Below are 72,089 nucleotides of genomic sequence, written 5' to 3'. Positions count from 1 at the left end.
CTATGTTTCCTAAAGTTCTTCCTGGCATAAGAGACACGACTCTGAAAGAGAAAGAAGGAGACACGTAACAGGTTTCACAACTATATAAGCAATTAAATGGATCTGTTCTGCATAAGGAACATGTTTTTACAACTACAATTTAAAACTGGTAGTTGTTGCAAACATCCAATCAGATGTAAACAGCAGTGGAGGAAATGATGCCTATCCAAATCTATACTAGAACAAAGTTTGAAGGCTTGAGAAGGATGAAATTACATTACATGTTAACACGGGTTGGACAAAGCCCTTCTCCATGTTGATGGAAGGATAATTCAATAAATTCCCCAAAGAAAATTCTTTATAAGTGTTGCCATTATTCTACATTTTGCAAAGTGTAAATATAGATCAAATAATATTGGAAGAAATAGAGGATAATGAAGCTCAGGTGCAGACTGATGATACATAATCAAATAGCAATTAATTAAGTACAGCGTTACAAGGCAAAAGGTACTGACAAGAGGAATGCAGACATCAACGTGTGCAGTGGCATTGGCTTTATTCAACATTTTGGTAAGAGTAAATGTAGATATGATAATTTGGAGAAAGTGGAGGGCAGGGCAGATAAGATGCAGAGTAATGCTAGATAATCAACTATCTCACGATGCATGTACAGTAATACCACCACCGTCCGTTATTACTTGTCGCTCAAATGGATGTATCTAGCACTATTAAGTTCTAAATACATCCAATTGATCAACAATTAATTCGATATAGAGGGAGTACATGACAACAGGTACTTACATGAGCAATCCAAAACTTCATAACCATTGTGTTAATTCTACATTTATCTAAGAGTAAATATAGATCTTATAATTTCAAGCAAAGGGAGGATAAAGAAGCGAACATTTACAGTGATACTACATAATCAAACAACAATGAGTGTAAGTATGCTGACAATGGGAAAGAGGTACTGGCAAGAGCAATGCAGAGCCCAGTATTCTCGTGAGATCCTATGATCCTTTGAGCAAGGAGATTCATCTGAAATTAGTTTTCATGCAAGAGAGAAGGTAAGGCACATGCAGAAATTTAGGAGTTCAAATATTGAATTGATATCATAGACAGTACTTGACGCTGGGCTCTCAGCAGTTCTAATATGGTTTTGGCCACTGGAGTAGGGGTAAAGTCTGGTACAGTTGGGCCTGTGTTTTCTGTGGCTGCTGATCTAACTGATTTAACAGGTATCACTACCTTTTCCAAATACCTAGTTTGTACTCCTTGAGGATCTGCATTCACCCTCTTCCTTTTGGACATCTATTATGAAAGAACAACATTTGACTCGAAAAACATAGTATGACGACACATGGAATAGGTACAGAAAATGGATAGGTATGGCATATACTCATATATGATGCTTAAACTAAGCAGATGGTGTAACAAAGTAGAAGTAATGCAAGAGGTCAGATGCAAAATATGTGTGACCAATACAACCTTGTCAAGTTAGAGCATGCACCTTGATGGGTGAATAAGATAGGCCATCCTCCACCATGCCAAGTTTGTTAGCTAGTGGATTGTTCCGCAATATTCCTCTCGTGCGCCCATTATCATATTCATTTTGATAATGTTCAATACCTGACATGCATGAAAACATAAAAACAAGTGACATTATCTTTGTAATGTAGAAGTGATTCTAATCCAATACTTCCTCCCTGTAAACCCCTTTGTGCTATCTCTGCAATTCTTCTAAGAGGTGCCATGCATGTTGTAATTTGGTGTGTGCATTAATATAATGTGGCCTACTACTCAAAATTGGAGAGCTCCAGAAATGATGATACTTCATAGATGACAGCTTCAACATACAGTAAAGACGAACAAGTCGACCTGGCCTGACAGGTTCAAAATATACTAAGGGAGAATAACTCGACCTGACCAGTCGACCGCAAGAGAAGAGGATCATCTTAAAGAAGAGCAGAAGAGCAAGCAGATTGAAGATATTACAAGTCTTTCTATACAATGTCAGTTGGCCACCCATGATGAACCAGAGCGCACAGAGAAATACTATTCCTTCTGGTCTCTCCATATGTGGCTCACATGCATTTCAAAACGAAAGTATGAACATTTAGCTGACCAATTAAACATCTCTCAGTTTTACTAATATCAACATAATATCATATTTGAATTTGTACAACTAAGCTTGTTTAGCTCGATGGGTGGAGCAGTGCTATTACGACACGAACCACGTAGGCTGATCGTGGTCATCACAAAATGGGGAAACCGTAAGCATAATGAGTATAGTGTTGACCGTGGAAGTGGGATGGCAGATCTGAAGCTGCAAACCGCGTAAAGGGTAGTTAGCAACCGATGTTTGCTTTGAAATAACAACTAAGATTTGGTATGGACAAGAAAGTACAGTCAACAAGTGACAAAGAAATGCAATTCTGTTGTCTCTCTATATGTCGCGACATGCATTTGGAAACTCAAGTGGTACCTTTAGTTAACCAATTAAATGCGTTTGTTAACTAATATCAGTATCATATCACAATCATATTTGAACAACTAAGCTTTGGAATTTTGGGTGTTGTGTTGTTTAACTTGAAGGGTGGAGTAATGCTAGTATGATAGAAAGGACCTATGCAGATCATAGTAGAGTAGATAAAAGGGGAAACCCCTAGGCATCAAGAGTAAAATCAGGAAAGTGGAGCTAGCTGGACCAGTGGGTGGCGCACATGCTTTTCGAAACGAATGTAGCAACATTAGGTGACCAATTAAACGTTCTCTATTTTAGTAATATGAGCATCATATCAGATTCGTATTTCAACACGTAAGCTTTGGAATTATGAGTGGCATGTTGTTTTGCTTGATGGGTTAAGGTCTTGAGGAGCAGTGCTAGCACGACACGGAGCAGTGAAGCACCTACGATGATGGTAGTGAATATAAAGGGGGAAACCATAAGCTTTACGAGTATAGTGACCGTGACATGGCGGATCTGAAGGTGCAAACCGGACAAAGCTACTTCGCAACCAATGTTTGCATTCAACTAGCCACTACGATTTGGTACGGACAAGAAATGTACAGTAAACAATTTAAGATGTATTTTTCGGGTGAGATCAATAACTTAAGCACATATGGAAGAGTACCACCTCTCTTGCGACACCATGTAGGCCCCTGCTAATACATTAAGGGTGTTGCGGGTGCGATGGCTGTCTGTGGCGGGGAAGAAGACTTTAGATGGTAGACGGCCGGGTGGGGGGATAAATCATGTTGCCGTGGACTAGGCGGTTGTAGGAGCGGCAATGGCAAGGTGGACGACGGCGTCGATGAAGCGAGACGACGCGATGAAAGGATCATGGTCCGGCACCGTGGATGAGAGACATCCATCTCTTGCAGTGGACGATGGGGTAGGGGTAGCGGCTCCGGCGAGGTGGAGGATGGGGTGGCGGGCGGAGGAGGATGGCCGCAGTGGGGAGGTTGTTGTGGCGCCAACGGTGTATGAATGGGGAAATGGAGGGGGAGGGGGGTCTCAAACTTTGGGACGCACTTGTCTGAAATGTGGGAAAGTTACGAACTTATCCCCCTTTTAAAATTTCGGACATCACGTCGGTCGGGGATAGGACGGTAATCTCGCATCTCCCAAATATTTGCCGGTAACGATTTCGGGTGAGCAGAGGGTGTTTTGCCGCCCACGGTTGGCCCCCACGGTGTATGACGGGGCTGACAGGTAGGGCAGTTGTGTCATGTCCGAGGGAAGTTACACATCTACCCCTATTTAAAATATTAGCCTACATCGATTTCGGACGAGGAGAGTTTGTTTTGCCGCCCATCATGGATGAATGGGGAAATGGAGGGAGAGACACATGTCTTTCGGACGAGCTTGAATCAAATGTGTTTGGCCGCACACGTTTGGTGCCCACCGTGTCTGAATGGGCTCAGATGCCGTCGTGTCATGCCTGATTAAAGTTACTAGTCTACCCCTATCGACAACAGTGTAAATCCGGTCGATAAGGATGCCAAGTGTCAGGGGTAGACAGTAATTTCCATCTCGCAAACACTTGCTTCGGGCAGCCCACAAATGATAGTGGGTGTTTAGCCGCTTCGTTCAAAACTTGGGAGAATTAGCATTCATGTTTGCCCTGGGCCCTAGCAACTAAATCCAAATGGATTACAAATATCCACAGATAAATCTACATTTTGCTATTTATTTCTTCCAAACCACAACAAAGATTTATTCTACCTTTATATATGATTATGATTTAGAAATACTATGATCTTCGAATTCAGTAGGTTGGATACACTTTGAGTCAAACAGTTATTTCATCCAATACAATATGCTCACACCAAAAACAATTCACCTTACGTCAATCATACAAGTACTGAGGATTACCTCGCCTAAAAAATTCGGATCATTACAACACATGGACAACATAGGCGGTCTTACAACATAATCCATTCAGAGACATGACACAACATGCAAGTGCAATAATCTAATGACAATTTCAACTGCTATCTAAAGAACTGGGATTACCCTAGGCTTCAGATAGCAGAAGCAGCAGGACCTCCTCTGTCTTCAAATGCAACATTCTTACTTCCTCCAAATCTTGGGTTGCTTGCATAATGCGTGCAGCTAATTGCATAATTTCCAGCTTCAGGATCGAGATTACCTCATTCATGGAAGCCACGCCATCTCTTTTTGCCTCTAGTAGAGCCTCAAGAACTATAATATCTGTGCTCAGACTGCTCTCCGGCGGTGTTGCCTCTGAACTGCTACCATCTGTTAACATGGATGGCGCACTGCTTCCACGAATAGATTATGGGGTTGTACATTGTGTCCTAGTGTGAACGGCATCTTGAAAGGTTTTTGTTGGACATAAGTAAGAGATAGTTATCGCATTATCCAGGCAGTAAGCTTACATGGTAAACAACATACGAATTATTGCCGAGCATGGTAAGCTATATTTAAATGGTTCGAAGCAGCATCAGCCGAAAAGAAATTAAAATGGTAAGGTGAAACTAGGGATGTAAATGGTAAATAAACGACATCCGCCAGTCCCATCTAGTTAGTTTTTGCTAGCTCCCTGGTTCATTTTCCTCAAAAAACAAAAACTCTTTTGAACTATCATACCACTAGTGGACTTTAATCAGGATTAAACGGGATCCAGTTGACATCCCTAGTTGAAAGGGAGTGTACCACCGCTATATTTAAGTTGCTAAGGCATCTAAGCAATTGAAATAATCTGAGAAAGCACTTAACAGTGTGGCCTCATATAAACTACGAAGACAGTCTTGTGATGAACTTCAGAGGAAAAGTTAAGGACTCAAATGAACTAGGCATGCATTTCTTTGCAATAGTACAACAGGCACTGCTGACATATTGGCCAACTCAGGTATAGCGTAACAAGTAACAAACAAGCATTCGAATCAAGCAATACAGCAAAGCGGACAACTGAACTATTTGTTATTCTGTAGGATTACAGGTTGAGGGCACAAGCCAAGAAAGCAGCCCACACGCATTACATTTCACATGTACTAAAACACACTGGCTTACCATATGTTGCTGTGAAGCCTTGCTGCTGTTGCAATGTTCTTTGAAGATATCGTCAGCATCCCGTGGTTGCAAATCTACTTGTTGTAGTTTATTCTGCACCCTCTATTTAGGTAAAATTAATTTTAATCGCATGCACTGGTTCGAATTGATCATCAATGGTTCATCTAAACTAATGAAATAAGGGTGTCTGCATACACGACAATATATCTGCTTCCCTCTATTTTTATGCTTGTTTGCGGTGCCAACCCCAAAAGAACAAATATTTTGCTTGATGGGGTTGGCAGCTCCATAATTAATAGAAGCATCAAATTAGTCATGTAACTTGGGAAGATCAAGAACACACAAAAAAGTAATGAACAGAGGCTCGGAGCAGTGATGTAATAGCTAGCATCAGAAAATGTAGGGTAAAACGAACAAAAACTAGCGGAACCACATGCTAGTTTGCTGATGTGTAATTAAGCATAGAGAACATGAAGCAGTCTGATGGAACCAACAGGTGGCATCAGAACAACACCATTATCATAAATATAGCATGCAAGAAGTAAAATAGTACGCAGTGATATCTAGGAAGTACGGTAATACTTAGGACAAAACTAAAGCATATTAACTATATGTGCACTGGTATGTAATTTAGCACATGTAACATGTTCACTGCCAGAAGTATGGCCCTACAGGTGCAAGCAGAATAACACGTCTCATGAAAAACTGAATGATGCCCTGAAGAAATTCAAAGGTGCGGTGCTTATGCTAAGAAAGTGAACGTAGGCACCGGCCGTTGGATAATAGTACCTGATTCTCGGCGGCGTATGGGTATCGTTAGCATACTTGATAGCTAAGGATTGTCGATGGTGCTCGTGTTGCAGTTGAGTTTGGGTCGGCTATCGCCGTTGCTGAAGCGGCTCCGGTGCTACGGTTGCGGCGCCTGTTGACATACAAGAAAGCTCATCTGTGGTAAGTGAATAGTTGCACGATAAAGAGAAAACCGAAGGAGTACAAATCGAAATAACCTGATGAGGCTGCGGCGTCGGTAAAGCAGGGCCGATGGAGTTGAATATGGCGTCCGTGGAGCGGGTCCGGTGAAGTGGATGAAGGCTTCGGCGGGCACGTTGTACAGTGCTTTTGGTGAGGCGGATCTATTGCGGCAGACGAGGGCTTGTATGAAGGGCCGGCGAAGGGACGGACGAGGGAGTCAGTGAAGGGCCTACACTGTGGTGGACGAGGGTGTCGGTTATGCAGATCCGGTGCGGTGGACCATGATGGCGGTCAAGGATATCTGGAGCGGTGGACAAGCCAGTCGCTGAAGCAGCTCCGGTGAAGTGGTGAGTTGGCAGTTGGGGGTTCCAAGGTGCGGAAGGTATATCCGTCAGGGTGTGAGGTCCACCGCTACGACAGAGGACTAGATTCGGCGGTTTGCTGTGGTTGGGGGGTCGGGGAGTGGAAGGGGAGGGTCTCTGGGGAAGAATGTTGGGGGCAAAGAGGGGAAAACAATGGAGTTACCAAAGCAGCCCTTTTCCGTTCATGTGGCAGGGGTAAAACAGGAATATCGCAGGGCTAAACTTTCAGGCGCAAGATATTTCGATGTGAGCGGGAAGTTTGAAAGCTTTTGGCGCCTGAAATTATATTCTTCTCTTGTACGGCCGACTATGATATCATGGCCGAGAACTTGTTTGTTTTGCACGCAAAAAAAGTGCAAGTTTTGAACTTGTATGGATCACTAGCAAAAGGCCCGTGCGTTGCAACGGGGGAGAAATTGGCGGGTTCATCAAAACAGTCACCGGCGTGGTATGATAGCATCAGATTGTGCCATGGCAGGGAGGCTCACGCCGAGGTGTAGACAAAATGTGTATCAACTGCTTCTTAATCACAAAATGATCCTTACTAACTCCGATGGTAAGGAAACTTCTCCAAAATATTGAAACCTGCACTTAATTAGCTTTATAGACACATAGCATTTGCAGCAACACTAATTGACCTCACAAGGACATGCGGTCGACTTTGGGTCAATGTCGGTCATCCTTGCAGCATTCATGTGGTCGGCTTTGCAACATCATCCTTCTGACTTGAAATACTACCGACCGTCCTTGTAGCGAATGCATAGTCGGCTTTGCAACACAGCAGTCCGGCTTTTCTAGTAAAAGAAGATAGTGGCAACTGACGTTGGATTGGCATGCTTCCACTAGATGCATAGGACATTCGGTCTTGGAGTGTTGCATCCCGCTTGCAGCAACATTTGCAGGGTCTTGAATTCGGGTTACAACAACGGCGCTTGATCAATCAGGCAGTTTTTTGAAAAAATATGTAATTTGGTCGCACAAAAAACATTCATGTATCTTCGTTCTTGGAGTGTCGTGTATTCCGTTTTGCACCATTGAACGTTCGATCAATCAGGTTATTTAAAAAAATGTAATTTGTTTGCACATAAACATTCATGTATTTTCAATTTTTATAATGCGCCAAATGCTATTTTCGTTTTTCTAACACTGCTATACGATTTTCTCCTTATTACCGTCGTCCAAAGCGAGCTTGATGCTTTTGTGTGTGCCTCATCAAATCCTTGTATTTAAATTTCCACTTAATTACCCGAAAAAAATTTCCACTTAATCACCCAAGGACATGGACCAGGCTTGCCTTCACCCGTCCTTTTGATACCATGCATCCATGCTCCGCACCGCATGTTAAGCATCCAACGCTTTCAATTCGTTGCTCTTTTTTTGCAGATAAAAAGAAATTAAAAATCCTCATATTTTCTCGTCAATCTTCCCTCAGGATCCCCCGCTTTCTTCTCTCATCTCTCATTAAACCAAGTCCCGCTTTAATTATAAGCCCAGTGTGCCAGCATGAGCCTCCCCCACTTTCTTCTCTCATTTAATCTCTAATAATTACCCACAGCCACGGAAAGTACGAGCCCGCATTCTTCTCATCAAATCTCTTTCTCTTTATTTCCCACAATCCGGCTTAATTATGGGTGCATGTTTTCTCCTTCTATCGAGTCGTCATCTTCTTTCCGTCTGTTTATTGATTCTCAACATGGCTTGCTGATATTTTAGACAACTTACAAGCATATTTAAATTGGTGAAACTTGATATAAAGAAGTGAGGTGGGACTATCTATAGCAAAAAAGGCAAGGTAGCTCGTTTGGCTGGGGACACCTCTGTGTCACGGGAGGTTGTGAGTTCGAACCTCACTTGATCGCTTGTTTTTCTAGCTGGCTACTATTTTTTTGCTGCTCCCGAAACGGCCCAGTTTGGCCCATGTAGGGGATGCACGGAAAAAGAAGAGCTACAAGGAAGCCCACGAACAGAATTCAGCACATACATATTTTTTAGTACCACCTCGGATATAAAAAGAATTGAATCTCAAAAAATCAAAAAAAAATAATATGGATGAACGAATGAAAATTTTAGAGAAACGCACCTTGCTTTATTACTTAGTATAGATTGAGCTACTAAAAGCAAATACCATCATATGGTCCAATTTAAATGAAATTTCAAATATGTTTATCCTAAATATGATGACAAAAACAAAAATGTGTATGTGTATGAATTGCTCCCGAAACGGCCCAGTTTGGCCCATGTAGGGGATGCACGGAAAAAGAAGAGCTACAAGAAAGCCCACGAACAGAATTCAGCACATACATATTTTTTAGTACCACCTCGGATATAAAAAGAATTGAATCTCAAAAAATCAAAAAAAGAAGAACTACAAGGAAGCCCACGAACAGAATTCAACACATACATAATTTTTAGTACCACCTCGGATATAAAAAGAATTGAATCTCACAAAATCAAAAAAAATAATATGGATGAACGGATGAAAATTTTGAAGAAACACACCTTGCTTTATTACTTAGTATAGATTGAGCTACTAAAAGCAAATACCATCATATGGTCCAATTCAAATGAAATTTCAAATATGTTTATCCTAAATATGATGACAAAAACAAAAATCTGTATGTGTATGAATAAAATGAATGATTATAAAGTTTGAACATGCCTGTATGTGTATATCTCTAGGTTTTATATATGAATTTGAAATCACGAAATCCCGGCTTAAAAATATACCTCCGTTTAATTGAACTACAAAAGCTAATGATAAAGTCGAATTCCAAAATTCCAATCTTAGATTTGTAATTCTGATACATTAAGGTATATCACGCATGTTCAAAAGTATCGTTATCTCATAGTCCAAACAGTGAAACAAATTTATCAACCATGAATGCACACACTATTGACCATGTATATCTCAATTACGCTAAAATCCCTCAAATATAGACACCTCACACTTTATCTGAAGCCAACCCCCCTCAGCGCCCCCCACACAGAGAAGTCATTCTCTCCCCAAACACCAACACACTAGCACATTAACACCCCTCTTTTTTAAAAAGTCTGGACCCCAATATAGGTCTCTATCACTTTGTCTCTTGGGCATGCACACATCTCTTCCCCCACTCTCTAGCTAGGTCTCCCGGCATCTCTCTTTCTCAAGCACACGCACTATGTAGAGTGTATCTTTCCCATACACACAAAACGTCACCCTCAAACGTCTATCTCCCTAGTTATGTGGTTCTCGCACACTCACCTCACACACCACCCCCACTGCAAACAAGCACACTTTGTCTCCTTGGGCACCACTCTCCTCTTTCTATCTATCCCACATGCGGACCCGCCCCGGCTCCTCCCTGTATACATATATGTCGTGACTCTTTCCATAGCTCCCTAATGTATTATCGTTCCCGATCTCGCACATTGTTCTCTACACCATCTATTCTAGATCTCTCATGAAGTCCCTATCACACACATGATGACTCGCTTCCTTTGTGTCTCCATACATAGGCCAATTTCAAACAACATCAACATTGTCTCCCTATCTATACGTCATTTATGGACACAAACGCCCCCTCTCTAGCCCCTCTCTTCCTCTCTCTCTCTCCCTCCCTCCCTCCCCCCTCTCTCTCTCTCTCTCTCTTCGTCGCTAGCTCTCTCTTCTCTCTCTATCTCTCGCTCGCTCGCTCTCACACCCCTCTCCCACACACACTCGATGTCTCTTCCAAATAGTCTGCTCCCTCAGCCCGCACCCATGCTATCCCACGACTACACATGTCACACCATTCCCCCTTCCCTTATACTAAGTCGACATCATTAGTGGTCTCTGTACTCCACATACACACACTCCCTCTCACACACAAACATGCGCACAAACACACACCGACATGCACAAACACCCATTAATCTGGATCCTCATCTCTCCCCATGTCTGCATGTGTATCTCACACACTCACTCTCTAATTATGTATATGTGTCTCCAGGTTACATAACACAAAGCCCCATGTACATGTCTCTCTCTATCCTCCACACACATAGACACGAAGAATCTGTTATCATTGCCTCAGACTCTAGACATATCACACACGCACTCTCTCTCTCTCGCAAACACGCTCAACAAGGGTTTCCCCGTGAATAACTTACGGTCTATTCATCAACAGTCATGGCAGTACGGTGAACACGAGACCTGAAAAAGGATGAATCTACACGTGCTTAGACCACCTAGTATGACTCTAGGACTAGAGCAAGCCAAAAAGCACGCCACCATCACCCCCTCCTTATCGGCGACGGGAAAACCTTTGTTTTACATAGTCGAGAAGTCATTGTGCTAAGGCCTCACATGTTGTGGCGTTAAATAGAATGTAGATGCTAGTTTACGGAAACAAGTATCGATAATACGTTTGTATCTCCATACTTATATTTCTTCTCTTATAAAAAAACGAGTTGGTGATGATGGTACGCGTGCCATCTTGCAATATAGACCGTCCGATCTATATCTGACGGATGGAAATTAAACTAAAAGATACCCGCACCCTTCTCCACATTTGCAGACAAGGTCTTCCCTCGTTCATCCTTATCTCCAACAATCTCATTGTTGAGCAATTAAGAAAGGAAGCCTCTGGAACAAACTGGCCTGGTGGCCGCTGTCGGCGTCGTCAATCCCCATGCCTCCGCTCAGCCCGACCACCAATCACCACCACGCCCCACTCCTCTTCACCTTATCAACTATTTCTCGAGATATCATTAATTTCTACACGTAGGATTACTCCTGCATGGGTCAATCACAACAACTGTTTTATAAAAAAAGCATCTTGATGTTCCGTGCAATGCACGAATCTTGCTAGTACTCTTATAGAAGACTAAGTTGGTGATGATGGTGTGTCTACCATCCGTCGTTTGTGACCATTAGATTTACATCAAACGACTGTGAGGTAAGTTGTTGCCTTTTCTCACCAACATCCCACTTGTCTACCAATTTGCAGAAAAACCCATAATTAGTATCTTAAAACCAACCACAACCCTCCCTGACCTCACCAAAACAGGCCAAGGAATATATTCTAATTGAAACATAATATATCTCTAGCGATATATGTATATCAAAATTAGAGTGTTTTGTATCAAGTTTGTCAATAAGTATTATTCTAATTATGATTCGTTGCAACACACATGAACATTGCTAGTATTTCCAACCATACAATTTTTTTCCTAGTATTCCATAGTTTCGAGTTTTCCATCAAGATATTAGTCACTCATTGTTGATATTTACTTTCAATCATGTACACATATGCACCATGTAACTAGCCTTGTTTATTGGGTTCCAAAGCTTAACTTTCACTCCTACTTACAATATGTAGAGTATTTAACAAAAAAATACCACTTTCAGCCAGCCCAAGGAAGAATCTATTGTACAAAAAATAGCAAAAACATACCCCAAATTTCTTAATCCACGCCAAAAACTACTACCTAGTACTCCCTCCGTCCCACAATGTAAGACTTTTTGCAAGCTAGTTTAGCTTGCAAACACATCTTATATTATGGGACAAAGGGAGTACCGATTAGGTTAGTTTAAACCCATTTATGACAGGGTTGGCCCACACGTCCGTGTTGACAATGCAGCTTAAACCAACAGATTTTGTTTGACCGTTGACACGAGGGACCCACATCTGACCTTCTATCCTTTTATTCCCCCTCAAATCATAATTTTTCCTAAACATTACTTCAAACAGTACTGATGCATGTTCGTCGGTGGCGCCGGTGATGAGCGAGTTGGCCGCTGCTCCGTCGGACGGGCTGGATGCCGCGCTAGCCTCCGCACGGGTTGGCAAGCTGGCCCAAGCGTGACTCACAAGCGATAAAGGCCACCGCGCTGGCCTTCGCTCGAGCCAGATGGTTGGCCTTAGCGTGGCGAGCGCGAGCAAGCTGCCGTGTCGTCGTGCCAATCTAGCTAGCAAACCTTGCAGACAAGCAGCTGTACGGAGCTATCTTGGCTAGCTAGCGGCCGCGAGCACCAGACGGAGCTGGCATCCGGGCTGCCGCAAGATGGGCTCCGCCCCGCCGGCGGTTTTGACCTCGCCTTCTGCCGGCGGCAGCAGCTGTGTCCCATGGCTGAGGATGACTAGGTGGACGGGCCGGAGGTAGGAGGTCACTCGGGGTTTTTTGTGTAGACTGACATGTAGGTCCCACAAGTCATAACGCCCGGTCGAATAGAAGGCGTTGACTTAATGGGCGACATGGGCCCTGTTTGGATACTCTAAGTCAGAGGTTAGAGTTAGATTCTAACCCTGAACTAACTTTAACCAAAGCAGTGTTTGGATGGCAGGGTTAGATTGACAACAAATGTATCCAAACAGGGCCATGGGTTGAAATGTGCCTATAACGACACTTTGTAGAGTAGTCGTTTCTTGGTAGAGTTGGTTGGTAAGAGCATGTACAATGGTTGATAAAGTAGTCTTATCTTAAGTCTGCCACGTATGCAAGTGGTAGTTGTTTTTTGGCATTATTAAGGGTTTCTTGTAAGGAACAATGTACTACTAGCAACAAAAGACGATTCTAGGTTGCATTGTACTACAACGAGTACTATTAGTGGTCGCGGGAATGTATACCTCGTTTTGTGGGTTCGATCCCGGCCGAACACTCGATGGCCATTTTTTTAAATAGTAACTTCGCTGCGAGCCAATATTTTACACAAGTAGTTTGAGTTTTGAAGTCAAACGGACGTGCGGCACCACAATCTGGGTGCACTGGATAGCCTAGCCACGTGAACGGGTGTTCCTTCCCAGCATCTCGTGGCTCACATGCTCGCCCTTGCCGCACCTTGCTTGCAGCTTCCTCATCAGCTAGTAGCATATTTAAACCAGCGCCTCCCAATTAAGCCTGAGGAGCCGGAAAAGCCTGGCGGGGCATTGGGAACTGTGCAATATGGCTCTGTACGTAAAGTGCTCTACTACTACTCTATAGCTTGTGGCGTTGCATGCATGGACTTCACTCCATTATTAGCTCTACTATAAAAGAAATTCCTCTTGGCGTGTTTTTTTTAAACGAAGGCAAAAGCTTTGCTTCATCTCATTCATAAAGAAGGAACTACTAACAAAGTTCGACAAGATCCATTGCACCTCCACAAATGGAAGCAAAAAGCCTAGTCTCGCTTTATCAAATAACTCAAATGTTCTGCCCCCGCAGTAACCGTCGCTGATAAACAGGCTGCTAGTGTGTGCGTGAGAGGAGCGGCTCAATAGAGCACCGAGAGTACCCACTAGGCCACTACATAGGTGTACTTTCCCTGCATTGATAGTACAACGATGGTTATAGAGAACAGTAGTACCCTCCAACTGTGGCTCCTTGTCCCTGAGATTCAAGAGTTCAAAATCGGTGCGCTATACTAGAAGTACAGTACATCGCAGTACTAGTTGAGAAAGTAGTACTAGTACTGCTACAGTACGAGTACATACTCCTCCGTCACATAATGTAAGACGTTTTTTGACACTAGTTGGCGTGTACAAAAAATAGCAAAAACATGCCCAAAATTTCTTAATCCATGCCAAAAACTACTAGCTAGTGCCAAAAATTTCTTACTAGTGCTATTATTTACAGTACTAGTTGACCCATTGCGCGAAATGGCGCAGAGACCTGCTAAAGACATGTTCTCAATGAAAATAGTTTCATGCTGTAAGAACCTTCAACTAAAGTCATGCTGGCGACGAAAATAGTTTCCTTTACTAAGGACAGGCCATGTATATACAATCGGTTTAGTTGTGGTCTGCTAAATCCATATGCGCCTTGAAAAAAAACATGGTTTAATTTGCAGAGCCTCACATGTTTCAAGTATGAATAAGAACTACAAACTCTTTTTGTGTGATTCAAACACATTTCCAGAGTATTTAGGCACTTGCTAACCAAACTGAATCATGAATGTGCCATTTTCTGCCAGATGAGCAAAACTGTTATAACTCAAACAGTCGCAGGAAATCAGTATATACATCACATAGCCAGTCAAGTAGGTGAGTGGAACTGAAACATTAGAATTGAAAAATACCATGCATATTTTCCTTGTGTCTCATCTCATGGGCTTCTACTCTTGCTTTCAGTTCAAGTTGTCCATATAAGTAAGCAGCTAGTCAGTCACAACAACAGAATAAAGAGATACTATCCAACTAATATATAAACGCTAAACCATGAAGAGATAGTAGAATTGCTCCTTGCATACACAAAAATAAATAAATAAGTCTAAAAAATATAGCCACAGATTATGCAGCCAGTAGGCCCTTAGATTCACTCAAATTTAACATCATGCCCATGTTAAATGTTGTACTCATTGTTGTATACAGTGGTGGAAATATATGGCAGCACATCCCAGAAAATTCACATCAAACAGGGCATCAACCTGGTCCCCTCAATCAGAAATTACGTTGTTTAAGGTACGATGTATCAAGAAGCCATCGACCAACCAGTCTATATGAGCAGAAAAACCCTTACTTTACATGATTTGCTAGTTCCCAATTAGACAAATCCGAATCACTCATTCATAAGCTCATGAGTTCTCCCCACATAAATCTAGAAAGGAAAGGAACTCAGAAATCATACAGTACATAAATCAAGTATTTTCTGCAGTTTGACAGTCATGTGTGTCATCATGAAATAATAATTCTTCATTTCATTCTTTATCTTGAAGCAGGTCTCAAACTAATAAACTATATGGTTCCTAATTTCATAGCTTAGAACCCACCAAAACAGAATAAAAGAAACCCACGAATAGTAGGCTATAAATTCGGTTATAACAAACCAAAAACAATAAACATGAAAGAAAGAAAGAAAAAATTGGACCACCTGGGGTTTTTGTCATAGAATTATACCAAGGTTGAACATAGATTTCAGTTCAGGGTGAGTCCCATGAGAACCTTTTCATACTCTGTTGGCTTTCTTGTAAATCCATGATCAAGGACCAACAAAGTTGTCTTTGGTTACCATTCTCTTCCACTGCTTGGCTGTAGAAGGAAAAATTATCAGCTAAATTATCCGGCTGGGTGCAGAAGAAATAGTATATATATTTAGTGCTAAAGTTGACTGAAAGTTAACAATCCTAACCATCATCTCGCTCCTTGCCTGTGTAATGTTGATCTGAATACATAGTGTTTCAGATCCCACAACCAAGACATCAAACAGACAAATGTGCAGCAATAATCTGCAGAAAACAAAGCACTTCGCATTACAAAATGAAAACTTTTTCAATAGCTTGGGACAAAAAAATTGACATATAACTGCTCATACATATCGTTGCAGTTTTTCATGTGCTTCATGCATGCCTTGCTGAACTACTGGTAGGTGGTAAGTAACAAGTTACTTGCATGATGAATGACATGAATTCACAAATGCAAATCCATACTTACAGGAAAACTAAACTGCCCTCCTACCTGTTACCTATTTTTTCACAAATTAGTTGCATCAAATCAAAGAATGGTAAAAGACAAAGCAGATCATAAAGGAAGCTACCTGGTTAGCACATTGCAATATCATCTCCTTTGTTTATCAGAGAGAAGCCCTGCATGGAAGGCCATAGATAATCAAGAACCTGTGAAAAACTGATAGTAAATTCGTAATATAGTGTTCCCACACAAACTTCAGACAACACAATTTACTTTTGAAATGAATAGATGAGGATTGAGATGGTTAACTTATACATAAAATAAGTCCATCAATAGTACTCCCTCCGTTCCGAATTACCCGTCGCATAAATGGATGTATCTAGATGTATTTTAGTTATAGATACATCCATTTCTGCGACGAGTAAGCACCATTGAGTAAAATCACAGAAAAAAATCAAAAATACATTACAGAACAACAGGACATCATTACAATAATACCTTTAATCTAAGAGAATAAATTAATAATACTGAAGAAATAATGGAAGGAGAACAGAACTATAAAGCTTTTATTAATCGATGAGTAGCCTGGTTCACTTCTCAAATATAAATATGCAGAAATTGAGGGAGATGGACACCGATCAATTTGACATGCTGCGCTTTCTGCCAAACTAAGAGACACAACCAGCCAATGTATTTTTAGCTCCACTACACCAATCTGATTGTTAGCTAATCAAGCAGAAAGAATAGACAATATAAACCATGCCAACATCAACATGAGCACACAAGCGCACAACCCATGGTATATGCAGACCAGGGCCGTCCAAGGGCCTGTGCGGGCTGTGCGACCGCACAGGGCCCCCAAATTCCAGGGGGCCCCGATTCTAGGCCTATGTCTCCTTAATTTTGGGCCATTCTTACAACTAATACAGGCCCATGGCTCTCCCGAACTGGGCCTTCTCCTCAATTTCCCGTATGACCTTTTCTGAGTCCGGATTGACGCAGCCTGCAGCCGATCGATATCCATCTTCCCGAGACGAACGAAGTGTGGCGCCGCCGCACGGTGGCGGAGGCTAGCGGCGTTGTCTAGTTTGATCGCTTTGTTTCCTCCCCGGAGGTGCAGCCTATATCCCTTCTCGCATGAAGAATGTTCATATGGTACAGCAACAGCAAGTCGTCTGTGCACTGCATCGCAGGAAGGTGCCTTCTCTGATGATCTGACTTACTATAGCTTGTGGTTTTTTAGTCTGTTGGCTAGCCATTCCTCATTGAAATTATGCAGCGTTTCAGTTTTGGGAACAATTGGATTCAATGTACGGCTTTGTTCCTCTCTGCTGCTACTACAACGGTCATGATGAATAGACGTTTGGGTGACCCAATCTGACAGGTTTCTTCAGGGGGTTGCTTAATGTCAAGTTTCATCCAGTTTTTCTTCGCTATAACTCTATCCTGTAAATACTCTTTTCTATTCTTAACATAATGTTTTGCGTATTCTAAAATAAAAATGCACTATTAGAAACAGCCGGTGGCCCATACCAAGGCGAGGGCACCACCGATCTGTCCACCAGGTGTGCTCAAACCGAAACACTATTTAATTTAGATTATTTTGTTCCGTTGAATGATTATATTAGTGAGTATATTGTGTGCATATGCACCAGTTCATCAAGATATGTAGTAGGTTAGTTGACCAAGTTGTCATACGCCATGATTTTCAAGATTGTTGCTACTTTAAAATTCAGGCTCAGTGTTTTTTTGTTATAGTATTTTCGTGAAGCAACCTGTATTCCAGAAATTTAGGGCCCCCATTCGCATTTCGCACCGGGCCCCAGAATTTTTGGAGACGGCCCTGATGCAGACACCTAAACCAGAGACAAAAGTAGGCCTAGCGCTAGAAAACACACACACACCAAAACTATACCAAGCAAAAGAAAGCACATACCATCACTTGTAGAGGCAGCAGCATACACAAAACTCATAAGAAATGCAAAGAAAGAAGCTAAGGAGCAGTGCATTACCAGAAGAAAGAAGAACAGCCAGGACGCCACTTGTACCGGCGCATGGCCGTGGACGCCAAGCGCGCGCAGGGCAGCTCGTCCCACTTCCGGCGCTCATGTAGACCTCGGGGAGCTCGAGCACCTTGCGGAGCGGTACCAGCACCTCGCGGTGGAGCCGGTTGCGGACGCGGTAGGCATACTGATTGTCGGGGATAGCGAGGTACTCGGGGCTCGAGTCGCGCGGGAAGACTCGGCGCGCGATGGCCTCGCAGAGCAGCGTCGCGCAGTCGTACGACAGGCGCAGCGACGGGCACCACTTGGCGGTGAACACGATCCGTGTCGCCCGCGTGCAGGTGCTCCTGGTCCGACTTGAGTAGCCCGGCGAAGATGTCGGCGACGCCGTCGTAGAGGTTGCAGAAGGCCTCGTCAGAGTCGTTGTGCGCGAGCACGGCCTGCGCGTGCTCCGCCTCCTTCTCGCGCCGGGCCTTGGTGGCCTCAGCCGCGGCGGCGGCAAGGCCGCCGACGCAGCGTCGCTTGCCTCTCTTGCACCCGGAGCCGCCGCAGCGACGTCGTCCTAGTCCTTGCGCTCATCGCGGGGGCCGTGGAGGAAACGATAGAGGATCTCGGGGAGGTTCTTGAGGCAGCCGAACCTGGCGAAGCCGGCGAGGTTGGCGGCGAGCGTGCGCGGGTGGATGGCGTGCATCCAGAGAGCGGCGACGTAGAAGCCCTCCCTCTCCCCTTTCCTCTCTCTCTCTCTCTCTCTCTCTCTCTCTCTCTCTCTCTCTCTCTCCCTCTCATCTTCTTCCTTATCTCCCCCTCTCATCCTCTCTCTCTCCCGCAGATCTAATCCAGCGCCGCCGCCGCCGTCACCCTTTGCCTGCAGGTCGCCGCCGCCGCCAGGGAAGCTCGCCTCCATGCCCGCACCTCGGTCCCACGGGATACGAGATGAGGAGGTTTGGGCACGATTGACGCGGGAGGATGCACGAGCGTGGAGGCGGCTAGGGCGATAGAGATGCGGGAAGTGGGCTCGCGAGATATTTTGCCAGTCCATCTCCTCTCTCCAACCGCAGACGGAGGTGAGGCACGCAGGACGCGCACACGATGCATCGGTCAGCCAGGGGTCCACGCGAACATGCCCCAGCCAACCCGGCGCAGTCCGCACAACCAACCAACATGACGAAGTCCGTGCAGTTGACGAGCGGGACCAGCAGCAGGACCGGCCCACCTGTCATCGCAATAGAAGAGATGCTGGTGCATAAACCAGGTACACATGCACCGGCCGAGCCCTGCGTAGCTGCTCCCATAACGCACGACGTGGGCACAGCGGACGAGGCAAGCAGCGTGCGTGCGAGCGGCAGCCCCAGGCACGTTTGACCCGAGAGAAACACTGTGGGACGTGCATCCAGTTCAACCGATGAGCGGGGGCAGCAGCAGTACAGGTCCACCCGTCATCAGTCCAGCGCAGGTGCGGGCGCAAAAACCAGGTATATATGTGTCGGCCGAGCAGCACCCACGACGCGGCCTTCGCGCACACGCGGCGCGGCAGGAGAGGCTGCCCCGCGCACCGAAGAAACCGACACCCAGCCAATCAAATCGAGCGTGAGCCCCACAGGTCATCCCCCGCCCAGGATCTACCGCAGGTCAAAACGCAGAGGTCAATTCCTAGCTAAGATCAAACGGTCAGGAACGAGAAAATGACTGCATTGACCAGGATCGAAGACTATCGAAGGAAGAAATCGGGGGAGCGCCCTGAGAGCGAGTTGCCCAGCCTCATTATTGTTTTAAATAATGCAATCCCATAACATCCCATAATGCTAGTAGTAATAGTAAATAATAGTCTCACCCCTTCGCTAAGGAACGATCTACAGTTGGAAGGGACGAGGCCCTGCGGTTACTACGCTCTTATCTCCTCCTCGCCAGTTCCCCTCCCCCCGAAGAGAAGGCAGTTCGCCGTTGCTCCCATGGATTCGCTAGGCGGTTCTCCTCCTCGTCGGGGCTGGGAGACCTTGGACGACGATCCTCTGGGAGAAATCGCACGCCGCTTCGACATCCTCACCGCCGCAAGACTCGGTGCTTCCTGCACCAACTTTTTCAAGACGATGCTTAAAAAGGCTTGGGAAAAGCCCATGCTTATTGGTCTTCCATGCGTTCTCGAGGAGAAGGTTTTTCTATGGGACAATCCTTCAAATAGTCCACCGCTCCTTGGCCATGGTTGCACGTTCACTCCACTAGAGTTGCCGGCATTGAGAGATAGTCGGATTTTGTCCGATGAGCAAGTCAGTAATGGAGTTTGATCATGTAGTACTTAGTTATTCCATTTCCATCCCATAATTTCTCCGCTGCCCACCGTCTTATATATAGGTCTGGGTTGGTGCCAACGAAGATTGGCTTGCATAGCTCTGGCCGGATACCACCATCATTTTGCACAACATCCACAACAGTGCGGCCGTTCCGATAGACCCCTTCTCCACCATTGGGATCGGCCTTCCGGATTGGCTGGGCTTGAATACATATGATGATGCCTACATGAGATTGAAGAAGATAGCAATTGCGGACCCGCTGACAAAGCGATGCGGCTACAACAATTACTATCTCATCGTGGTGTTCGACCTAAGGATTGCCATCAATGCAAGAGGCAGTAACGGCAGAGGCTGGCGCATGTTGGTGGCGGCAGATTTGTACCCCTACACGTTCGAAGACGTCGTGCGCCATCTAGGCCGCATCTTCGCGGTGACAAGCCTGGGGACTTGATTCATCTGGTTGCCATCCTATAGTATGGGAGATTACAAACGGAATGCACCAACCATTATTTGCATCCCTAACGGTACTCCATTATTTTGTAGGGACCAATCATCCCGCGATCAAAATAAGATCACCGATCCTGGATGTGCATTTGCATCCGCGATTCGGTCTAACCTAGAACCTTGTAGCTGACTTTGTCATATTGGGATCAACTATCTTAGCAATCGCTACCCATGGTACCACTCATGTGCAACATGGTCACACAATCTACCATGATCGGACCGTCACCATCTACCCAGATATTCCATTTTTTAACCCTCTCGCCTTGTCTTTCATTGTTGTACTAGTACTCTACTTACGTACTAGTAAGAGTACTTTTTACCTTGGAGGACGCGTATAGCTAGCTAGGCCCTTGAAAACTTGAACCCACTAGCTGCCACCATTTTTGTTTTTGCATGTCTTACTATCTCATCCATGTAGCCAAGAGTGGCTATATATAATAAGCCGGTTATTTTACTTCCTCTATACCGGAGTAGTGCTATTTATTGCACAGTATTACTGACCGCCATATTTGAGCACAACATTATTATGCATGGACCTTGACTATGTACGTCACCATGTGTCCAGATCTGAGATGCCGCGTGTACCAGATGAACGGCGCCGAGTTTGACCCCCGTGATGCTACATGGGTGCCGAGGAAAACTCTTGGAGAGTACTCGCTTTTCATTGGGGACAGCTACCCCATTGTGAAGCAGATGCCACCTTCCGTGCACGACACGGAAGGCCTGCCATTCATGAAGCATGGTTGTGTCTTCAGTGCGCACCACTGGATGAACGACATGCTGGGACACGCTATCCCTGATTTATGCCGCTTCAGCTTGGATGAGTCTCCATCATGTGGAACCGGACCAGAAAGCTGCGACAATGATTCCCGTTGCCCACCGCTATGGATCGTGCCATCCATGAAGAACACCTGGGATTGGAACCTGGAGGAGGACATGTAGCCCATCTATAATGTGTAAGTGGAGTACAGTAAATTATGCACGGTAGCGCTGTGAATATATGTAGACTAGTCATGCACAAATTTATCACATGAATTGGAGATGAACTTGTGTGGCATACTGACATTTTTCCTTTAGAATTTACTACTAGTAAATGTGTTGTGTGTACGTGCAACTTGTGTGGTTGTTGCACGGGCTCCAACACGCTCTTTGAGAAAAAAGGTGGCACAACTTTGGATATATGTGACGTGGCGGCATCATACAGTAGCATCGTTCGCTATAGTTGTAGTACACTCCTACAAGGACGACAACTCCTATAAAACCTTGCGCTTGGCTCTTTGCCTCTTCGGGAGGTTCAACAGTTCGTACTCGTGTGAACTTTGCACTTGGCTCTTCGCCTCTTCGAAAGGTCCAACAATGATCATACTACAGTACAATATGCTTCTGGCAATCTGACACCAATTGAACTGCTGCACGTCCACCACGAGGGCGAGGGTGATGGAGAGGGAGAGGGAGAGGGCGTTGTAGTCAGAACGCTCTCCTCGTCCCGCGAACCACCGCGTGCGTGGGCGAGGGAGAGGTGTAGTAAGCAAGCTTCTCCTTGTTCGGCGAGTTGACGGGACACATCAAAGCAGTACTAGTACTAGTCCATACTGCGTCCTTTCCGGTTAATATGGCTTAATTTCAAACAAGAAAAATACACTGGCGGTCAACGTATGTAACAATACGCTCTTTACGGTCACTATATATAGTTTTGCGGTGATTATATGATCACTAGCTCATCGTAGAGCACCGTATTGCACCCTACTGACCGGCCACATAGTCGATGTGGCACTTTGTTGACTGGTTAAATTGTCACCTGGTTTCTGGGTCCCACCTTTCAGTTGGCCGAGCAAAGAAATTAGTTAAACAAAACTTTAAGCAGGCGCGACAGGTGTCCAACCCTTGCGCGCGAACCACCTTGGTTGTGTATGTGAGCTCATGCACATGTACTCCCTCGGTCTTCCAATAAAGAGTGTACATCGGCTAAAAAACAAAGAGTGTAGTACATCTACACTTCCAATGCATTTAGCCTTTAATCTAAATCCATATTGATTGACTAATGCACCAACTTGTGCTCTAGGTATAGGCTACATGTCTATCCTTAATTACAGCATGCAACGACCTTCATTTAATCTTCTTCTCTCAATGGACGCATGCACACATAAGTCTGCTACTTTTGGTCGTTAATTCTGCCCTGGTCAATGTGTAAATCTCTAAATGTACAGTATTTCACGGACGTAGGGAGTAGGTTGAGAACTTGAGCGTGAGCATGTGTGTTGCGTCGTGTGCTGTGTGCCGCATGGGTGTGTTAGTGTTGCGTATGTCCATGTGTACGTGTGAGTGTTGCATGTTGCATGCATGCATGGGGCTCACTCCCTCCCATTGACATGTTCATATTTCAAGCTTCATCTGTTCCCTCCATATGGTGATACTCCCTCTGTTCCCAAATACGGAGTAAAACCCTCCCTCTGTTCCCAAACACGGAGTAAAATCCTCCCACTGTTCCCAAATATGGAGTATTTATCTTTATAGAGATTTCAACAAGTGACTATGTACAGAGCAAAATGAGTGAAGTGAGTGTAGAGGCATAGGGATAATGTAGAAAGAAAGTCTTCGTGATCCATTATTCCTCGTCTCGGTCAGAGAGAACTATTCAACTAGTCTTCGCAGTGAAGTGACAATACACGCTGCAACAGATGGGACACTTAATTAATAAGCTGAACCAGCGTGTTGGTGTTACTAAATCAGCCTTACCCAGTACTTCCATCATGTTTGCCAGTAGAGCACGCCTGTGTCCTCCATTAACTGACATATGGGCCCTCTTGTGGTGGACCCACATGTCATCGGTGTAACTATTTACACTCTGAAGGACGGTATATCCTCGTAGTAGTAGTAGTAGTAGAATTGAGATTTAATGCACTCTCTTCCCCGTCTTCCACTCTTCTTCTTCCTCTCTTCTTCTTCCTCTTCTCTTCCCCATCGTCGGCCGCACACCATTTCCCCCCGCTCACTGCTCGCCCGCCTGCGCTATCTTCCTTGGTAGCTTGCGCGTACCATATCCCCCTGCTCACTGCTCGGCCACACGAGGAGAAGCTTCTTCGCTCGCCCGCCCGAATTCACTTCCCCGCTGGCTCGCAGGCACCGAAAACCCCAATGGCAAAACTGACTAACACACAGCCGCGATTGGAATTCTCTCCCCGATGTTCTCTTGGAGCAGATATGTAATCGTATGGACCTACTCAGCACCGTACGTCTGGCCGCATGCTAGGTGTCTTTGTACCGTCTACTCGTCTGCAACCGGCTGGCTCTTTTGAAGACACCCTGCTTGCTAATGCCCGATCCTCGCAGGTGGCCCAGACACCGACTTGACGATCCTACGGAGGTTGACGTGGTGCCCCTCGACATGCTACCACTACCCGTCCACCTGTCCTTCATGTGCGGCCACTACTAGGCGGGCATGAAGGCCAACTGGATCGTCCTCATCCACTAATCCAGTAGTCCGTGGCGTCTCGTGGATATCTACTCCCAGCGGGAGATCACCCTTCCATCATTGGATACCGCTGCCATCGAGCCTTGCGGCCCACCGGACACTCCTGCCTACTACACACGAGACGCGTCAAGCTTTTGGCTCGACCTTTGTTTGCTGAAAGTTGTAATCTGCGAAGTTCCCACACCATCAGAAGACTACATGGATTACAAGCTCATTGCCTTGTTCAACATGGGATTAGTCTATCTAGAATCCGGTCGCCATACATGGTTATGGCTCATCGTCAATCCTGTTGAGGCAACATTTTTGTCTGATGCTATAGTGCATGATGGCATCGTTTACGTGGTCGACGCACATATTGGCTGCCTATACTTGTGGAATCTATCGTCGTGTAATTGTTCTATCTCATCTCATCTTTACCTTATGAATACGACTGTCTGTTCATTTTTACAAAATTAGAATAGATAGTACGTCTATAACCACATCATTACTATATGTTCTTCTCATTTCCTAGATTTTTATGACCACTCATGTTATTGTTAGAGTTGATATGAGAATAATTGGCATTGAATGATTGTTAGAATAGATATTATGAGCATAACATCATGATTGCTATATGTTACTCTCATTTCCAAGATTTTTATAACAATGCATGTTATTGCTTAGAGTTGATATGAGAACAGTAGTAGTAAGTGCTATGGTAGAATATGAGTAGGCTTTGTCATAGCTGTTTTCCTCTCATTGTTACATGATGTTTGAACCATGACATATTGCCAGAATATGAAAGCCATTGGCTTATTTTTTTAACTTGGGGTATGATTATGACCACGGCATTGCAATTCTCTGTCTATGATATGTGTCACTGTTATAATAATCTTAATTCCACACATACTCTGAACATGATTGTTTATTTTTGTCCTTTTGGTCTCCAATTTGAATTGTTGCAGCACACACAAATGCGCCAGCCTTCATGATTCCAGGACCTACAATCATACCAGCCGATGGTTGGTGGTTTATCACTCGTTCAGCTGACGGCGGTCATTTGATGCTCATTCGCACGTACCAAATTAACCAAACCATTACATCAAACCACATGCAGTACAATGCCTGGGGCGTTCGTGACATTGATGGCTATGGCTGCTTCGTGTTCGAGAAAGATCCCAGCTCCGTTGGGCCAGGCATATTCAACTGGAGGCGGGTTTACAACCTCGGCAACCACTCCATGTTCCTCGGGCTCAATTATTCGATCATCCAACCAATCATCGATCATATCACGGTGATGATTACCGTGCTATGCAACTTCCATTCGACAAGGGGGACTGTGTTTACACATCATACCATGGGTTTCATGGATCACCATATCCAGAGATTCGTTGACACAGCTTATTGCCAGATAATCTTCAGTGTGTGAAAGGCATCAAGCTTCCATGCGATGGATGGCTTTTGCAAACCCGACATGCATCGATGTGGTTCATGCCAATAACAAATATGCACAACTTGATTCATAATGATATCTAGACTGAGCCATGTATTCTGCTGCTGTAGCACGACCCTCTTTTGTTGGATATTATGTACTGTTGTTAGTTTGAAGCACTCCTCTGGTTTGAAGGATAGATACCTTTCTAGGATCAAGTGCATCCTAACTCACCTGCGCAGGATGTACTTATAATGATGATGGAGATGGTGTGTAGTATATATATATATATCAATTAGGCTTCAAGTGCGTACTTGTTAGTTAAACCTATGGTTAAAATGTGACACTAAATACGACTAGTAAGTTGTACAGTAGCAGTAGTAATATACGTCGGTCAAATTATTCATCATGTCCACACATTGAATTGACGTGACAACACGCTGCGCGTGAGGTGACACAAGAATCCCGGCGGCGTGTTCGGGTATTCTGGACTTCAGATTTGGAGTACCACTTATCTGTCGAAATCTTTCATCATTCACTTAGAACAGTCGATTGATCGGACATTGAGTACCATATAACTGGAATTAACCGATGCAAGTCGAAGAAGGATTGGCCGGTGCTGTCGGCTGGCATCAAGTTCGATTCCACGGATCAAGAGCTGATCGAGCACCTTGAGGCCAAAGTGAGTGCTGACAGCGCGAGATCTCACCCTCTCATCGATTTATTCATACCAACCATCAACAGCGAGCACGACATATGCTAGACCCATCCTGAGAAACTTCCAGGTAAGACACCGATCGGCCGTCTACTTGCACAAACATATTCCTTTGTTTATAGCTCTATTTTTATTTTTAGACACAGACCTGGTGAAGCAATTACAATTTGACAGTTAATAAAAAGTGAAATAAGTGACTACAACATGCCAAAGATGTTATGAAAATACCAACTACGTATACTAAAACCTGTATTCAACAATACTGCAGGTATCACACTGAGTGGCCTAAGCAAGCATTTCTTCCAGCGCAATTCCAAGTCGTTCAAAAGGGGCACGTGGACACGTCACGAGATACAGTCGGAGTGCGGCATGCACGTGATGTGGCACAACACCGGCAATATCTTGCCGGTGATGGTTAACGGCCAGCAAACGGGCAGCAAAAAGGTTTTGGTGCTGCACACCAACAAGAACTTCGACCAGCAGGGGACCAACTGGGTGATGCACCAATACCACCTCGGGGACTTGGAGCAAGAGAAGGAGTGGGAGCTGGTCCTCTGCAAGATTTTCTACCAGACGAACACTAGGGCCAGGAGTAAAAAGATTATAAGTTAGTTTGGTATTGGTACTTGTACTACCTTGTCGTCCGCAAGTTGGTATTGTTGTTAACGATCTTTTGGTATGAACTTGGCATTTTCTTCCAACCATCATGCCGAGGGTCGACGTGGATATAAAGCTGAATCATTTGTTTCGAAACGAATTTTCAGGCACCTGATTTTTATTTGATGGGTAGCATAAGCATCCGCCGTTCAAATTCCCAGTTCTCCAAATTTTTTGAAACAAGTGCATGCACTTATTATCATGATGAAAAAACAATATCCCTGCTACATCCCAGTTATCAGTCTGTACTTGCAGAATTCTCTCGTTTATTGAGCACGTATATTGTTTTTTCAGGTCGAGCAAGTTTCAACTAGGCTGTAGACTACCCAGGTTTGGTTTTGTTTTTAACAAGCCCAGCCCACGACGATAACGGGGCACAAAGATCCAGCAGGTATCTACTGGCCTTTGGCCCGCCAGAGTTAGTTATATTTTGTCTTACAACATCCGTAGGCAGTTTTTTTACTGAATCAAACACACAGCCCAGTTTTATTTTCCTCTTGAAACGCATGTCCTACATCCGTTTTCTAATCTCTACCTATAGTTTTACTAGTTCATATACATGTATAATTATATTAAAAATACATAAAATTCTCTTTTCATATTTACGTCCTTATTTTTGTTGTTGTTTTCCCTCCCAGCGCTGATTTTTTTACCACTGGTTTTCCCTTAAACCAACTCAATTGTCCCACATCTTATTTGCTTACAAAAACAAAATGATTTTTTGGCAAATCAATAAGTTCTTAAAAAATGTTTATCATTTCGGGATTACAAAAGTTCGGACTCCACCGAAATATGCAAAATAAGGTTGAACTTTTTGACCGTGGTCCTGGGCAGAAAATAGGCTGTAATAAATTACTTAAGAAGTAGCAAATGGGCTGCAAATTATTAAAAAAAATAGAAAATGGGCTCTATGTTGTCTGGCACAGATTTGGAGGCTGACTTGTGGGCCTACTAAGTTCACGCGTACACAAGGTTTCTCAAAAAAGAAACTTAGTCAACAATCGACTCTACCAGCGTCAGACCGTTAGATGTCAATCTAACAGCAATCGTGCTTCTTCGGTTTCTGATCTTCCTGCCCCAGCTGCCCAAACCAGCACCGTCAGAACCACCTGCTCCCGCCTCCCATGGCCGGCTGTGCTGCCGGGAAGGCCTCACGGCCCCATGATATACTCGCATCCCTGGCCTGTCCATCCCTCTAATCACCCACACCTCCTGTTATTTTCCAGCAACGACAGCCGAACCAGTCAACCCTCGTACTCTCCACCGCGTGGGCAGCCACTGTCGTGTCTTCCCCGGCTCCGTGCCGTTCCCTTTGTAGGCCTCGTCGTCGTCCACCACCTTGGTGCTCTCGGCTCGGCGTGGTCAACGAACGACACCCATTGGAAGTCGACTGTACATGGAGAGGCTGACAGCTGGGTCCACAGCCGCACACAAGGAAATGCCTCCTTATTACATGCAAAATAATGATTCCTCCACCTGACATCTGGGACCCGCCGGAAGGGCCTCTGTATTTCGTGAAAAAAACGTTCCCTTCGCTGAGAGGTCGGACCCACCAACTATATCTTCGCACACAAGGAAGTGCCTCCTTATTGCGCACAAAAAATTGAATACCCCCTGCCAGCTGGGACCCACCACAGTGGGAGGCTGATTTTTGGGCCTACTAAGTTGACGGGGACGGAGGGCTTTGTGAACTTAATCAATATCTGAACTATTCTAGCTCTAGTGACTGTACGATGTCCATCCAACAGCCGTAGTGCTTCTTCAACCTCTGGTCTTCTTGCTCCAGCCGCCCAAACCAGTGCCGGTCGTGCTGCGTGCTCCTGCCTCCCGTGGCCGGCTGTGATGCCACGGAGGCCTCACCGCCCCCTACTACTCCCACCGCTGGCCAGGCCATCCCTCTACTCACCCACACCCCCTGTTATTCTGCGGCGACGGCAGCCTCACACCACAGCCGAACCAGTGAACCCTCGTACTCCTCTCCACGTGGGCATCCACTGTCGCGTCTTCCCTGGCTCCGTGTCATCCCCTTCCTAGGCCTCGTCGTCGTCCACCGCCTTGGTGCTCTCGGCGCGGCATGGTCAATGTGGTCAACGACCGACTTCCATCGGAAGAGTACTGTACGTGGAGAGGCTGACAGCTGCGTCCACGGCAGCCGCAAGGAAGTGCCTCCTTATTACACACAAAATAATTATTCCTGCACCTTACATCGGGGACCCACCGGACAGCCCACCGTATTTCATGAAAAAACGTTTCCCCCCTGACTGCTGGGACCCACCAGCTACATCTTCGCACGCAAGGAAGTGCATCTGGGCAAAAAAACGATTCGCCCCTCGGACTGCTGGGACCCACCAGCTATATCTTCGCATGCAAGGAAGTGCCTGACAGTCGGGACCCACCTGGTCGAAGCGTACATAGCGTTGTCATCTTGGTCACGAACGTGTACGTACATAATGGTCGATGTAGAGCGGGCACGTGTTGTAGTAGAGGCGCGCATGTAGCATGTACACATACGTACAGCGGATAGTGTGCAAGAAAGAAAATACGGCCACGTACGTACATATGAGCGGGGTCTCGAACGCCTACTCGCGCATATGCACGGCCAGGGCTCGTGTACATGGCTGGGTCGGAATGGAGAAACGACGTCGTCATCGTGTTCATGGGGAGCCAACCGGCTGGGTCGGAACAGAATGCGTCGTTGTGTTCATCGGGAGGGCTTAGATGGAATAGCCGATGGAAACGAGGCCTGGCGTACCATAGAACGGAGGAAACGGCCTTGGGTTCGACTGGCCACGGTCGAAACGGGATCCTGTTCATCGGGAGGGGTCTAGCGTACCTCAAAACGGAGGAAACGGACCTCCTGCGGTCGAAACGGGGGTCTTGTTCATCGGGAGGGGTGTGGCATACCGCAAAACGGAGGAAACAGACTTGTGTTGGTGCGTACGGTCGAAACGAGGGTCCTGTTCATCGGGAGGGGTGTGGCGTACCGCAAAACGGGACTCCACGGGATACTGTTCATCTCCACCGTCCACCCCCTCCAGCCTCCACGGACTACTACTCATCCACCGTCGATCTCCTCCAGCCACCACCTGCGACTGTTCATCCACGGGCTCCTGTTCATCCAGCCTCTACCACGCGCTACTCCACTGGCTACTGTTCAACCAGCCCTCTCCACGGGCTCCTGTTCAACCACCCCTCCACGGGCTACTGTTCATCCAGCCCTCCACCATCTACTATTCATCCAGCCCTCCATCGGGTGGTCCAGTTCATCTAGCCCTCCACGGGGTCCTGTTCATCTAGGCCCAACCGGCTTGATCGATTGGGGTCCTATTCATCCAGAGGCAACACCACGGGGTCCTGTTCATCCACCCCCATCGAGAATTGTTCATTCAAACCCCCCAGCAACGCTCACTGTTCATCCAGAGCATCGATCGGCTTCAGTTAGTAGCAGTAGCGAAGGAATCGCTCGATCGGGTTTAGTTAACAGCCATCGATCGATTGCTCGGGTTCAGTAACACGTAGCCTGCAGTGCAATCACTCGGGTTCAGTAGGTGAACGCTTCGCTCGGGTTTAGTTAGAGCCCAACGCCTCTCACCCACGCACGTACGTGTATGAGAGAAACGCGCAAACCTCCATGCATCGCTCGGCCCCGACCACCCACCGTAACTGGGAACACCCCGATATTTTCCTTGCCCTCGCTTCTACCACGGTTTTTTCCGTCATGTACGGCCCAAAGAATGTCATGCAGTTGCATCTCTGACCCGCCCAGGAAAAAATGCCCATTTTCTTCCATGATTTTTTGTCATAGAAGTAGGAGCCCACCACATCTATGATGATACCGGGTTTTGTCACAATTATCATCATAGAAGTGTCATAAGTATGACAGAAAAAAAATCGTTCGGCCCAAAATGTCACGGATGTGTCTTTTTTTTGTAGTGGAGGTTACCGGCATGTTTCAAGGAGTTAACCTCGGCAGGAGCCATCCTAAAGGGAAGATTACGTTGCCGGTGACATTTGGGGGAGAACTGAACTTCCGGACAAAGAAGGTTGTGTTTGATGTGGTTGATCTCCCCCTACTGTACAATGGGATTCTTGGACGCCCAGCCCTGGCCAAGTTCATGGCAGCATCCGACTATGCTTATAACACTCTGAAGATGCCTGGGCCACTGGGAGTCATCACTATCCCATCGGATGAGAAGGATGCAATTATCTGCATGGACAAGATGTACCGGGATGCAGTCGCATCAGAGGCTGCGGCAGCAACAACTCCCGCCAAGGAAAGAAAAGGGATTGTTGGACATCCGGCAAGGAGTCTGGGAAGCGTGCCCCCTTTGAGTGCACGGCACCCATTTATGACGTGCCGAAGTGTTCCGACAGCAAGAGATCCAAGGTTGCTACACCCCAAGTGAAGAAGGTCCTGACAGGGCTGGCTGGCGTTGACAGTACTTTCACCATCTGTGCCACCCTTGATGACAAATAGGAAAACGCGCTAGTTGCTTTCCTGTGGGCGAATATCGATGTGTTTGCCTGGCAACCATCTGATATCCCCGGTGTTCCCAAGGAGGTAATCGAGCACCACCTTGTTGTCTGCCCACATGCCCGACCTGTCAAGCAGAAAGTCCGGAAGCAGGCATTGGAAAGGCAGCAGTTCATTGTCGAGGAAATCAAGAAACTGGAGTTAGCTGGTTTGGTCAGAGGAGAACTCCATCCTACATGGTTAGCAAATCCAGTGGTAGTCCAGAAGGAAAATGGGAAATGGAGGCTTTGCATTGATTTCACAGATCTCAACAAGGCTTGCCCAAAGGACCATTTCCCTTGCCACGTATCGACTAGATTGTGGATTCCAATTCAGGGTGTGATTTGCTCTCCTTTCTGGACGCGTATTCCGGATATCACCAGATCTTCATGTCCAAAGAAGATGAAGAGAAGACATCGTTCATCACTCCATGTGGTATGTACTGCTTTGTCCGCATGCCATTCGGACTAAAGAGTGTCGGGTCCACTTTTGCAAGGGCAGTTCAGATTGGTTTTGAGCCACAGTTACACAGAAACATAGAAGCCTATATGGATGATATCGTGGTCAAAACCAGGGATAAGACCACTCTTATCCAGGATTTGGTGGAGACATTTGCTAGTCTACGCAATATCAATTTGAAGCTTAATCCAGAGAAGTGTGTGTTTGGAGTCCCCTCCGGCAAGATGCTTGGTTTCTTCGTGTCCCATCGGGGGATCGAAGCTAACCCCGACAAGATCAAAGCCATCGAGCAAATCCAAGCACCAAGGACAGTTAAGGATGTGAGGCGCTTGATGGGATGCATTGCTGCGCTAAGTAGATTCATTTCCAAGTCTGCTGAGAGTGCCCTGGCATTCTTAAAATTTTGAAGAATGCAGGGCCTATGAAGTGGACCCTGGAAGCAGATGCAGCTATGCAGGAATTGAAGGCGTACTTATCGTCTGTGCCTACCTTGGTTGCACCCAAACCCCAAGAGCAGTTGTTGCTATACTTGGAGGCAACCAACCAAGTGGTCAGTGCGGCCTTGGTAGCACAGCGAGAAGTGGATGAGGCAGAAAGTGGGCAGATAACAGCAGAGTCAGAAAAGGACCAGAACATCAATGAGCACGACAATGCGAGCAACCCCAAAGACGCGGTAAGGAATAAAGTGGTGCAGCGCCCAGTGTAGTTCGTCAACTCCTTTTTACAAGGGGCTAGATCGAGGTACTCTGGCATGCAAAAGTTGATATTTGGTCTCATTATGGCCTCAAGGAAACTGCGCCACTACTTCCAAGCCCATGAGATCACAGTTGTAACTCGTTTTCCGTTGCAAAGGATACTCTAAAACCCTAAGGCTACCGGTAGAATAGTGGAGTGGGCTTTGGAGTTATCCAGCTTTGGTTTGAAGTTTGAGAGCACATCAACTATTCAGAGCAGGGCGCTGGCAGAATTTATTGCAGAATGGACACCAACCCCTGATGAGGAAGTGACAGAGACAGCTATCCCCGGCAAGGAATCGCCCCAAGAATGGATTATGTATTTTGAGGGTGCTTTTTCCCTACAAGGTGCTGGGGCTGGCGTGGTTCTTGTCGCTCCCTCCGGGGAGCACTTGAAGTACTTCGTCCAAATGCACTTTGCCCGGGAAGAAGCCACCAACAATACAACTGAGAATGAAGGGTGATGTCTACTATGCAACTTTATTCTTGTAGATACGTGTTGGGCCTCCAAGCGCAGAGTTTTGTAGGACAGTAGCAATTTTCCATCAAGTGGATGACCTAAGGTTTATCAATCCATGGGAGGTCTAGGATGAAGATGGTCTCTCTCAAACGACCCTGCAATCAAATACAAGAAATCACTTGTGTCCCCAACACACCCAATACAATGGCAATTTGTATAGGTGTACTAGTTCGGTGAAGAGATTGATACAAGTGTAATGTGGATGGTAGAAATATAATTTTATAATCTGAATAAATAAAAACAGCAAGGTAGCAAATAGTAAACGGGCACAAAAATGGTATTGCAATGCTTAAAAACAAGGCCTAGGGTCCGTACTTTCACTAGTGCAATCTCTCGACAGTGCTAATATAATTGGATCATATAACCGTCCCTCAACGTGCAACAAAGAATCACTCCAAAGTTCCTATCTAGCGGAGAACATAAGACGAAATTGTTTGTAGTGTATGAAACCACCTCAATGTTATTCTTTCCGATCAATCTATCCTAGAGTTCATACTAAAATAACACGAAGCTATTCTTTCTGATCGATCTAACCAAGAGTTCGTACTAAAATAACACTAAAGCAAATTAAAATTTACAATATTCAATCCAACACAAAGAGCTTCAAAGAGCGCCCCAAGATTTCTACTGGACAAACAAAGACAAGAATGTGCATCAACCCTTATGCATAGATTACCCCAATGTCACCTTGGGAATCCATGAGTTGAGTACCAAAACATATATCAAGTGAATCAATACGATACCCCATTGTCACCACGAGTATTCAATTGCAAGATATATATCAAGTGTTCTCAAATCCATAAAAGTATTCAATCCGATAACAATGAAATCTCAAAGGGAAAAACTCAATTCATCACAGCAAGATAGAGAGGGGAAAACACCATATGATCCGACTATATTAACAAAGCCTGCGATACATCATGATCGTGACATCTCAAGAACACAAGAGTGAGAGAGAGATTAAACACATAGCTACTGGTACAGACCCTCAGCCCCGAGGTTGGACTACTCCCTCCTCATCGTGGTGGCTACCGGGAAGATGAAGATGGCCACCGGTGATGATTTCCCCCTCCGATAGAGTGCCGGAACAGGGTCTAGATTGGTTTTAGGTGGCTACATAGCCTTGCGGCGGCGGAACTTCTGATCTAGGTTAACCTCGAGGGTTTTTGGAATATTTGTGAATTTATAGGGTAAAGAGGGGGCGCGGGAGGCCACCGAGGTGGGCACAAACCACCTGGGCGCGCCTGGGCCCCCAGGTGCTGCTCTGGCCCATCATGGGTGTTCTGGTCCATAAAATTTCTCCAAAAAGTTTCACGATTTTGGACCCCGTTTGATATGCGATGTAAAAAACAAGCAAAAAACAACAACTCGCACTGGGCACTAGGTCAATAGGTTAGTCCCACAAAATGATATAAAGTTGCTATAAAATGTTTGTAAAACATCTAAGAATGATAAAATAACAGCATGAATACTTCATAAATTATTGATACGTTGGAGACGTATCAAAGGGCTCCTTGCCGGGCTCAAAATTGCAGCAGAATTGGGAATCAAGAAGCTGATCATACGAGGAGATTCATAGCTTGTGGTGAGACAAGTCAACAAGGATTATCAAAGCCCATTGATGGAAGCATATGTCGAGGAAGTGAGGAGATTGGAGGAGCACTTTGATGGGTTGCAAACAGAGCACGTACCCCGTGCGGAAAACAGCATACCTGATCACCTGTCAAAGTGTGCCGCGCAGAAGCTTCCTGTGGAACCAGGAACTTTTGTCTCCGTCTCTCTCAGCCCTCCGTGTCACCAGCCACAATGCTCGGAAAAGGAGAAAGTTGGACTACGGTAAGCCTCTCCCAGTAGAGTCGTTCACTACCGGCAGAGACCCTGCCGAAAACAACTCCTCACAGCCTACCGGACACCCCCTCCAGCCAGGCCCATGGACCCTGTGAACGAGGTTGGTGCTCCCGCAGCAGAGGAGCTGTCGCTAGTCCTCGTTACCGAGCCCGAGGCTCCAACTTGGGCAAGGTACGTCGTCCGCTTCCTCCAAACCAGAGAACTTCCCGGCGACCAAGATGAAGCTGAGAAAGTATCCTGGAGGGCCAGTATGTATAAGTTTGTCGATGACACTCTATACATAAGGAGGCCCAACAGTGTGAAATTGAAGTGTGTCTGCCGGGAGGATGGAAAGGAACTTTTGGCTGATATACATAGAGGAATGCGTGGCTCACACATTGGATCAAGGGCATTTGTTGGGAAAGCATTCCGACACTGACTATATTGGCCCACAACCCTCCAAGATGCGGTCGAGGTCGTCACGACATGTGAAGCCTATCAGTTCCATTCCAAGAGAACACACCTGCCTGCCCAAGCCCTTCAGACAATCCCTTTATCATGGCCATTTTCGGTCTGGGGGGTCGATATCCTCGGCCCCTTCCCCCGAGCAATCAGAGACTTTGAATTCTTGTTGGTCGCTATCGACGAGTTTACAAAGTGGCCGGAAGTGACTGTCGTGAGAAAGGTGACTGCTCAGTCAGCTATCAAGTTCTTGAAAGAATTGGTGTGTCGTTTTAGAGTTCCGGCAACGATCATCACCGACAACGGCACCTAATTCACGAGCCACCGCTTCATGCAGTATGGTCGTACCCTCGGATGCAAGATCTCATTGGCCTCTGTGGCACACTCCCAGAGCAATGGACAAGCTGAGAGGGTGAACGCTGAAGTGCTATGTGGACTTAAGACAAGAACTTTCAATACGCTTCAGAAGCACGGTAGGCGGTGGATCGAGGAGCTGCTGGTAGTTCTCTGGTCCCTTAGAACGACACCTAACTGAGCTACCGGGAAGACTCCGTTCTCCCTAGTCTACGGGGAAGAAGAAGTTATCCCCACAGAACTCATTACGGGTCCCCTCGGGTGCTTTCCTACGATGAAGTAGCGCAAGATCAGCACCGGTGTGACGACATTGTGCTACTCGAGGAGAACCGTCTCCGGGCTGCTACGCGTACTGCACGCTACCAGCAAGCCCTGCACCGCTATCACAGCCGCAAGGTTGATGCCCGGTGTTTTGAGGAAGGTGACCTTGTCCTTAGGCGCATTCAGTCCGCCAAGGGTACAAACAAGCTGTCACCGAAGTGGGAAAGCCCTTACCGAGTGGTACGAGTCACCAGACCCGGCGCTGTCCGTCTGGAGATCGGAGATGGCACTCAGTTGCAAAACTCATGGAATATTGAGCATCTCCGCAAGTACTACCCGTAAGGCGCGAGGCTGCCGGGCACTGCCCGGCAGCCGCCCTTTTGTACAGGCCTTGCTTCAGCTGCATGTAACCCCTTGTACAAAGACGGGGCAATAACCCCGTGCACTACAAGAAATATGTCAACTCGCAACCATCACTATTGGTCACTGAAAGGTCATTGTTTTTCATCTGCGATGTTTTTGTGACCAAAAACAGAAGGTCAAAATCTGGCGGTCGTAAACTGAAATTAACGACCTTCTCTGTGGGAAGGTCATGGAATTCCACGACCAAAACAAAAGGTCGTTGATTCTATGACTTTCTGTTTTGGTCGCTAATTCTCTGCCTAGGCCATGTTGAATCCGACGTGGCAAAATTGCGACCAATTGAAAAGGTCATTGATAAGATTCAACCCGGTCCAATTAGGTGTCTATATGGGCCGAGCCCAACAATTCAGCCCATTTAGTATTTTTTTCCTTGAATGTTTTCGGGCCTTTTCTATCATGGGCCTTTACGTTTCTGCATAGTTCATTTCCTTTTTGTTTCTATTTTCTATTTAAGTCGAGGCCTGCTTATAGTACTTCTGAATAGCTTTTCCGCCCAGGTTATTTTGGGCCATGGCATGTTAATAGTACAAGTATATTTGGGCCATGGCCACTATCAGGTCCGGTAAGAACATTTTCTGGAGAATTTAATGTTCAAGTAAAATGTACACAACACATTACAGGAAAATAGCACATACAATAGCAGATAAAATTTCATTTCACTCCTACAGCTCACTACATCATAGACAGTACATGACAATCCTTAAATTTTTTACTAGGCCGTAGACGAGTACATCTCATTTCAAATAGACAGTACTGCTCTTGGAAGCAAAATAGGCCGCCACACGCCATGGTGTGTCATCTAATTCGATCTGGCCCCAAGTAACCAGCAGCGCTGCTTGCTCCCTTGGCCCAGCTCCTTGCTGCCGAGGATGGACGAGACTCGGATGCGGAGCTCCCTGCACATGACATATTGTGTCAATGCTTGCAGCAATAGAAGAAACTCACATACCATAGAACTTGCACAGTAGTGTATCAACACCCCAAAGATTGATTGAATTGAACGGTTATATAACCAAGTTAGAGATGGCAAAAGTTGTAGGTAAATAAACATCCATAGAGCTAACATGTTGTATTTCTGTAGAAAGAAGCATCAACTCACTATTCTACACAAAAAGCTAGACCATACATGCAGAGACACCAGAACGGTACATAGAATGAAGCACATGGCTAGTACTTGCTACCCTGACATTTCAGGCATTCTAGTGTTTAGGAGATTTGACTTCCAGTAGAAAACTAAGTCAATCAACAACCCTAGATAATGATAGCAAATTAAACTATATACTACCAGGCAAGACACAAACTGCTAGTCCTGATATGAAGTGCAAGGATCTTCAGTAGTTGAATCTAACACATAGTCATATATCAACTAGTAGTAAGGGGAAAAAAGAACCAGGAACAGCGAGGTTATACGTGATCTTCTTGAGCCTCTCAAGATCATCCTTGAGCTTCATGTCGATGGCGTTGGAGACGACCTGGGCGAACCTCCCGTCCTTGTAGTCCTTCCTGTTCAGGAACCAGTCCGGCACCTTGAACTGGCGCGGGATGTGCACCACCGCCATCAGAAATCCCTGTCATTTTAACATCCAGTTTGTACATACACTTATTACATATTAATACAAAGGGCCTACAGCAGCCATGCTAAAATCCCTATGAATGTTCATAGGAAAGCTTTATAAGCATATGAAAGTTCCAATTTGATCAAAATTTCTACTAGATTACCAGTGTTACAATTTATTTAACACAATGACCACCACTATCACAACATGATGTTTATTAATATCTTAAGTGATCTTAAATAGCTAGCAACAAAGTCTACTGCAACATCTTAGTCAATTAAATCACATACGGTGGTGGGACTATGATTAACCAAAATAGTGCAAATCAATCTATTATAAGACAACATAATGCTCATTTAACAAAATATCAACACCAAGCACTCATTCAACTGCACCAAATTAACAGTACCATAATCTGTATGGTTAATTTTCAAACACACATGTGAAATCATATTGTCAAATGCATGCACATATACCACTAATATCTTTGCAGCAGCATTTGCCTGCCATTTTACACATTAAATTAGATTAAGAATGTGAAGCAGTGCATCTCCATTTTCACGACACTGAGAATGGTAGAAGAAAACAAAATCGACCAGGTTACAAAGAGGTAGCAAAGTAAGCAAGCGAGCAAGCAAAACCCTGCAGCTCAAACAATTTCTAGCGGATCCAGTGGCCTTCTTTGCACTCATCTGTTAAATGAAAGACACTTGAACACAAGTCTAGGAGCTAGAATCAGAATCTACATTGAACTAGATAGGAAACTAATTCAACATACAGAAGGCATGTGGAGTATGAAGATTAGAGACTAGAACTAGATTAATATGTAGCTGCCACAACAAGAATGATTAATTCCAACAAGATAATCAGGTCCATATATTTAAGTCAAGCCGGGAGCATGAGCAGCAATAGCCTTCCCACTTCTGTCTTGTCCATGCCAGGAGCTTTCTAGCGTTCGAAACCAGCAGTTTCTGTAACAAGTAACTGAAACTATGTAAATGTAAAGAAAAAGAAATCTAAAGGTGTATGAGAGCACATCAATCAGATTCAGGATTCGGCTATACCTCCTCGGACAACCTTTTAGATGGTGACTTGTCAACATTGATGGGTGGCAGCGTGGACCAGTGAGCACTTGCGAAGAGAGGAGAAGAAGACATCGCTGCAGCATGCTGTGTGCAACAACCCGATTCTCCTCATGCATCGCATAAATCACCAGAAGTTGAGAAGAGCCCCTGGCTTGTCATAACCTGTATGGTTATATGTAATTTTTAATCCCAACAACTATATGTTTTGAGTTGTAATAAACAAGTAGATGTTTACTCCTTATTCTCCTTTTTTTCTCAATTGCTTGGTGTAACGAACTTTGTTGGATAAAAAATATTTTGAAGTGGCAGATCATGTTATAAATAAGAATAGTTGAATACAAATAATCAAGCTACACAATATTACTATGTTATAAATCAGACATGGGTTAGACAGAGTAATGTCTTGTGTCAGGATCAGATTGCATGGCAGGACTACAGTATATAGGAGATCCAGGCTTGGATAAAGCAGTACTACTTCAGAAGTAGAACAAGACAACATCACTAAGAAGTAAGAAGATAATCAGAACCAAGTTGCTGTTGGACGGTTGACAAACAACATCTTATAGAGGCAATTCTGATTACTGGTTGAGCATGCACATTAACCATTAGCATGTGCTGATATGCAACATCGTTTGAACAGGGTACAACCTGGGAATTTTTAGCTGTTTCGTAAATACCTAAGAGCAGCAGTCTCCTCTAACCTTGGACAAACAACATCTTATAGAAGCTGACACAGAGACACAGCGAGACAAATGTGCAAGGGTTGGCATCTTCTTTGTAGCAGGAAGAACAACAGCTTAGGACTTGGTCTTGAATGGGATCGCTCTGATGACCACCTGCTGGTAGACGGCGGCCAGCGTGGTGCCGATGAAGGGGCCGACCCATAAGATCCACTGCAAAGTCGAAATATTTGAGGAAAACAGTTAGCACTTATAAGCAGAACAATGCTAAATTATTTCCTAGATAGCATTTTTTTGAAAATCATTTCCTAGATAATATTAATCTTTAATGGACACTCAAGTCACTATCCTGCTACCAGAAGGCAACAGTGGTTGGGTGCCACGCTAAGGCAAGTCTCGGCATTTCCCTTGAGATCAGGGTAGACTTTCCATATCTGAATAACCAGCAGATGATACACTACCATCATCAGCTATAACTGCTCGATTATTGCAGCTACTGTCACATTGGTTCACCAGATTGATAAACTTCCCAATCTCACATCGGGTAATTAGGTGTGCAATAGAGAGTACCTAAGCATCTGCATCAACTTTAAGTTACTTCTGAATGCTACCACATCCCTGCAGTTATTACCACTACTGCAGAAAACAAGCAAGGGCCATGCTTTCAAGTTCAGAGAAAGGAAAGGAGGGGTGTTTGGTTTCAGTTTCGGTTTTAGTTCACTCACGTGGTCTGACCAGGCGTGCTCCCTGTTGTAGATGATAGCCGCGCCGAGGCTCCTCGCCGGGTTGATGTCGGTGCCGGTGATGGGGATGGTGGCCAGGTGGACCAGGAACACCGCGAACCCGATTGGCGACGGGGCAAGGATCTGTCGACGTTCCACGCACCATAAGTGACCATTAACCAAGCACGGTAAGGAAATTTATTAGGGGGAAGAACAGAGCGGCAGTGATGGTACTCACGGGAACGTGGGAGTCCCTGGCATTCCTCTTGGCGTCGGTGGCGGAGAAGACAGTGTAGACGAGGATGAAGGTGCCGATGATCACAGCGCCGAGGCCGGAGCCCTTGGTGTAGCTGGGTGCCACCACGTTGGCGCCGCCGCCGTTGCCCATGTTCAGGCCCTGCTGGAACCCCTTCACCACGCCGGCGCCGCAGATGTGATAGAGGCTAAGGTGTCCCGATGTTTCGATGAGATGGTGGCTATCGTTTTCTGTGGGAGTCGACCTTGACGATCCGACTACGAACGTGCGAGACGTCGCGCCTTAGCAATCGCTAAACCAACTTCCGAGGGTTATTGACCACGCCGGAGCACGATCAACCTGACCACGAGGGTCTGTTTCCTGCGAGCAAACGAAGAACAAGCAAGAAACTGAGATTGCAATCTGGATATTGTGAATATAAGATGAAAGCTTTATTGATCAAGGTGGGGTTCTGTGACGTCTTGGTCTGGTCGTTGGACACAAACGAAGTACGCGAAGTTGCAGCTATGGCGAACTTTTAATCTAAACAAAACCCAAAGTCTAAACGACGCCCTAAGGGTTGTATATATGGAGGAAGAGGGGGGAATTTCGTGGCCCTTGAGGGTGGGGTCCGAAACCAACCCTAACTCTTGTTTCCCCACACATACGGACTCTAAAAATAGTCTATACTTAAGTATTTCGAAATTACATGGGCCTGGCCCATTAATAAGGTGACGCAGCACCTAGAATAGCCTATGGACGAATATTATGAAGTGGCATCTTGTATATTTCGTCCAAGGCTTCATGCACTCCTTATGGCGGCTTCAAAGTCCTGAAATCATCACTCGTAACTCCGTTCTTGATCCCCTTGCGCATGCCATCAACTCCATGCGTGTTCTTGCTCCAATGTTCATCCTTCTCCAAGCTAGGCCCTTCATTTGTAAGCAAAACAAATGTATCCAATTTAGGCAGCATCATAATCTCATGAACATTAGAATCATTACCAAGAAACGAAAGTACCTGGTAATTTAATTGGCGTGCGCGAGCTCTAGTAATTGGTCCAGTATATGTAACAGTAGGGGCTGTGGGTGTAACAATGATATTGATGTCCTCATCATCCTCCCCTTCTTGAAATGAAGTCGTCCTCGACGAAAGCGCATCTTCCTCACCCAAATAAGGCTTCAAATCTGCAATGTTAAAAGTGGGACTAACCCCAAAATCTACAAGTAGCTCAAGTTTATATGCATTATCATTTATTTTCTCTAACACCTTAAAAGGACCATCAGCACGTGGCATTAGCTTTGATTTGCGCAGATTAGGAAATCTATCTTTACGCAAATGTAACCAAACAAGATCTCCAGGCGCAAACACAACATGTTTTCTACCCTTATCTCCAGCAAGTTTATATTTAGCATTCATACGCTCAATGTTTTCCTTAGTTAACTCATGCATTTTTAAAATCAATTCAGAACGTTCTTTAGCATCAAAATTAACCTTCTCTGAAGATGGAAGAGGCAACAAATCAATAGGTGCACGAGGTAGGAAACCATACACAATTTCAAAAGGGCACATTTTAGTAGTAGAATGCAATGAACGATTATAAGCAAATTCAATATGAGGCAAGCATTCTTCCCACATTTTCTTGTTATTCTTCAAAACAGCCCTAAGCATAGTAGACAATGTTCTATTGACTACTTCAGTTTGTCCATCAGTTTGGGGGTGACAAGTAGTACTAAAAAGCAGCTTAGTCCCCAACTTAGCCCATAAACATCTCCAAAAGTGGCTAAGAAATTTAGTATCACGATCTGAAACAATAGTATTTGGCACACCATGTAAGCGAATAATTTCACGAAAGAACAAATCAGCAACATTAACAGCATCATCGCTTTTATGACATGGTATAAAGTGTGCCATTTTCGAGAACCTATCCACGACAACAAATATGCTATCCCTCCCCTTCTTTGTTCGAGGTAAACCTAAAACAAAGTACATAGATATATCCTCCCAAGGAACACTAGGTACAGGCAAAGGCATATATAAACCATGAGGATTGAGTCGTGACTTAGCTCTTTGACATGTAGTGCAGTGAGCAACAAAACGCTCAACATCCCGTCTCATCTTTGGCCAAAAGAAATGTGTAGCAAGTATATCCTCCGTCTTCTTGACGCCAAAGTGTCCCATTAATCCTCCTCCATGCGCCTCCTGCAACAACAAAAGACGAACGGAGCTAGCTGGAATGCATAGCTTGTTAGCGCGAAACACAAATCCATCGTTAAGAACGAACTTGTTCCAAATTCTCCCTTCCTTACAATTCTGCAATACATCTTTAAATTCAGCATCATGAACATATTGATCTTTGATGGTCTCCAAACCAAATATTTTAAAGTCAAGTTGTGAAAGCATAGTATAACGACGAGACAAGGCATCAGAAATAACATTTTCTTTACCCTTCTTGTGTTTAATGACATAAGGGAAAGTCTCAATGAATTCAACCCATTTAGCATGTCTACGGTTCAGTTTTGCTTGACTTTTAATGTGTTTCAAAGATTCATGATCAGAATGTATAACAAATTCCTTGGGCCATAAATAATGTTGCCATGTTTCTAAGGTCCGAACAAGAGCATATAATTCTTTATCATAAGTAGAATAGTTCAGACTAGGCCCACTCAATTTTTCAGAAAAGTATGCAACAGGTTTTCCATCTTGTAATAAACACCTCCTAATCCAATTCCACTAGCATCACATTCAAGCTCAAAAGTCTTATTGAAATTAGGAAGTTGGAGTAAAGGAGCATGTGTCAACTTATCTTTCAATACCGTGAAGGCTTCTTCCTGTGCGGTACCCCAAACAAAAGGCACATCCTTCTTTGTAAGCTCGTTGAGAGGTGCAGCAATGGTGCTGAAATCTCTCACAAAACGCCTATAAAAACCAGCGGGGCCAAGGAAACTCCTCACTTGTGTGACCGTTTTGGGCTGCGGCCAACTCTCAATAGCTTCAATCTTGGCTTTATCAACTTCAATTCCCTGTGGAGTAACAACATAGCCAAGAAAAGATACTCGGTCGGTGCAAAAGGTGCACTTTCCAAGGTTTCCAAACAAACGTGCATCACGTAGAGCAATAAAAACAGCACGTAAATGTTCCAAATGTTCCTCCAAAGATTTGTTATAAATCAATATGTCATCAAAGTAAACTACCACAAATCGTCCAATGAAAGCACGTAAAACTTCGTTCATTAACCTCATGAAAGTACTAGGTGCATTAGTTAACCCAAAAGGCATGACTAACCACTCATATAATCCAAACTTAGTTTTAAATGCTGTTTTCCATTCATCACCCAATTTCATACGAGTTTGATGGTATCCACTACGCAAATCAACTTTGGAGAATATCGTAGAGCCACTCAATTCATCAAGCATATCATCTAGCCTAGGAATAGGATGACGATAACGAATAGTAATATTATTAATGCCTCTACAATCAACGCACATACGCGACGTACCATCCTTTTTCGGCACTAAAATGATAGGAACAGCACAAGGACTAAGGGATTCGCGTATATAACCTTTGTCGAGCAGTTCTTGTACTTGACGCATAATCTCCTTCGTCTCCTCTGGATTGGTATGGTATGGTGCACGGTTGGGTAGCGAAGCACCGGGAATTAAGTCAATTTGATGCTCAATCCCTCGAATAGGTGGTAATCCCGGTGGCACGTCTTGTGGAAAGACGTCAGCGAACTCCTGCAAAATGCTAGTGACAGCAGGGGACAAAGAGGAAGGCACGTCCTCGAATGAAAATAATGCCTCTTTGCACACAAAAGCATAGCAAACAGATTTGCTAAAATCTAGCTCATCAATATCAGATTTGGTGGCAAGTAAACATGCACTTTTCAATTTAATTTCAGAAACAACAGTAGATGGTTTATTATTAGGCTTCATTTGGTGCTCAAATTCTTTTGCCACAATCTGATTTTCACTCTTATTTGTCTCCTGTTTTGCTTTATTAGCTCTATTAATATCATCTTTCAAAATGGAATCAGGAGTCATAGGAAGCAAAGTAATATTTTTATCATTATGAACAAGAGTATACTGATTGTTTCTACCATGGTGTACATAGTTTTTATCAAATTGCCATGGTCTGCCAAGTAATAAGGAACATGCTTGCATAGGTACCACATCACAATCAACATAATCAGCATATGTAGAGATACTAAAATGCACACGAACAGTATGTGTTACCTTAACCTTGCCGCTGTTGTTGAACCATTGGATGTAGTAAGGATGTGGATGTGGTCTTGTGGTGAGAGATAGCTTCTCCACCATCTCCATGCTAGCCAAGTTATTGCAGCTCCCTCCATCTATGATCACGCGAACAGAACGTTCCTTCACAACTCCCTTTGTATGGAACAAATTATGCCTCTGATTTTGCTCAGCTTGTGTAACCTGCACACTCAAAACACGTTGAGCAACTAAACATTCATACCTGTCAGCATCTTCAGGAGCCATGTATTGCGTCTCATGATCAGAATCGTCTCCACCGTGTTCTTCACGTGTAATAAGAGCCAAAGTCTCCTCATCATAGTCACTAGCGGACTCATACCCACCATCCTCAGTAACAATCATCACACGCTTAGATGAGCATTCTCTCGCATAATGACCTCCACCCTTGCAACGTCGACAAATAATATCATGTGTTTGCCCTGTTGATGCCATGGATGAAGAAGAGCTCTTTGCAGGCCCAGAAGGTGTGCTCTTGGTAGATAGTGGTGATTGTGCCTGCTTTATTGTATCACGGTTGGAGGTGGCAGCCGACGGAGGCGCCGGTGTAGCAGAACGTGTGGAAGTAGATGATGCACATGGTGTCCATGATGAAGGTCGACCTGCAGAAAAGTTAGTCCACGCCAATGCCTGTCGATCCTGCACTTCACGTTCATCTTTACAAGTAAGATGAAATAAACGAGTGATATTAGTATACTCCTTATACTCTAGAATCGTTTGAATCTCTCTATTTAATCCACCCATAAAACATGCAAGCATAGCTTCATTCTCCTCAACAATACCACATCTAATCATGCCAGTTTGTAATTCCTGATAATATTCTTCTACAGAATTTTTTCCCTGTCTTAAGCGCTGCAATTTTTGAAGTAATTCACGTTGATAATATGGTGGAACCCAACGAGTACGCATAGCAGTTTTCAAAGCAGCCCAAGTAGCCGGAATAGGATATAATCTACAATGCTCAGACCACCAAACACATGCAAAACTAGTGAAAGCACAAACAGCAGCAGGAACACGTCTCTCCTCGGGATATTGTAAACATGTAAATCGTTGTTCAGTTTCTAACTCCCAAGTAAGATATATATCAGGAACATATCTACCCTCAAATGGTGGAATATTCAATTTTAGTTTAGGGAGATGGTCATGATCTCGTACCTGAGGGTGAGCCCTACCATTGCCATTATTTGCATGTGGACGACCTGGTGGTTGCTGTGCTGTTGGTGGCATGTAGTTCTGATTTTGATCAACCTCATCCTCATAATCTCCCACATAATCATCCTCCTCCACATCAGCAGTAGGAGCCACAGAAGTATCAACAGCAACACCAGCAGTTTGGCCCGACTGAAGAGGGACACGGCTCGCTCGGCGGAGGGCTGTTTCCCGACGTGGAGGTAGTCGGTGTTGTTGCTGTTGTTGCAGAGGTGCGGCAGGAGCAGCCGGTGGTGGTGGTGGAAAACGCGAAAGCAATTCAGCAAACCTGTCATCGAGTTTTGTTTCGAACGTCTTCTCCATGTCATCTATCTTCTCCATGGCCTCTTCAAATCTGTTTAGCACATCCTGCACCTGTCCATTCATCATTTGTTGAAATTTATCATGCAACTCCTGATTCGTCATGTTCTCCCAGTCAGTCTCGTCGGCTTGTGATCCTGCCATGGTTAGCAACAATAGAAAACACACAAGAATATGATCCTACAGAATACTAACAAGAGGTGGTGGTGGCGGGTGTCACAAATCCGTCAAGCAAATCTCAAATTCTTACCAGTTCTTACCCAGCAGCAGGCGGTGATCGGCAACCGTTGTAGTCAAAACTCTCAAAAGCTTGGATAGAGCGATTGCCAGGGAGAGTCAAACGCACGAGGTAGATGTATGTGGAGCTGGGAAGGCTTACAGTATGGTAGCAAAAAGGGTCAGCAATAATCAATTCAGAGATGCAAAGTTGAATAAACGCTCAACGACGGTACTGTGCTGCTCCTAGGCTAGACCGTGCTAGAGACGCGAGCCTAGAACACTAACAAAATCACGGCATTGCACGTAAATAAGGGAAAAGCACACTCTGGAACTCTTTTTTTTCGCTCTTTTTTTTTGCGCTCCTCTTTTTTTTGCGAAAAATCGCTATAATGGCGAGTGTCTCAAAACTCTTCCCTCGTCAAACTGATAGGATGGGCACGAATTTTTTTTTTCACTTTTTTTTTCGGAAATCAGGGCAGCGACGACGAAAAAGTGCGACAAAAAATCACTATGATGGCATGTGGCTCAAAAGACTCAGAAAAGCCTAAAAATAGGATAGGGAAAAAAATTTTGCCCGTGAAAATTTTGGCCTAAAAACTGCCCGGGGGTCTCCAGACTTTTTTTTCTGAGACCTACGCAGGCAAGGAAACACGAATCGGAATTTAGATTGATCTCAAGAACAAACCTAATATGAGAAGAACTCGGATTGGTGGTGGATATATGGTTGTGGTATATGGCAGCGGTGGTGGTATATGGTAGCGGTGGTGGTATATGGATACAGATTGGTGGTGGTATATGGATACGGATTGGTGGTGGTATATGGATATGGATTCAGAGCGGTGGCGGATAAGCAAAAGTGGTAGATGGGCGATGATGATGGTGCAGCGGCGGCGTGACAACTTATGACCAGAACTCGAAACTCTAAAAGACTAGACTCTAAGACCAGCAACTTGACACGACGATGCAACCGCAAATTCAACAAAGCAAAAACCCTAAAAAGTTTATGCAAAGGCTCAGATTGGTTCGGATATGATGAACTAACCCTAATTTTGTTGTGTGGCTTTTTCGTGGACTGTAGGTATGAAGAACAGACTCGATCTAATCTACGAAAAACTGTAAAATCTCACCGAGCAACCTGGAAATCTGATACCACTTGATAGAGGCTAAGGTGTCCCGATGTTTCGATGAGATGGTGGCTATCGTTTTCTGTGGGAGTCGACCTTGACGATCCGACTACGAACGTGCGAGACGTCGCGCCTTAGCAATCGCTAAACCAACTTCCGAGGGTTATTGACCACGCCGGAGCACGATCAACCTGACCACGAGGGTCTGTTTCCTGCGAGCAAACGAAGAACAAGCAAGAAACTGAGATTGCAATCTGGATATTGCGAATATAAGATGAAAGCTTTATTGATCAAGGTGGGGTTCTGTGACGTCTTGGTCTGGTCGTTGGACACAAACGAAGTACGCGAAGTTGCAGCTATGGCGAACTTTTAATCTAAACAAAACCCAAAGTCTAAACGATGCCCTAAGGGCTGTATATATGGAGGAAGAGGGGGGAATTTCGTGGCCCTTGAGGGTGGGGTCCGAAACCAACCCTAACTCTTGTTTCCCCACACATACGGACTCTAAAAATAGCCTATACAATCAACGCACATACGCGACGTACCATCCTTTTTCGGCACTAAAATGATAGGAACAGCACAAGGACTAAGGGATTCGCGTATATAACCTTTGTCGAGCAGTTCTTGTACTTGACGCATAATCTCCTTCGTCTCCTCTGGATTGGTACGATATGGTGCCCGGTTGGGTAATGATGCACCGGGAATTAAGTCAATTTGAAGCTCAATCCCGCGAATAGGTGGTAATCCCGGTGGCATGTCTTGTGGAAAGACGTCGGCGAACTCCTGCAAAATGTTAGTGACAGCAGGAGGCAAAGAGGAAGGCACGTCCTCGTATGAAAATAATGCCTCTTTGCACACAAAAGCATAGCAAACAGATTTGCTAAAATCTAGATCATCAATATCAGATTTGGTGGCAAGTAAACATGCACTTTTCAATTTAATTTCAGAAGCAACACTAGATTGTTTATTATTATTAGGCTGCATTTGTTGCTCAAATTCTTTTGCCACAATCTGATTTTCACTCTTAGTTTTCTCCTGTTTTGCTTTATTAGCTCTATTAATATCATCTTTCAAAATGGAATCAGGAGTCATAGGAAGCAAAGTAATATTTTTATCCTTATGAACAAGAGTATACTGATTGTTTCTACCATGGTGAATAGAATTTTTATCAAATTGCCATGGTCTACCAAGTGATAAGGAACATGCTTGCATCGGTACCACATCACAATCAACATAATCAGCATATGTAGAGATACTAAAATGCACACGAACAGTACGTGTTACCTTAACCTTGCCGCTGTTGTTGAACCATTGGATGTAGTAAGGATGTGGATGTGGTCTCGTGGTGAGAGATAGCTTCTCCACCATCTCGATGCTAGCCAAGTTGTTGCAACTCCCTCCATCTATGATCACGCGAACAGAACGTTCCTTCACAACTCCCTTTGTATGGAACAAATTATGCCTCTGATTTTGCTCCTGTCATCGAGTTTTGTTTCGAACCTAGGCTAGACCGTGCTAGAGACGCGAGCCTAGAACACTAACAAAATCACGGCGCTGCACGTAAATAAGGGAAAAGCACACTCTGGAACTTTTTTTTTCGCTTTTTTTTGCGCTCCTTTTTTTTGCGCTCTTTTTTTTTGCGAAAAATTACTATAATGGCGAGTGTCTCAAAACTCTTCCCTCGTCAAACTGATAGGATGGGCACGAATTTTTTTTCCACTTTTTATTTCGGAAATCAGGGCTAGCGACGACGAAAAAGTGCGACAAAAAATCACTATGATGGCACGTGGCTCAAAAGACTCAGAAAAGCCTAAAAATAGGATAGGGAAAAAATATTTTTGCCCGTGAAAATTTTGGCCTAAAAACTGCCCGGGGGTCTCCAGACTTTTTTTTCCGAGACCTACGCAGGCAAGGAAACACGAATCGGAATTGAGATTGATCTCAAGAACAAACCTAATATGAGCAGAACTCGGATTGGTGGTGGATATATGGTTGTGGTATATGGCAGCGGTGGTGGTATATGGTAGCGGTGGTGGTATATGGATAGAGATTGATGGTGGTATATGGATACGGATTGGTAGTGGTATATGGATAAGGATTCAGAGCGGTGGCGGATAAGCAAAAGTGGTAGATGGGCGATGATGATGGTGCGGCGGCGGCGTGACAACTTATGACCAGAACTCGAAACTCTAAAAGACTAGACTCTAAGACCAGCAACTTGACACGACGATGCAACCGCAAATTCAACAAAGCAAAAACCCTAAAAAGATTATGCAAAGGCTCAGATTGGTTCGGATATGATGAACTAACCCTAATTTTTTTGTGTGGCTTTTTCGTGGACTGTAGGTATGAAGAACAGACTCGATCTAATCTACGAAAAACTGTAAAATCTCACCGAACAACCTGGAAATCTGATACCACTTGATAGAGGCAAAGGTGTCCCGATGTTTCGATGAGATGGTGGCTATCGTTTCCTGTGGGAGTCGACCTTGACGATCCGACTACGAACGTGCGAGACGTCGCGCCTTAGCAATCGCTAAACCAACTTCCGAGGGGTTATTGACCACGCCGGAGCACGATCAACCTGACCACGAGGGCCTGTTTCCTGCGAGCAAACGAAGAACAAGCAAGAAACTGAGATTGCAATCTGGATATTGCGAATATAAGATGAAAGCTTTATTGATCAAGGTGGGGTTCTGTGACGTCTTGGTCTGGTCGTTGGACACAAACGAAGTACGCGAAGTTGCAGCTATGGCGAACTTTTAATCTAAACAAAACCCAAAGTCTAAACGACGCCCTAAGGGCTGTATATATGGAGGAAGAGAGGGGAATTTCGTGGCCCTTGAGGGTGGGGTCCGAAACCAACCCTAACTCTTGTTTCCCCACACATACGGACTCTAAAAATAGCCTATACTTAAGTATTTCGAAATTACATGGGCCTGGCCCATTAATAAGGTGACGCAGCACCTAGAATAGCCTATGGACGAATATTATGAAGTGGCATCTTGTATATTTCGTCCAAGGCTTCATGCACTCCTTATGGCGGCTTCAAAGTCCTGAAATCATCACTTGTAACTCCGTTCTTGATCCCCTTGCGCATGCCATCAACTTCATGCGTGTTCTTGCTCCAATGTTCATCCTTCTCCAAGCTAGGCCCTTCATTTGAAAGCAAAACAAATGTATCCAATTTAGGCAGCATCATAATCTCATGAACATTAGAATCATTACCAAGAAACGAAAGTACCTGGTAATTTAATTGGCGTGCGCGAGCTCTAGTAATTGGTCCAGTATATGTAACAGTAGGGGCTGTGGGTGTAACAATGGTATTGATGTCCTCATCAGGAAGGAAGAAGCGGTACCGGAGATGCCGGCGGTGTAGTAGACGTGGGCGAAGGGAGAGGTGTGGCAGACCGGCGGCGAGGGGAGAGGTGGTGGCGAAGAGGGAGGCGGCGACGAGGGGAGAGGTATGGCAGAGAGGGGGGACCTGAATCGGGGGAGTGGGAGTTAGGGTTTGGGAGGGAGGAGCGGAGGGAGTTACAGTGGTGTGGGATCGATGGATGGATGGATGGATGTGTGCCATGTCGTCGATCCGTGGCACACACCTTTCCACCAAGGAGAATTTAAATTTATTTTCTGAGTGTAGAAATGGTTTTTTAAAAACATATGAAATCTTTGGTGGAAAATTGGATCATATTTTGTGAAAATGCTCCAATATTGTGCACATGTGTGTATATTGGGATGGGTTTTTTTTTCTTTGCACAAAAAATCATTTTTCAATTTTTGGAGTGGCAATAATCGGGTTTTTTGTGAAGGACCTAGAAAATAGTTGTTGCAAAATTGGACCAAATAAATTTTCTAAAATACTAGGACATATCTAATGCACAATTGACCAAATAGTTGGGTGTCAAAAGTTTCGACCCACCTCTGGTAAAAAGAAAAATTTACGCCTATTTAGTTGGAAGCGGGTCAAATTTGAACTGCAGCTACCTCGTAGTTTGCTGTTTATTTTTTTCAAAAATCATTTCTAGGTACATAACTATCTATTTAATCACAGAAACATCAAAAGTTTTCCAATATTCAACCACTAGCTAGGAACGATCATGCCCGCCGTTTTGACCGCATTTTGAAACGGGCATAAAAAATTCAAAACAAATCAACAAATTGGAAAACCTTCGCATTGTGTCATTACATGTGCCCAAGTTACCAGAAAAAATAATAAACTTGTAATATGACAATTATTTTAAAAAAAAGTGTTCTCAAAAAAGAGCTATCATGCGTGAAGATTCATCGCTTTCAAGCCAAAATGATCAATCTTGTGGCCACATTCATGTCATATTTGTTCAAATGCTCTAATATTGTGCACAATGGTGCATCTTGGAATTCCAAACAATGTTTTCTAAGGAAGTTTTTAGTTTCTTTGCACGGTAAATTCATTTTCCATTTTCCGAGTGCCTGAAATGAGTTTTTTTTGTGAAAGACCAACCATATACATGTTGCAAAATTGGACCAAATCAATTTTATGAAATACTAGGCCATATTTAATTCGCAATTGACTAAATGGTTGGGTATCAAAAGTTTTGATCCACCTCTGGCGAAAAAGACAAATTTCCGCCGATTCAGTACGAAGCGGGTCAAATTTGAACTGCAACTGCATCATAGTTTGCTCTTTATTTTTTCCAAAATTCATTTCTAGGTACATAAGTATCTAATTAATCAGAGAAACATCAAAAGTTTTCCAAGATTCAACCACTAGCTAGGAACGGTCAAGCCGCCATTTTGATCGCATTTTGAAACAAGCATAAAAAAATCAAAAAAATCAAAAAATTGAAAAACCTTCGCATTGTGTCATTACATGTGACCAAGTTACTAGGAAAAATAATAAACTTGTAATACAACAATTTTTAAAAAAGTGTTATCAGAAATAAGCTATCATGTGTGAAGATTCATGGCTTTCAAGCCAAATGATCAATCTTATGCCCACATTCATGACATAGTTTGTTAAAATAATCTCATATAGTGCACAAGTGTGAATCTTGGAATGGCAAACAATGTTGCCAAAGGAAGTTTTCATTTTCTTTGGACAAAAAATTCATTTTCCATTTTTTGAGTGCCCAGAATGAGTTTTTTTGTGAAGGACCAACCATATATTTGTTGCAAAATTGTACCAAATCAATTTTCTAAAATACTAGGCCATATTTAATGCACAATTGACAAAATGGTTGGGTGTCAAAAAATTTGATCCACCTCTCGTGAAAAAGACAAATTACCGTTGTTTTAGGAGGAAGCGGGACAAATTTGAACCACAGCTGCCTCATAGTTGCTATTTTATTTTTTCCAAAAATCATTTCTAGGTACATAAGTATCTATTTAATAAGAGAAACAGCAAAAAAATTCAAAGATTCAACTACTAGCTAGGAACAGTCATTCTCGCCGTTTTGACCGCATTTTTAAACGACCATAAAAAATTAAATAAAATCTAAAAATTGGAAAACCTTCGCATTGTGTCATTATATGTGACCAAGTTACCACGAAGAATAATAAACTTGTAATATGGTAATTATTTTTAAAAAGTATTCTCATAAATGAGCTATCATGTGTGAAGATTCATGGATTTCAAGCCAAATGATCCACCTTATGGCCACATTCATGACATAGTTTGTTCAAATGATCTCATATCGTACACAAGTGTGAATCTTGGAATGGAAAACAATGTTGCCTAAGAAAGTTTTCATTTTCTTTTGACAAAAAATTCATTTTCCATTTTTTGAGTGCCCAAAATGAGTTTTTTTTGTGAAGGACCTACCATATATTTGTTACAAAATTGTACCAGATCAATTTTCTAAAATACTAGGCCATATTTAATGAATAATTGACCAAATGGTTGGGTGTCGAAAGATTTGATCCACCTCTTGTGAAAAAGATAATTTTCCATTTACTCAGGAGGAAGCGGGTCAAATTTGAACTACAGCTGCCTCATAGTTTGCTATTTATTTTTTCCAAAAATCATTTCTAGGTACATAAGTATCTATTTAATAAGATAAACAACAAAAAAATTCAAGATTCAACTACTAGCTAGGAACGGTCATTCTCGTCGTTTTAACCGCATTTTGAAACAGGCATAAAAATAAGAATAAATAAAAATTGGAAAACCTTCACATTGTGTCATTATATATGACCAAGTTACCAGGAAAAATAATAAACATGTAATATGGTAATTATTTTTAAAAAGTGTTCTCATAAATGAGCTATCGTATGTGAAGATTCATGGCTTTCAAACCAAATGATCAACCTTATGGCTACATTCATGGCATAGTTTCTTCAAATGATCTCATATTGTGCACAAGGGTGCATATTGGAATGGCAAACAATGTTTTCTAAGGGAGTTTTCATTTTCTTTGGACAAGAAAATCATTTTTCCATTTTTCAAGTGTCCAAAATGAGTTTTTTGTGAAGGACCTACCATATATTTGTTGCAAAATTGGACCAAATCGAAAATAAATCAAGATGAAGTGAAAGGGAAACAAGCTAGGCATAAATGCAAGAACACAAAACAAAGGAACTTCATCTAGAATTGGTGGGCGACAAAGTCGCCTATGTTAGAGTATATAGACTGAGGAGCCAAGTGCGAACACTTGATCATAGGTCATACTCAGCGTTTAAGCTCAAAATGGGGTTGCCATTTTTCGTTTAAGCATTTTGATGTATTCTCATCTTGTTGAGCTACTCTGACCCATGTGTTGGGGTAAAGCTTCTCTAAGATGGAATAACATACCTTGGGTGGTGGTGTTGATGTTGATCATGTGGTTGAACTTGTGTAGGTTGCTCAAGGTTGTTGTAGCTCATCAAGAGTTGGGAGCACTTCTTGTAGTTTTGAGTTCATCTACCTACATGGATTAGTCTTGCAAGGAAGAGCACTTGTGTATCCAAAATGACAATCATGAAATATGATACCAAATGAAATTTGACATAAAGTAATTGTCAAAGGATATTGAAAGGATCCATGCACTACAAAAAATATGTCAACTTGCACCATTGTTTTTCATTTCCGACCTTTTTGTGACAAAAAACAGATGGTCAAAAGCTTATCATCTTTGCCTTTTTTGTGATAAGGTCATTGAAGGCAACGATCAAAACAAAAGGTCATTCATCCTACGACCTTCTATTTTGATCGCTAGCTCTCTGCCCAGACCACGTCGGATCCAACGTGGCAAGCTGACATGGAAAAATTGCGACCAAATAAAATGATCATTGATAAGAATCAGCCCGGTCCAGTTCGATGTCTATATGGGACAAGCCCATTAATTCAGTCCATTTAATGTTTTTTTCTTGTGCTTTGATTACCTACATGGGTTTATCTCAAAAATTCGGCCTTTTAATTTCTTTGCCTGGCCCTTTTGATGGCAAATCTTCTTTTTGGTAATGTATTCTCTGGGCCGTTTCTTTGCTGGGACTCTCACGTTTTTCCTCAAAAATAATTGTCCAATATATCTTGGGACTGTCCCAGTTCTGAACAAATTGATCCAATCCAAAAAAATTATTATACCATTGACATTACAACACATCACACCGCAAGCTATCTTGGGCCTAGCCCAGTTCTGATGCATTTTCAAAGCAACGTGCAATGTTATAGGAGCCCAAAATATGATATTGCTAATATTACAAGCATTCATTCTAGCAATACATACTTTACATCCCAGGAACAGTAAGTGCCAAACAAAACTATTCTAAGAAAAAGACAATTAGAACAGAAATTTAGACGATAAGACATAATAGAAGTTCCTATTGTCCTCCTCCAACATTTGAAAGCCTCATTCACCTGGCAATACAACAATCATGAGTGATAAACTATATAGCAGCAAAAAAATGTTGAGACGATGCAAAAAATAATACATAATAGTAACTACACATGGTATTCGGGTACAGATTCATTAGTCATTCCGCATGTTTTAGCAGTACCGGTTGGTTAAATAGCAGCACATAAATAGGTGGACAACCAAGCACCCCGCTAGTAATTACAAAGCAGCCACCACAGTAGCATATAGGAGTATCATACAAGCAGAGTTCAATGAATTGCAGATATAATAATACGAATGTGCACCTACATTTTCTTTCTTTTCCTGATCCAACACCAAATCACATGATTGATGGTGAATAGTATACTGACATGTGCAACTCTTAACTTACTATACTATTAGAAGACGATTAGAAGACGTGAAAATTCATTCAAAATGTTTACAATACACTTGAGAAAATAAATTGACCTACAAGAACGAGTTCAATCAAAATCCAGGCATGTGAAATTTTAAGCACCAGTAGAACAGATATACAAAACCAGACCATGATCACCATGCATCAGGATTTATGGTTCTAGCAAAACATCAAATAGATGGGGATACACGCAGCAGGCATACCAGCTACTAAACTAAGAGGTTCATATGATCCATGAACTGGAGGGAATATACAGGATGGTAGTTGTGTAGTAGCTAGGGACGAGGAGGATGAGCTTGGTCCCATTGTACCTGAATGGTAAACAAGAAAACAAGTTATGGCAGCAGAAGCATCATGATTTATTATTTATTAAAGGGATGGTGGAAGAAGGTCCAGCTACTACAATAAGAGGTTGCCAATTGACAACAAGCATGACATTTATACAGTTCATAAGGTCAGCTGACTATTAAGGGCTTTCCCTTAGATTACAAACAATGATGTGTACAAGGCAATTCAGCATTTAAGTTGAAGTTGTTCATTAGCAAAACAGAACATGATATATACTAAACAACTTGGATTGGTAATACACGACTCAATTAGCTATTAATACAGCAAGCATGACATGACAACGACTGCTTGATAGATTTGATTAAACATGTGTAAAGTAGCAACATGTATTGACAATGTCACGAGGACCTAATCAAGGTACAAGACCGCAAGAATGCGTCCCAGACCTAATGCTCTCGGCATCCTGACAAGGGAAGCATGCATCTCATGGACCGGGGAATCAAACCCCCCCGCAGCGAACATAGCAGATCTGGAGAGGGGAGGGGGAGGGGAATGGCTCAACTTGAGAACATAGCAGATCTGGAGAGGGGAGGGGGAGGGGCTCACCTTGTTGCAGACGTTGTTACAGATGCCGTCGTCCTTCTTGTGGGTGTAGCGGCCGGTCTCAGGCATCATCACAGCTAGGAGGAACCCATCGTCAGAGCAGACAAGGGGCGTGGGGTAGGAAGCCCTCCAGCTCCAAGGCGGCCACACGCGGGGTGGGGCCTCCTCCAATGGAGTCCGCGGGGTGACGGAACCGCGCCCGCCTGGACTCCATGTCTGAAGGAGCATGGAACACGGTGTCACAATTCCTCTTCTGCCTCTCACTGCCAATTGGTGCCTGCCAAATAAATTCAAATCATTGAGTTGACAGTTACGTGTGTTGCTCAAACTCTTGGTTCAAACAAGGCAAGGTAAAATCATCTGAACAAAATCTACAGGGCACAGATGCTAAAGATGGAAAATTTACAGCTAACCCAATTGAACCTACATTAATAGAATATCATAATTAAAAGTGAACACCCAGTTCAGTTAAAATAATATTCATGATATACTCCTACAGTCCTACTACTTACGTAAATTTGCTAGAACTACATTTAACCTACAACAATGATATATACAAAATATATAAGAGAGTACTCGATTCAGCAAGAAGATACAGTCGATATATCAAGATTTGGTATATGCTCCAATCTCTGAAGATTTCTATGTGCAAATCTGCAGATTCAGGTGTAGTAATTCAAACCCTACGTAACTAAAGATTTTTTATAGCAAAATTTTTCTGTGCAAATCTGAATATAACAAACACAAAGTGCATTCAGGATCCACTTCCCAACATCCAAATTCACCTAAGAGGTCCTAAAATTAGCACAACTAGAAAGTACAGAGATAAGAACAGCAATGCACACCCAAGACTAATCAAATTTCCATTCCTGCAATACTGAAGAAAAATATAGATAACAATGATGTATTGAGTCAAATTTGCATTCCTGAAACCAAACTAATCTAAACATCCATGAAGAAGGGTACCAATTTCACAAAAGCCAAGACGAATTCAGGGGACACCAACCGCTTCCAATTGGCCTGCTTCAAAATTTGACTGACAGATGCTTCAAACCTCCATGAAGAGGTCCAGATGCTCCATGAACAGGAGGGAGTATGCAGGACGGCAGTGGTGTAGTAGCTAGGGACGAGGAGGATGAGCTTGGTCCCATTGTACCTGGATGGTAAACAAGAAAACAAGTTATGGCAGCAGAAGCATCATGATTTATTCTTTATTAGAGGGATGGTGCAAGATGGTCTAGCTACTACAATACGAGGTTGCCAATTGACAATAAGCTCAATTTAACAACACATGATTTTGATATATTTATACGGTTCATAAGGTCAGCTGACTATTAAGGGCTTTCCCTTAGATTAAAAACAATTATGTGTACCAAGGCAATTCAACATTTAAGTTGAAGGTGTTCGGTAGCAAAACAGAACATGATAGATACTAAACAACTTGAACTGGTAATACACAACTAAATTGGCTTTTAAGCAAGTTCAGGTTTCTTATCCAAACAAGGATGAGAAATCTGCTCCTAAAATAACAATGATATGTGCAGACTTGGAGAATGACATGAAAGGCTATTTACTACTCCATAAGTACACAAGCAGTATTTGCATCAGTACAGCTACACTAGCACATAGTACAAACATGGTATCACAGACATTCTCTAGTTGACTAGCACCCAAATATATACATGCACCAGTTCAAGAAATTCATGACTTGGACAGTGTATTAACAAAAAATCAGTGTCACATGGTAAGTGATTGAATTTAAGTGAGAACAACTTGATTCTACTAGATATGTGATCCTTGGCATTCAAGAGAGAAACTAGACATCACAGAGATAAGAGTAAAGAGAGGGGAGTTCCCTGGATCTTGATTGTTCTTCTCTCTGGTCCCAGTTCTGGGCTTGAGAGAACCAGCAGCAGCCCCGTTGTTGGAGAAGTGCAGCGGCTGATCCTCGGAGATCAGCGGCAAGTCGTCGAGGAGGCGTCATGGTCAGAATAGCGGTGGTTGTTGGAGAAGATCTACGGCGGACATCAGAGAGCCGCGGCGAACGGCGTCGTTGTTGGAGCAGAAGGAAGGCATCACGCAAGGAATCAGACAATCATCCTATGGCAACTGGTTGGCTGCGGGAGTCCTCGCTCCCCACAGGTGAGATCTGCTTTGCTCTTTTCACCCTAGCTTCTTCTACCACTTCGACAAGTTGATCCTTTCATACTTTTGTGGATTTGCAGATGAAGCCCTAGAAGGAAATTGTGCCTTTGCACACCAAATCTGCATGAAAAAGAGATATTATTTATAATGGTTGTTGAGCAATAATAATTATGAAAATATATTTCTTAAGTGCATCAAGGACCGGTAATCAATATCATAACTGCGATGAAACTACATAAAAATGTCCTTTGAAATACTATGCAAATGATACTGATCACATGCACACCAAATCATTCAAAAAACTAACTACAATTCTCATCAGCTGATCAACGATCAGTGGATCAACAGAATATGGAACAGCGAGCACAACATGACAACTAGTATATGTATTGCGGGCTCTTATTAGTCCACAACCGAGTGGATTTTCAACCATATTGTAATTATCAGTGTCAGCAAAAAAAGACATAATGTGAATGTCTTACAGCTAAGAGGTAGCGGCAGAGTCAGCCGCATCAGCCGCATTCCAACCGAGACAAAAGATATACTAGGACCAGTGGCGAATTGTGACGCCCCCGATTTGACCGTACACTAAACATACACGCAAACGTGTACGATCAAGATCAGGGACTCACGGAAGATATCACAACACAACTCTACAAATAAAATAAGTCATACAAGCATCATATTACAAGCCAGGGGCCTCGAAGGCTCGAATACAAGAGCTCGATCATAGACGAGTCAGCGGAAGCAATAATATCTGAGTACAGACATAAGTTAAACAAGTTTGCCTTAAGAAGGCTAGCACAAACTGGGATACAGATCGAAAGAGGCGCAGGCCTCCTGCCCGGGATCCTCCTAACTACTCCTGGTCGTCATCAGCGGGCAGCACGTAGTAGTAGGCACCTCCGGTGTAGTAGGAGTCGTCGTCGACGGTGGCGTCTGGCTCCTGGGCTCCAACATCTGGTTGCGACAACCAGGTAGAAGGGGTAGGGGGAAAAGAGGGAGAAAGCAACCGTGAGTACTCATCCAAAGTACTCGCAAGCAAGGAGCTACACTACATATGCATGGGTATCAAATGGAATAAGGGTATCATATGTGGACTGAACTGCAGAATGCCAGAATAAGAGGGGGATAACTAATCCTTTCGAAGACTACGCTTCTGACAGCCTCCGTCTTGCAACATGTAGAAGAGAGTAGACTGAAGTCCTCCAAGTAGCATCGCATAGCATAATCCTAACCGATGATCCTCCCCTCGTCGCCCTGTGAGAGAGCGACCACCGGTTGTATCTGGCACTTGGAAGGGTGTGTTTTATTAAGTATACGGTTCTAGTTGTCATAAGGTCAAGGTACAACTCCAAGTCGTCCTGTTACCGAAGATCACGGCTATTCGAATAGATTAACTTCCCTGCAGGGGTGCACCACATACCCCAACACGCTCGATCCCATTTGGCCGGACACACTTTCCTGGGTCATGCCCGGCCTCGAAAGATCAACACGTCGCAGCCCCACCTAGGCACAACAGAGAGATCAGCACGCCGGTCTAAACCTAAGCGCACAGGGGTCTGGGCCCATCGCCCTTAGCACACCTGCACGTTGCGAACGCGGCCGGAAGCAGAACTAGCCCCCTTAATACAAGAGCAGGCTTACGTTCCAATCCGGCGCGCGCCACTCAGTCGCTGACGTCACGAAGGCTTCGGCTGATACCACGACGCCGGGATACCCATAACTACTCCCGCGTAGATGGTTAGTGCGTATAGACCAAATGGCCAAACTCAGATCAAATACCCAGATCTCGTTAAGCGTGTTAAGTATCCGCGAACGCCGACCAGGGCCAGGCCCACCTCTCTCCTAGGTGGTTGGAACCTGCCCTGTCGCTCCGCCTCAAAGATCCACTCGCGGGTGCTCCTATGAGCCGACCCGTCTTTAATCACCACATGTATCATGTATAAAGTATATAGTATATACCCGCGATCACCTCCCGAGTGATCACGGCTCGATAGTATAGCACAGCAGACGGACAAGAATGTAGGGCCACAGATGGAAATACTAGCATCCTATACTAAGCAAGTAGGATTGCAGGTAAAGGTATCAACAGTAGTAGCAAGGACAGGCTATGCATCAGGATAGGAATAACGAAAGCAGTAACATGTTAAACTACTCTAATGTAAGCAGTATAGAGGAGAGTAGGCGATATCTGGTGATCAAGGGGGGGGGCTTGCCTGGTTGCTCTGGCAAGAGAGAGGGGTCGTCAACACCGTAGTCGTACTGGGTAGCAGCGGCGTCGGTCTCGGTGTCTAGCGAGAGAAGAGGGGGAAGAAACAATAAATATAAAGCAAGCATATGCATAGTGATGCATGACATGACAAGTAACAGCATTAGAGGTGCCCTAACGCGGTAGTAGGTGATACCGGTGAAGGGGGATGACATCCGGGAAAGTATCCCCGGTGTTTCGCGTTTTCGGACCGGTGAACCGGAGGGGAAAGTTGCGAGTTCGATAGGTTAGGGATGCGTGGCGGACGAACGGGCTGCGTATTCGGGTTCGTCTTGTCGTTCTGAACAACTTTCATGTAGAAAGTATTTTCATCTGAGCTACGGTTTATTTTATATTAATTTTAAAAGACTTAATTTATTTTTAGGATTTATTTAATTATTTAAACTCAACATTATCCGAAACAGTAAAGGATGACGTCAGCACGACATCATGCTGATGTCAGCAGTCAACTGTGCAGTTGACTGGGTCAACTATGTGTGGGTCCCGCATGTCATTGATTGATTAGGCTAATCAGGGGTTAATTAAGTTAACTAGTAATTAGGTTAACCTAATCAAGATTAATTAATTTAATTTAATTAATTCTTTAATTAATTAATTAATTAATTTAATAATTATTATTTATCTAATTATTATTATTATTTTTAATTCTTTTTTTTAATTAAAACATCCTGGGCATGGGGCCCATCTGTCATAGGCCCCAGGGCATACAGGGCGCGGGCGACGGTTACGGACGCACGCCCAGGGGCACGCGGGCGTCGGCGCAGGCGGCCACGGCGGGGCACGACGACAGCCAGGGATGGGCGCAGCCCGGCTGGCCCTGGACGCCGGCCGGGACGGAGGAGGTCGCCGACCAGGGCAGGGGTCGCGGCTAGCGGGGCCTGGCAGCGGCGCGCGGGCCTGCAGGCGTCAACGGAGGCGGGCCCGGCGGCGGGGAAGCAGGCCACGGGCGAGCGGGCGACGAGCGGCTGTGGCGTGAGGCAAGGCGGGGCGATGGTGCGGGCGCAGGCTGCGGCAGGGCTGAAGCAGCGAACGGCACGGGCGGCGGCGCGTTGACGGGGAGCAGAGGCGGCCACGCGCGAGGCGCGGATGGCGCGACGCGCGCGCAGTGAGGCACCAGCGGGCGAGCGGCAGTGGCTGTGGGAGGCCAGCGGCGCGGCCGGCCGATGCGTGTGTGGCGAAGCGGGGAAGAGGAGAAGGAGCGGTGCTCACGGCGAGGTCGTAGGGCCAGTGGCAACGGGGGACGAGGAGGAGGTCGAGGACGATGGCGGAGCGGTCCGGCGAGGGCGTGTTCCGGCAAGGCGGCGTCGTAGCTTGAGGGGGTCCGGCGGGGAAGAGACGATCGGACAGCGCCGGCGAGGTCCAGCGAGCGCCTGGCGTTGCCGGGGCGGCGGGGTAGGTAGCGGGGCGCCGGGCGCCGTGGTCGTCGTGCGGGGGCGAGGGGATCGGGAGTTCCCGATCCAGATCCAGGGGGGAAGTGGTGCGAGTGGGGTGGGGGTGAGTTAGGGTTTCTGGGGGTGTGGGGGTTAAGGGAGTGTGTGGGGGGGGGGGGGCGGCTGGGCCGTGGGGTGGGCTGGCCCGTTCGGGCAGCTGAGGCCAGTTGGGCCACTTGGCCCAGTGAGAGGGGGGGGTTGCTTTGCCCTCCCCTTTTTTTATCTATTTGCATTTCTGCTTTTAAACCTTTTAAACTATTTAGACATTTTATAAAAATGTGTTTGCTGCCCCATAATTACCTGTGTAATTTTTGGCAACCACCGAACATTTTTGTTTCAATTTTTGAAAACTTTTATTGCCGACATTAATTTTAATTTTAAATTTGAATTTGACGCGGTTTGAACTAACGGGCGCTTAGCAACAGTAATCGGGATGACATGGCATGATTAGTGTGGGATTACTGTAGCAAGATTATCCGGGCGTTACAAATCTCCTCCACTACAAGAAATCTCGTCCCGAGATTTAGGAGGTAGAAGGAAACAGTGCAGGGTATTCATCACGAAGACGATCCTCACGTTCCCAGGTGGCTTCGTCTTCAGAGTGATTCGACCACTGGACCTTGAGGAACTTGATCGCCTTCTGACGTGTGCGGCGTTCAGCTTGGTCGAGAATGCGGACCGGATGCTCTTTATAGGAGAGGTCTTGTTGCAATTCAAGCACTTCATGATCCACTGCTCGGATTGGGTCCTTGAAGCAGCGTCGGAGTTGTGACACGTGGAACACATTGTGAACCTGAGAAAGGTTCGGCGGAAGCTCCAGTTGATATGCCACCTTTCCACGCCTTTCGAGAATAGTGACAGGACCAATATAGCGGGGAGCTAGCTTTCCTTTGATCCCGAAGCGGTGTGCACCCTTCATTGGTGTAGCTCGAAGATAAGCCTTTTCGCCAGGTTGGTAGACCATGTCTTGGTGATGACGGTCATACTGACTTTTCTGACGTGACTGGGCAGTCTTGAGATTCTCGCGAATAATGCGAACTTGTTCTTCGGCCTGTTGGATAATATCCGGACCAAAGAGTGGACGTTCCCCTGTTTCTGACCAGTTCAGAGGGGTTCGACACTTTCGTCCATATAGCACTTCGAAGGGGGACATCTTCAGACTAGCTTGATAGCTATTATTATAAGAGAACTCGGCATATGGAAGAGATTCCTCCCATTTCTTGCCGAATGATATTACACAAGCTCGAAGCATGTCTTCGAGAACTTGGTTGACACGTTCAACCTGTCCTTGCGACTGAGGATGAAACGCAGTACTGAACGACAGATGAGTTCCCATAGCTTCTTGGAAACTCGCCCAAAACCTTGAAGTGAATAAGCTGCCACGGTCTGAACTGATAACCAGTGGAATTCCGTGAAGTGAAACAATTCTGGCCATGTAGACAGTAGCAAGCTGACTAGCAATGATTGTCTCTTTGACCGCCAGAAAATGTGCAACTTTAGAGAGCCGGTCAATGACGACAAGAATAGCATCATTACCTTTCTGCGACTTGGGAAATCCAGTGACGAAGTCCAATTCAACATGGTCCCATTTCCATTCCGGAATAGAGATAGGTTGCAGAGTTCCAGCAGGCCTTTGATGCTCTGCTTTGATTCGACGACAAACGTCACACTCAGCAACATAACGAGCAATGTCCTGTTTCATATTAGACCACCAGAATCTTTGACAAATATCCTGGTACATCTTCGTACTACCAGGATGGATGGACAGAGGCGTATCATGGGCTTCTTGCATAACCCTTTTAGTCTTATCCAGGTTTTTCTTCGAACATGGTACCACCAGGCGGCCTTTGAAATACAAGGTGCCATCATCGGCGATAGAGAAGAATGAGGGCTTTCCTTCTGCTAGATGGCGTTTAATCTTATGGACTTCAGAGTCATAACCTTGAATAGTCTTTATACCAGCTACGAGATCTGGTACGACAGCCAGGGTATTTAGAGAACCCTTAGTAACAACAAGAAGATTCATCTTGCGGAACTCCGGGGGAGGGGGAGCGAGTGCTCCAGGAGGAACAATATGGAGGTTCAGCTTTCTAAATTCTTCGACAAGCGAGGGCTGAACTTTGTGAACCTGGAGGTGGTTGCAGTAAGACTTGCGGCTCAGGGCATCAGCCATTACATTAGCCTTGCCGGGGGTATATGATATATCCACGTCAAAGTCTGCAACAGTCTCCATCCATCTTTGCTGACGGAGGTTCAGGTCTGGCTGAGTAAACAGATACTTCAGACTTTGGTGATCGGTGAAGATCTCGCAATGATTACCGAGAAGGTAGTGCCGCCACTGCTTTAGTGCATGAATGACAGCAGCAAGCTCGAGGTCGTGAACTGGGTAGTTTTCTTCGTGAGGGCGCAGTTGACGAGAGGCATAAGCAATCACTCTGCGCTCTTGCATTAGGACACAACCTAATCCTTGACGGGAAGCGTCGCAGTAAATGACGAAGTCCTTCTTAGTATCAGGTGGAGCAAGCACGGGGGCAGAAGTCAACTTGTCTTTGAGCGCCTGGAAACTTTCCTGACACTTGTCTGTCCAGTCAAACTTGACACCCTTATGCAACAGATTAGTCAGGGGCTTGGCAATCTTGGAGAAGTTCTCGACGAATCGACGGCAATAGCTGGCGAGACCGAGGAAACTTCGGACTTGCTTCACATTCTTCGGAGGAGTCCAATCGAGAATAGCCTGAACTCGTTCAGGGTTGACGGCAATACCATCCTTGGAGATGACATGCCCAAGATAGGTTACTTCGGGGAGCCAGAATTCACACTTGGAATACTTAGCATACAGCTGATGCTCCCGAAGCTTTTCCAGCACAAGGCGAAGATGTTCAGCATGTTCTTCCTTGTTCTTGGAAAATACAAGGATATCGTCCAAATAAACCACGACGAACTTGTCGAGGTAATCCATGAATATATAGTTCATCAGACGAGAGAAGGTGGCGGGAGCATTCGTTAAGCCGAATGACATGACGGTGTACTCTTATGATCCATACCGAGTCACGAAGGCGGTTTTTGGGATGTCCTCCTCACGAACACGGATCTGGTGGTAACCCAACCTCAAGTCGAGTTTGGAGAACACTGATGAGCCAGCCAGCTGATCATAAAGATCATTGATCCGAGGAAGTGGGTATTTATTCTGAATGGTAGCTTGGTTTATAGGACGGTAGTCTTGGACTAATCGGTTTGTCCCATCCTTCTTCTTAACAAAGAGAGAAGGTGCTCCCCAAGGAGAGCAACTTGGGCGAATGAAACCTTTGACAAGAGATTTGTCGATTTCCTCCTTAAGCTCGATGAGTTCATGCGGCGGCATCTTATAGGGTCGTTTAGCTATAGGGGTGGTGCCGGGTTTCAAGTCGATGATGAACTCGACAGCTCTAGCAGGGGGAATCCCTGGAAGTTCTTCTGGGAAGACGTCTTGGAATTCACGAACGACAGGAATGTTTTCAATGCCCTCGAGTGGTGCAGCGTTCAACGCGTTCAAGGCATAAAGTCGTGCCTCGGCGTTCTGAACTAAATGAGCTTGGTAAGCTATTATTTCGTCAGAAGGGTGTAGCAGATGGACGACCTTAGTGGCGCAAACTATAGAAGCAGTATGCGCTTTCAACCAATCCATTCCCAGAATGAGGTCGATGCTACAGGACTTCAGTACGATGGGAGAGGCAAGGAATTCCAGCCCTTCAATTTCAACGGGAACGTTGTGACTAACCATAGAGGTTTGACACTGGCCCGCAGGGGTGTGTACCACAATTGCAGTGTTCATCTCTTCGTATTTAATGCCATGCATGAATGCAAACTCAGCTGATATGAATGAATGTGATGCTCCTGTATCAAATAAAACAGATGCTGGTACTGAATTACGAGGAGTGTACCCATCACGGTAGCAGGCTGGTCTAGAACTTCATTGAGATCAACATGGTTGGCATGAACACGACCATAAGACTTGGCACTGTTGTTGCGAGGCTGGTTGCTTCCACGGCCAGTTGCTGGGAGGGCCAGTTGATTCTGGTTCTGATTGCAATCCCTAGCACGGTGACCTGGTTGTCCACACTTGTAGCAGAGACCATTATTGGGAGTGGGAACAGGAGCTTGTGGTGGTGGAGCTGGAAGTCTTGTCTGCCTAGTTGGAGGAGCAGGCAGACGAGGTGCAGCATAGGTCTGCCTTGGGGCAGGTGCATTTGGCTGGTACATACTGTTGGGAATCCATATCTTACGCTTCTGTGAAGGCGGGCCCGAAGTGAGCCCGTGTCACGGTTGCGCCTGTGAGAGCCCTGGTATTTTTGCAGACCAGTTTCGACATTGATGGCCTTGTTCACCAGGGTGGCGAAATCAGCAAAGTTATGCACTAGAAGTGCGAGCTTGATGTCAGCTTGAAGGCCATCACGGAACTTCTCCTGTCTGCATGCATCAGTTGCAATGTCTTCTTCAGCATAGCGGGACAAGTCAAGAAACTCCCGCTGATAAGTTTCAACAGTCTTGCTGCCTTGGGTGAGGTTGCGGAATTCACGCTTCTTCCGGTCCATGACTCCCTGAGGAATGAAGCGAGCACGGAAGGCAGCTTGGAAGTCTGGCCAGGTGATGATTGTTCCAGCTGGCAGAGTACGCCTGTGGCTGTCCCACCATTGAGCCGCGGGTCCTTTCAGGAAGAAGGAAGCAAAGGTGACATAGCTGGCAGGGGCTACATCAGCAGACTCCATCTCATAGGTGATGTCACGGAGCCAGTCGTCAGCATCCAGAGGCTGAGTTGAGCTACGGTACACGGTTGGGTTGAGGCGCATGAAATCTTGCAGAGTCACTTGGGTTGGCTGCTGGTTCATATTGGGGCGAGGAAACTGAGCCATAATATTCTCCATGAACTGACGATTCAGCTCAAACTGTTGCATCATCCCAGCCATGTACTCAGGCGGTGGTGGGGCGTTGCCACCACGACCACGACCACCTGGTCTAACCATCCTGCTAATATTTAACAGGGGTAGTTCAGCATTGAGGAATTGCAAAAAAAACAAGAATCATTCATGATGAAACATGCACAACGAACGTAGCATGATAGATACTACATAGTAGTCGGCATATCTTACAAAAGAGATCAGCATAGAGTTCATTACACGGAGTTCGGTACATAGGCTAAGACATCATAGGCGGCACACAGGCTCGCGGCGAATGCAGCTAACACTAATAAGCAAGTCTACGTCAGTCCCATGCGGCACTACGGAGGTAGGTGTAGCCCGACAGCTGGTAGTGATGCGAAGGGAAGACCTCCACGCGAGTAGCCTGGGGTCCGCGGATCTTCTGGTGCGGAACCCGATGCGCAGGTGGCAGGAGAGGACCCAATGCAGGAGAGTAGCCTCCCACATCTGGCCAGCCGACGCCCTGGGGCATCACGGTCCAGGCAGGGTAGATTGCAGAACGCGACAGATCACCAGAGCGGCCAGAGGGGTGCAACAGCGTCAGAGCACGATACAGGTGCTGACGGGTGGTGTACAACTCGTGGCGAAGAGCTCGGTTAGCTCTATCCAGCCCATCAGCATGCAGAACCAGGTTCTGATGATAGAAGGGCTCTCGGGTGACAGTGGAGTAGGCAGCGGTGTAGTATCCCTCCGCACCAACATCGGATGCGATAGCAATGTGCCTGAAGGGGGAGGTATCCAACTCCTGATACTCTCCACGAAGACGTGTCAGAGCAGCATAAGAGCATCGTGGACCGCCATATCGATAGTCACTCCAACTCCATGAGCAGTGTGCAGCACGATAGTGGAGTCATACTCTCGAGAGTAGAGGTGGACGATGGCACGGTACTGCTCCTGGTTGAAGTCCTGGTACTCCTCATAGACGGTGTACTCAGGGTGCCAGCGATAACCCAGATAGGTCATCATCTCAACCAACACAGCAGGTGATCCTGAGGCACCAATGGCCGTCGTGTGGCGCACGACCTGCCTCGTGGGTTCCATCTGAAAACAAAGATGTTTTCACAGGAGTCAAATGACAATGTGGATAATGTTCAAGTACTACTCTAAAGAATAACTAGGGCTTATCCAACTTTGGGGTGAATGTCGTAACGGGATCCTAGTGTCAGAGTTAGTAAATTCGTTTAACCCGAGTAGAAGAGAGTTCAAAGTCCCAAAGTAAAGGTCGAGGAGTAAAAGATCCTAGTACCACCCGATGGCGACGTGGGCCCGTAAGGCACACAACCAAGTTAGTAAAAGTTTTTGCAATGTCTATACTCGACTTCGGCCAAGGAGTGTGGAAGGGGGGTTCCTACAGGCAGTCGGCTCTGATACCAACTTGTGACGCCCCCGATTTGACCGTACACTAAACATACACGCAAACGTGTACGATCAAGATCAGGGACTCACGGGAAGATATCACAACACAACTCTACAAATAAAATAAGTCATACAAGCATCATATTACAAGCCAGGGGCCTCGAAGGCTCGAATACAAGAGCTCGATCATAGACGAGTCAGCGGAAGCAACAATATCTGAGTACAGACATAAGTTAAACAAGTTTGCCTTAAGAAGGCTAGCACAAACTGGGATACAGATCGAAAGAGGCGCAGGCCTCCTGCCCGGGATCCTCCTAACTACTCCTGGTCGTCATCAGCGGGCAGCACGTAGTAGTAGGCACCTCCGGTGTAGTAGGAGTCGTCGTCGACGGTGGCGTCTGGCTCCTGGGCTCCAACATCTGGTTGCGACAACCAGGTAGAAGGGGTAGGGGGAAAAGAGGGAGAAAGCAACCGTGAGTACTCATCCAAAGTACTCGCAAGCAAGGAGCTACACTACATATGCATGGGTATCAAATGGAATAAGGGTATCATATGTGGACTGAACTGCAGAATGCCAGAATAAGAGGGGGATAACTAATCCTTTCGAAAACTACGCTTCTGACAGCCTCCGTCTTGCAACATGTAAAAGAGAGTAGACTGAAGTCCTCCAAGTAGCATCGCATAGCATAATCCTAACCGATGATCCTCCCCTCGTCGCCCTGTGAGAGAGCGACCACCGGTTGTATCTGGCACTTGGAAGGGTGTGTTTTATTAAGTATCCGGTTCTAGTTGTCATAAGGTCAAGGTACAACTCCAAGTCGTCCTGTTACCGAAGATCACGGCTATTCAAATAGATTAACTTCCCTGCAGGGGTGCACCACATACCCCAACACGCTCGATCCCATTTGGCCGGACACACTTTCCTGGGTCATGCCCGGCCTCGGAAGATCAACACGTCGCAGCCCCACCTAGGCACAACAGAGAGGTCAGCACGCCGGTCTAAACCTAAGCGCACAGGGGTCTGGGCCCATCGCCCTTAGCACACCTGCACGTTGCGAACGCGGCCGGAAGCAGAACTAGCCCCCTTAATACAAGAGCAGGCTTACGTTCCAATCCGGCGCGCGCCACTCAGTCGCTGACGTCACGAAGGCTTCGGCTGATACCACGACGCCGGGATACCCATAACTACTCCCGCGTAGATGGTTAGTGCGTATAGACCAAATGGCCAAACTCAGATCAAATACCCAGATCTCGTTAAGCGTGTTAAGTATCCGCGAACGCCGACCAGGGCCAGGCCCACCTCTCTCCAAGGTGGTCGGAACCTGCCCTGTCGCTCTGCCTCAAAGATCCACTCGCGGGTGCTCCTACGAGCCGACCCGTCTTTAATCACCACATGTATCATGTATAAAGTATATAGTATATACCCGTGATCACCTCCCGAGTGATCACAGCCCGATAGTATAGCACAGCAGACGGACAAGAATGTAGGGCCACAGATGGAAATACTAGCATCCTATACTAAGCAAGTAGGATTGCAGGTAAAGGTATCAACAGTAGTAGCAAGGACAGGCTATGCATCAGGATAGGAATAACGAAAGCAGTAACATGTTACACTACTCTAATGCAAGCAGTATAGAGGAGAGTAGGCGATATCTGGTGATCAAGGGGGGGGGCTTGCCTGGTTGCTCTGGCAAGAGAGAGGGGTCGTCAACACCGTAGTCGTACTGGGTAGCAGCGGCGTCGGTCTCGGTGTCTAGCGAGAGAAGAGGGGGAAGAAACAATAAATATAAAGCAATCATATGCATAGTGATGCATGACATGACAAGTAACAGCATTAGAGGTGCCCTAACGCGGTAGTAGGTGATACCGGTGAAGGGGGATGACATCCGGGAAAGTATCCCCGGTGTTTCGCGTTTTCAGACCGGTGAACCGGAGGGGAAAGTTGCGAGTTCGATAGGTTAGGGATGCGTGGCGGACGAACGGGCTGCGTATCCGGGTTCGTCTTGTCGTTCTGAACAACTTTCATGTAGGAAGTATTTTCATCTGAGCTACGGTTTATTTTATATTAATTTTAAAAGACTTAATTCATTTTTAGGATTTATTTAATTATTTAAACTCAACATTATCCGAAACAGTAAAGGATGACGTCAGCATGACATCATGCTGATGTCAGCAGTCAACTGTGCAGTTGACTGGGTCAACTATGTGTGGGTCCCGCATGTCATTGATTGATTAGGCTAATCAGGGGTTAATTAAGTTAACTAGTAATTAGGTTAACCTAATCAAGATTAATTAATTTAATTTAATTAATTCTTTAATTAATTAATTAATTAATTTAATAATTATTATTTATCTAATTATTATTATTATTATTATTATTTTTAATTCTTTTTTTTAATTAAAACATCCTGGGCATGGGGCCCATCTGTCATAGGCCCCAGGGCATACAGGGCGCGGGCGACGGTTACGGACGCACGCCCAGGGGCACGCGGGCGTCGGCGCAGGCGGCCACGGCGGGGCACGACGACGGCCAGGGATGGGCGCAGCCCGGCTGGCCCTGGACGCCGGCCGGGACGGAGGAGGTCGCCGACCAGGGCAGGGGTCGCGGCTAGCGGGGCCTGGCAGC

At 45.1% G+C, this 72,089-nt stretch overlaps 2 protein-coding genes, 1 long non-coding RNA gene and 1 pseudogene across 4 annotated transcripts; 1 reads left to right on the top strand and 3 right to left on the bottom strand.

The window, feature by feature from the left end:
• Positions 1–15,460: 15,460 nt before the first annotated feature.
• LOC125544010 (uncharacterized) lies at positions 15,461–19,296 on the bottom strand (annotated as a pseudogene). Its single transcript, XR_015618919.1, has 5 exons — positions 18,212–19,296; positions 16,327–16,375; positions 16,105–16,254; positions 15,922–16,018; positions 15,461–15,821 (listed from the first exon to the last, which is right to left on the bottom strand). The product of XR_015618919.1 is annotated as an uncharacterized LOC125544010 (transcript).
• A 16,109-nt stretch (positions 19,297–35,405) lies between these two features.
• Positions 35,406–35,741, top strand: LOC147979685 (uncharacterized). Its single transcript, XM_087515310.1, has one exon. The coding sequence runs from the start codon at positions 35,406–35,408 to the stop codon at positions 35,739–35,741; it is 336 nt and encodes a 111-aa protein (XP_087371436.1).
• Positions 35,742–40,209: 4,468 nt separating this feature from the next.
• LOC147979684 (aquaporin PIP1-3/PIP1-4-like) lies at positions 40,210–55,049 on the bottom strand. Its single transcript, XM_087515309.1, has 4 exons — positions 54,979–55,049; positions 41,084–41,288; positions 40,849–40,989; positions 40,210–40,336 (listed from the first exon to the last, which is right to left on the bottom strand). Exons 1-4 carry the CDS (start codon positions 55,047–55,049, stop codon positions 40,241–40,243), a joined length of 513 nt encoding a protein of 170 aa, XP_087371435.1. The 3' UTR covers positions 40,210–40,240.
• A 703-nt stretch (positions 55,050–55,752) lies between these two features.
• LOC147979683 (uncharacterized) lies at positions 55,753–59,441 on the bottom strand. Its single transcript, XR_015599728.1, has 4 exons — positions 58,312–59,441; positions 57,309–57,582; positions 56,618–56,725; positions 55,753–56,022 (listed from the first exon to the last, which is right to left on the bottom strand). It is a non-coding gene; the product is annotated as an uncharacterized LOC147979683 (long non-coding RNA).
• Positions 59,442–72,089: the final 12,648 nt, after the last annotated feature.

The sequence above is a fragment of the Triticum urartu genome, chromosome 3A (assembly GCF_056163025.1).
Source record: "Triticum urartu cultivar PI428250 chromosome 3A, HENAU_Tu73, whole genome shotgun sequence".
Classification (NCBI taxonomy): Eukaryota; Viridiplantae; Streptophyta; class Magnoliopsida; order Poales; family Poaceae; genus Triticum; species Triticum urartu.
The sequence above is the reverse complement of the archived record's forward strand: the minus strand, read 5'-3'. Positions and strand labels throughout refer to the sequence as shown.

Coding starts and splice junctions, on each gene's coding strand:
- LOC147979685 (XM_087515310.1), top strand. CDS start 35,406: ATGGACCCTGTGAACGAGGTTGGTGCTCCCGCAGCAGAGGAGCTGTCG.
- LOC147979684 (XM_087515309.1), bottom strand. CDS start 55,049: ATGAGCTACAACAACCTTGAGCAACCTACACAAGTTCAACCACATGAT. Junction 41,289..54,978: donor CATCAACACCACCACCCAAG/GTATGTTATTCC, acceptor GGGACACCTTAG/CCTCTATCACATCTGCGGCG. Junction 40,337..40,848: donor AGCACGCCTGGTCAGACCAC/GTGAGTGAACTA, acceptor TCGACTTTGCAG/TGGATCTTATGGGTCGGCCC.